The following is a 64,206-nucleotide window of genomic DNA, read 5'->3' as shown; positions in this document are numbered from 1 at the left end:
TATGGTTATATTAGGTACCTGTCTGATTTTAAGACATGGGCTCAAGAGGACCTTCTCAAGCTAAACTGTGATTAGCATAACTGCATAACTGAAGTAAAGCTCATAGGCTCCTATTTCCCAGCTTTGCAGAGCTGGTGACTTCAGTGTTGTTGATGCTGCTGAAATTAAACCCATGAGAATCATTGGTGTTCGTTATGACCCTTAGATATAATTCTTTGTTATCAAATCTATAATATTGGGAGCATCATAAATTTATTTGTTTTCAATTGTGGAATATTTCTTAGTTAAGAACAGACCATGCTCTGTCTACATATTGATATATGCCTTTATTCATAGAGATTAAACTACTGTAACACTTTATTTACATACTGTGTTACTAAGGTACTAAAGAAGCTTCGAGATGTCCAGAATTATGCAGCTTGTGTGCTGAATACTTTGTATCACTAAGTAACTCCTATACTAAATAAATTGTTTACATATAAAGCATAATCACTCAATAAATCAGACAAGAAAGTCAAAAGCATAACTTAATGTTATGTGTTTCTTTCATGCATATAGTTCAACTCCTAATCTGAAATTTGCTGATTCAGGTTTTCTAACTCTGGTGTTATAAGGTAGAGACTTCTCTAATGCAGACCAAAATCCTTCTCTGAAATATACTTTTCAGCCTTTTCTTGAAAGACGTCAGGAAATCAGCTTCAATAAAGTCTCGGTAGCTTGTTTCACACATCCTCGACTCTTGTTTTTCTCCTGGGTAAAAGCTTGTCTTCTTTGTTAAATTCACTTCCAGGTGGTTTCCACCTGTGTCTTCTGGTTCATACAATAGTTCACTGTTAATTCTCAAGAAGCCATATGGGTTGACTACTGTATGTCAATGCCTTTGTAGATTTGAACATTTGTCCCATCATAGTCATCTCTGTCTAAAGACTAAAAGGACATTTCTTTAAGCCCAGAAATGTGTCTGGTTGTTCTTTATCTGGAGAAAGCAACAAAATCTCTTTATAACACGGTCCTTGAAAGTGAGCACAATATTTTAAAGGAAGTCATACTAGTAATGTAAAATTTTGCATACCATGCTTTGATTTAAATTCTATGATTTTCCCAGTATCTCCTATTTACCTTTTTATTTGCTTCTCCGCATTATCTCAAAGTCAACATACTGTAAACAATTAAGTCTTTTAGAAGTAGTTTAGCCAGGTTTAATATTTTGTATTGAAGAAATATATATAATGAATAACTATAAAGCTAAAGTTTATGTTTATTTCTAGTACTCTGTATTTTAAATGTTATGTACCGGGTGTTTTTTGAGTCTTGAATTATTTTTAAATCTTAAATGTTTGAATTTCCGTTTCAAGGTCTACGGCAATTGTTAATCCTCTTGTTTCTTGTATCATTTGCAAATGTCACATGTTTGTTAACTGTATTAGAATGCAGATCACGTATATAAATTAGGAAGAGCTGTGGTCCTAATACAGATGCCTGAGGTACTCCACTTATTGCATCTCTCCAATTTGAGCATTCTGCCCTTGCCTGTGAGATGGCAAATGTTTTAGGGTGCATGTACCCCTCGCAGGAAGAGGACAGTGGTCTGAGATTTGTTTACTGGAGTCCATGAGCAGTGGAACCCTTACCTCTTATCCCTTGCCCCCTTGAATGGCGAATTCAGGCAAGCCTTCTTCTCTTCTCTGGGCTGGGGACGTCTGGTACTACTGCAGGCTGTCTTGAAGAAGTCATGGGGCACTCCAGTCCCGCCACAGCAACTTCAACACCACGCTATTCTGGATGCTTTTCAATTGCCTCAAACCAGTGACAAGCGAGACCCCTGCTCCTTTCACACAGTATCCAAAGGTCGTGGCAGTTTTATAGGGCACCCGACCTCCCAATGCACTGCCACATTGATTGTACTGCAGGGCTGGGTTCCATCCCATTAATGACTCTCTTTTCTTCTCCAAAGTGTCCCAGGATGTTTGGACACCACTCAGGTTTTGCACCGTAATTTCCATCTTTGGCCAGAATTTGTCCATTGAGCAGTTTTTTAAAAAAAACCAAAAGACCCCTAAACTAGGCTGGCATTTTGACCTCAATACTTTCAACCCAACCAATACCTACATTCGCATATATACTTACATTAACAAATCTCTAATTAACCCCATCTGAGAATCCTGTCATGCCTCTAACCGGTAATATAACAACAGACCATGAAAAGCTATTTTATCATTTTTTGAGGCCCTTTGGAGGCCTCTAGTGGCAGGTTTGTTGATGCTGCTTCCCCTTTATAGACCATCCTACCACAAAAACCTTTTCTTAACCTGCGTTGTATATCGCCCAGGATCCTACTTCCACATTGATGATCCTTTATTTTAATACTAATTATCATTTCCATAATGTTGCACATAACAGAATTTTTCACGTTTGTTACCATTTTAATGAATGGGCCTATCATTAGCAATTTCTCAGTTAATGGGCACTGAATTACCACTGTCTTCAGTGACTTAAGAACACATCTCTTGTTTCCTTAAATATAATTGGTAGACTACCATAGTATTATTTGATATCGAACTTTGTCCCATATCCTGAAAAAAATATTGATTTCTTCTTGGTGAACATTACATTACATCAATTTGAATTGCTTTTAAGCTGTTTCATTCCTTCATCACCTGGTTTTCTGAAACAAACTTTTGATTTTTACTCTGCTAATAAAATGTGACCTGCAAGTGACATTCTCTTAATGCCTTGTAATATCCACCCAATGTGGCATGGAGTTTCTTTTTGCAACTGCCATTGTTATTGACCTTGTTTAATTTTTACATTTCCTTTGTTTCAGAGTAAATAATTCATGAAATTTCCTTCTGCAGACAGCTATTTGACCTCTGAGAATTCTGTATTTTATCAACCCACAAAAATACTCTTTGTAATGAGATCTTGAATGTTGCTGCTCTTGTTGCACCCAAATAAAAGGAAACATGATACAATGGATATATCAACAAGGTTCAGCTATGAGTTTTTACAAACAATTGTTTTATTAAACGAAACACGTACAAGGAAATGGCCGATAGTGGATGTGTTGCCGTCTGGTAGATCCAGAATTCCTCTGCTGCTGTAAAAAGTCACAGCAGCGTGAATCTCTGCAGTAAGAATTATGTTGTGCTAGTCAATGGAAAATACTTTGAATCAGCTAAAAGGAGACAAAATAGTTGGAAAGGTGGAACACAAGCCAGACCAAATGGGAAAAACAAGTCTGCATCACAAAATAAAAATAAGTGTTATCACCATTGCAAAACATTATCATTTCCCACTGGTCTAGTAGAATGGCTTGTCAACTTTCTTGCAAACTGATTTTGCCAAATTAGATTTATATGTTCAATTTCCTTACCTGTAATTTTACAAAAAACAAGGTTTGTTGCACATTGTTTCTTAGGTGCTTTTTAAGATGTTTCATTCACTTTAAACTATTTGGGAACAAAGTTTGCACTGTAACATACAGTATAATTTGAAAATTGTATCTGTGTTATCAAGTATTCTGCTTACATAAAACTTAGCTATTCTTTTAAATTGTTTAGGCTGTAGGATTTTATCATAGTTTAAGCACTTAAACCCTTCTTAACTGTGTATTTATCTAGTTATGTAACTGGGTCCACATGTTACCATTACAACATGGTATACAGTGCATGATTTCTTGTATTTTCATCAACGTGTTACATATTCTTTTACATACACACTATTTTACTGGTGATTTACTCTCAGAATTTCAGACACGATGCAGCTGCACTAAGTAAAAGTTTATTAATATTGTCTTATATTGTCCTTTTTGGGTTATTTTTTATGATTTGTTTCTGCTTCTACTACAATGTTCACTAACAAAAATAACCGTCAATTGATTGAAAAAAACATTGAAAGGAAAGGAAGACAGTCAAGAAGCCACTAGTCAACCTCTGAATAGTACAGCCCACGTAATAGTGGTAAACATCCCTTTCCTCTCTTTCATAATCAGCTTTGGGGACCCTTTCAAAATGTTATTTCTGATTTGTGAGAATCGCAAACATCACAGTACATCTTAGCAGACACCGTTATCAGGGAATACCATAGAAAACCCAGGCATAACCTATTCCCTAGGTAAGAAATGAAATGTGAAAATAAAATGAAACTTTTTAAACAACTGACTTTCCCAGGACAAGAGACCTTGCCAACAGGAAGTAAGGGAAATCTCATCTGAAGGAAAACACTACGCACTCAGAATTACATCAGCTCCATTTCCTTTCCCTTTGTGTATCGTACCGATTGGAGTCGTACTGAATAACATCCTGTGGTAGCAGTGTGGACGCATGGGAAATTAGTTTTATGCACAGTCTGTTCCAAAGTAAAGAGTTAGTTACTTTACTTATCAACTATCAAAGTGCATTATCTGCACAAGACATTAATGCTGAATAAGCAGAAATCGAGTTAAAATGGTTACTGATCTCTTGTTCACTCAGTTTGTAAACACATTCTCTAGGAAAGACCTAATCTAACCTAATCTTCTCAGATAACCAAGATAAAAGTAAAAGAATAGACAGTATAGAACCATTGAGCAATTTTGATAACCGTATAACTGATTGAACTGTAGGCGATTTTACTCTTGACAGTGAGATACTACCTAAGCTAGGGAATCTAAAAAACAAATTGCTGGAGCCTGATGGCTTTTTCCCTAGTCACACTTTAGGAAATTAGGGATGGTATATTCGTACCAAAACATGACAGACTATTTCAACTGTCTGTAAAGAATCGGTACCCAGACGAGCTGCAGACGTAACACTAATTAAAAAAAACTACAGAACAATGCGTTACAGGTAAAGTTTGGAAATAAAAGCACTAAATCAGAAGAATGCTTAGAAAACAATGGCAGTCAACGATAGCCGACACTGATTAATAATTACTTACACTTATATAGTGCTTTTCTGGACACTCCACTCAAAGCGCTTTACAGGTAATGGGGACCCCCCTACACCACCACCAATGCGCAGCACCCACCTGGATGATGCGACGGCAGCCATAGTGCGCCAGAAAGCTCACCACACATCAGCTATCAGTGGGGAGGAGATTAGAGTAATGAAGCCAATTCATAGATGGGGATTATTAGGAGGCCATGATTGGTAAGGCCAATGTGAAATTTGGCCAGGACGCCGGGGTTACACCCCTACTCGTTTCAAGAAACGCCCTGGGATTTTTAATGACCACAGAGTCAGGACCTCAGTTTTACGTCTCATCCGAAGGACGGCGCCTGTTTACTATACTGGGGCATTAGGACCCACATGGACCGCAAGGTGAGCACCCCCTGCTGGCCCCACTAACACCTCTGCCAGCAGCAACCTTAGTTTTTCCCAGGTCTCCCATCCAGGGACTGACCAGGCTCACAACTGCTTAGCTTCAGTGGGTTGCCAGTTGCAAGTTGCAGGGTGATATGGATTGTGAAAGGAAATTGAATGTTAAAATCATTCAGCCATGCAACATGGGTAATGTATAAAACTAAAGCACACATGATCTAAACTTCCAGAAGGCTTTCTGTAAGATTCTGCTTAAAGGTTGATTTTCAAACTGAAAGTCATAGGAAATCAAGGAAGTACATGCAGAGAGATCACAAGCATGAAGCACTAGAACTTCTAATTAAGCAGTGGAGTGCTGCAGACATCAGTTATATTATTGTGCTTTATATCACCAATTTAGATTCTGATGTACTTGGCAAACTAGTTAAATGAGGAGATAAAAAAAACAGGGAGTGTGGCAAATGGACACAAAAGCAAGGCAATAACTAAACGTTATTTTAAATTAAAAATTTAAGTTAAAATTAAATTTAAATGAAAAAAATCTCTTTACAATCCCCAGTAATGATCAAAAGGTGAAACACTGAATTAAGCAGAACTCAAAGAGACGCACCAAGCAAAACTATGAAATAGACAAAACTTAACATCCACTAGCCATGGGTAAACATTTTGTAATTTAAAATCATTCTATTGTGTCCTGACAATTTATACTTTTTTAAAAAAAATGTGCCAATTCTGCTTAATGCATCACATGAAAATAGGTATTCTTCATTGATTATAGCGAAGGTAACTGAATATGTACAAAAAAGCTTATAGTACATAGGAACCTGGAGAAACTCCCCCTTCCAGTTATTTTCCCTTTATAAATTTGCAACTATTTACCTACAGTATGTCTCAATCTTCTGATAAATGTAATGCATGTTTGATTCAGGAAACAGAACTTTTCTTTGTTCTTTAAATGTTTATTTGCCCATTGTAATGCAGTAGTACTTTGACAGTGACTGACAGGCATCAAAGAACAGAGGATGGATTTACATTTAAACCGCAATTACAATACTACAGGCACACAAGCATTTGTTTTTTTCCTTTAATTTTTACATGGACTATGCAATATTTGAACCAAAGTAAAGAGCTAGGCATTTAACTTCCATTAGTAAATAAAACCTTCAAACTTTAAAAGCCATAATACAACAAAACAAATTAACACAATCATGCATGTTATTTCCAAAATCATAAAATGTACTGATGCACTATGCTTTTTAACAGCTATTGCAGGACTATATATATATATAGTACATATAACTGAGATAACCTTGGAATAAATTTACCACTAACACAAACTTCTCAGCAATCAGTGTCTTTTCAGAAATTTAAAAACAATGCCACAGGACCTACAGGTGCATTTGATGATCCGGAATGAGGTCAGACCATGAAGTTTTAACCTTTTTCCCGTTTAACCGTAAAACAAGACCTTTAGCTTCACACCTTTTGCATTGTGGAATTAAAGAAAATCAATCTTTAAAATTACACTTTTGGAAAAAAATAAGTTGTGTATGATCAGTTGTGTGCTTTACACTGGCTACAGACTAAAGCTAACCCCCTAACCCTGCTGGATAAAAAAAAAAAATGATTGTGGCATCTATGGTTAGTTCTGGTTAAATTCTTGTGAGTTTTAACAGTATACCAGTTCACTTACTGTTCTGTATTAAACCTTGAGAAATACTTGTAAGGGGCATATCAAAATAAAAAGCATATTCATCAGAGTAAAGGGGGTTATAGCAGAGTTCAGGAAGCTGTTTACAAGAAAATCTACATGTAAGTGCAAGGTGAAAACTGCTTAGCTAACATAAGTCTAGACCTGAAGAACTCTTCAAGTCAACACTGAAGCTAAACAATACAGTACAGCACAGATACACCCTTTTGTAACTCAATTTAGCTGCTGTCTGACATGTACTTTCAATGATTACTGGACCAGAACTGAGGTCAGGCCTGTTACTAGACTACAGATATCACAAAAATATATTAAGAAAAACAAATAATGTAAAACACAATATTTTAGTGTGTTGTCGGTAAGTGGGGTCATTGCAATGCCTAATAGTTGTCATAATCCTTTTTGTCTTTTTTGCCTTCTCCTTCGAAGCCGTCCACACCGTCACTGTTGTCTCTCCGTCTCTTGCGGTTGTTCCGTACGTTGAACCGGGGGTTCATCTGGGGCAAGGGGTCCATTCCCAACACTTTGTGAATCTGACGGAAAGCCAGCAGCCTCAAAGCAAACTAAAGACGGAGGAAGAAAAGAAAAAAAAAAACTGAGCCCAAAAACTGGAACCAGCTAACCGAGTTAGTTCATTCAGAACTCATCCATACTAGTTAGTACAATGTGATGCGAACACTCAATAAGAAATGCGTCGTATGACACCTTCCTCTTCACTCTCTACAGTTGGCGAAGGATTTGAAATTATCTGAATTACTCCAAATTATAATATTCTAATGAAGACAGCTTCTTTGTCATTTAAATTATTCAAAATGTGGGTAACAATTCACATGCTTCGTATGATCAAATTTTCATAAAAAAACACTCATAAAAAGAAGTACAGGTGTATATGAAAGATTTGTCTTGTCTTGTAACTGAACCTCAACTTAAGAACACATACAACTCTTAAAACGGTGCTCCAGAGAAGGAGACATTTATCTATGCTTGATATATAAGGGTGCTCTTGGCTTATTGGCAATACCTCCAATAATGATGCACTTACAATAACCATTTTAAAGCATCGTGTAAAGAAAAAAATAGTTATAACCAACATCAAAACGGACACTCCTTGGCCATCACATGCCCTAAGATGCAGATTATATCATCCCTACTGTTGCTTTACCCTGGCACCTCTCACTTTTAAGTGCATCTGTTTCCAGGGGGTTATAAGTTCTCTTTAACAATCATGGCCAAAACCAACCATTTCTGTGTATAATCAAAATAATTTAACTTGAATTCATGCGTCAGTTTCTGTACATACCCTTACAAACAATGTACAGTCACAAGTTGCACAGTGAAATGACAAATTGACCATGAAGACAAAGGAGCTTTCAGACAAGACAAGGACAAAGTGGTTGAAAGAAACAGATCAGGAGGTAGTCACGTATCCCTTTACAGTGATGCCCATCATCAGAAAGTTGAACATGGCAGAATGTTTTATTGTCATCTACACAACAAAACTTAAACATTTTGTCTAAACACAATGTTGAAGAAGCCTAACAGCACATTATCCAGTTAGCATCATTCCAGTGGTCAAGCAAGGTGGTGGCAGCATCATGTTATCAGACTGCTTTTAATGAGCAGAAACTATGAATCTAGTCAAGACAGAGGGGGAAAAACAGGTGGTGCAAAGAACATGTGAAGGCCAAATCCACACTGAAGTAAACTGACGAATAATGTGAAGGACTCTGTCACTGAATGACTGACTTGACTCCAACTGAAAAGTTACAGTGATGCTTGACGGCAGTCTATTAAGTACCCAAATGAACTTGCCAGAACTAAAGCAAATTTTGCCAGAAAGACAAATAGCATTTGAGAAAACTAATGAAAATACTGACAGCAATAAGTTCTGCCAAAGATGCTTTTACCAAGAACGGACTTAGTGGGATGAATACTTATATAAAGGGAAAATTGCACATCTTTGGAGGTTTTGCAGACATTTAACATCCTTCACATAAGTGTTCATATCGATCGTTACAGTTATTAAATAAAAAGTTAATTTGTAATTCACAAAACATTAAAGTGAATACTTCTGCAATGACAGTTATGCACTTTACATTGGCTACAGACTATAGCCAACCCTTTAACTAGTTTGTGTGTAATTCAGTATTAACACTAAACATTGTGACATGGTAGAAGATTGTCTGTTTCCATATATTTACTTTTCACTTGATGTGAAAAATCTGCAAATAATCAATGCCATTAACTGTAAGTGCATTAAAACAGCAGCCACAATTAAAACAATGCATGTCATTAAACAGTGGTCTTGCGCGACAATTAAAATGGGGATTCGCAGCTGTGTTGTGACTTTCCATTGGTAGTAGCTGAACCCCACAAACCTTTGAGAGTGAACAAAAGAGTCTCACTTAAACTGAAGACCATTATTAAGATCCTTTCCACTATAACTTATACAGGACCATTAAAATAACAGATAATTACTCATAATATAAATTAGAGATCCACATTAAAAATAAGAGATTCACATTCTTCCGATTCATATACTCACTTTAGGTCACTGGATTCACACCAGTCACCTCCCCAGCTTGCATGGCAAGAGTAACAAATTCCAATCTGATCATGAATATTGAAAGAGAGAGCCTGAAACTGCAAGCTTGCAATCTCAAACCAAAGAACTATGAGAAAACCTTTAATTCTAATAGTGCATCCGTTTCCAATTCTTTTTGGTCAATTTTACACCTGGCACTCTAGTCAGTGTTTGTACAAGCACCTCAATGTACAATGAAGCCAGCCTTCATCCTACTACATTATCGTAAAGTGAAGGGAGACCGTCTATACAAAAAAAGTTCTTTAATGTTTACAGCTGCAGCAACGAAAGAGTTGCATTTTGCTCACTTGTTGACGCTTCATTTAAAAAAAAATGGTGTACTCCACAAACTACCACCAAAATAATTTTTTTTTAAAAGCTAACGATAAAAGAAAGAATGGTCAGCACGTCAAAATTAAGGTATTCAAAATAAGTTCACAAAATTACAGTATGGCGGTTCACCAAATCTTTGTAACAAAATTTTGATCTTGCCCATACCTGAGCACTAGAAGTGATGTCTTCACGCTGTTGTTCAGTCATTGCAGATAGAGTATCAGTCGGGTTCTTCTCACAGGGGTCTATTAACCCGGGACCACCTGCACAAAAACACTGGACTAATAAGACGCTGGTCTTCTCCCATTTTTCTAAGATAATAATCCACATCATATGCTACAAGTCCTGCAATTAAAACTAATAATAATTTTTTTCTAAATTAAAAATGTTGAATTTCAACCACTAATTATGCATCATAAAAACATGGTTTCACTGTGGTCCTCAGTGACAAACATGTCTAAATCAGATGAATACAGCTCGATCTAATTATGTTAAATATTTACATATACTCAGACGAGTATATGTATTGAAATTCAAATTGAACCATGCCACTACTAAAAATGATAAAATGTACTCATTTGCCACAATGATCTCCACAAAAAACAGTTTCTATCACACTTGAGATACACGTACTGCATTCTTAATTTTGTTCTCATCTTGCCCAGCTTCTGCACCAGTTAAGAACTGAATTGTGATCAAAGGGCTGCTTGGGTCCACTTCTATAATACAATTAAGTGGAAGGTCTTATTTCATTACTCCTGACCTACACTACTTTTGGCATCAATTTGCAAGCTTGAACCTACCTGATAGGAGAATTCCAGAAGAAATACATTCAAAAACCCTTCTCAAAGCATCCCCAGGACTTAGGGGCCCAGAAGCACTGCTTATAGCCTTTTCCACTAGCAACTCCATAGCCTATAAAAAAGAATGTTAGATTCTGATATTAGTTCTGTTTCTTCAAAGCAACTCAGTTCCAACAGAGCAGGACGTTATCGTCTTCCCGACTTAGTTCTCTTAGCAGGAACTTTGCAATCAAGTTTTATGCAAGTGAAACATCTGTCAACATGTGACTGTTCCCTTCTGAAGCCCCTTTGTTACAAATAGCAGCTCATCCTAATGCAGTTCTCAACCAATATTTTCCACTTATTAACCACAATGAAATGAAGACTGTTTAAATGTGTTTATCCAAGAAAAATTGGTCCTGATGTAATCTACTCTTGTGACTCAAATACCGTAACATTTAGGCCTAATCTCTATAAACATTTAAGATTCATTACTGAAAAAATATTGGGCATATGCAATCCACCAATAATTTTTTGCAAAAATGGACAATGTTTCTAGGGATAATGACGTCACCCATCCTTTACCTTAACCAAATTCATCTTTTTTTTATATTGACCTATTCATAATAGTCATGGTTTTTGTTTAAGCAGAAATGGTAGTAAACTCATTAAACTACCATATTCTAAATTCACCAACAAGGCCTTATGCTAGGTGGTAAAGCCCTACCAGATTGTGCTGTAAAAATCTATTTGGACAACTAGGGATTATTTTTTAACTTACATTCTGGAATACTTTCCTATTTAAGTATTTCGACTTAAGTCTCATTCTAAAGTAAAACTACCCCTTAAGTGAAACCAATCTCAGTTTTTTTTGTAATCTGAAGAAAGGAGGAAACGTATTAATGCACTACAATCAACTTCCCACTGCCAAGAGGAAAAGTAAAATTTAACAAATGTTACTTTTTAGGCTTTAACACCAAATCTGTAAAGATGGGGAAAAGAGTGTATCAAGCAAAACACTGGTTACTTCTATGGATGTAAGACTGAACATGATAGTATGAGGCCTAGATTCTAGATTATGACCAAATCGAGGACCAAAATGGCATCTACTAATTAAAGGGAAAGGCAAGTTAGTTCTCCAAAGTCATTGACATCAGTGGACAGGTAAACGTCAAGATTGTCAGCCAATCTGAGTTTCAGGCATTGCAACACTGACTTCTTCAGTATTGTAATAGAGGCAATGTATGGTGCTACTCTGACAATGTAACAGACATTTTTACTTGACTGTCTTTTTAAAACACTTTATAGATTTCAATATTAAACATTACACTACAAATGTACTTTATTATACAGTATACATTATATAGCACTACATTGAAGTATGGAGTTTCTGAATTTATGAATTGCATGTTTTCACAACTGTGGGACAGACCTGGTTAGTACAGCTATGTGGCATTCAGCTGTACTCTTCTTTTAGCTTCAGTTAAGCATACAATACATTCTAAACTGCACATCATTAACTTTTTTCAAATGAAGACTATTGTATCTCAATCGCAGGAAAACCACCGGACTCAAGTACTTCAATATTTAGCTCTACAAAACCTTTGCCCAGAACTCAAGATCATTCAAATGCTGTTTTGCAAAACTGGTAATTCTTCTTCTTGCACTTTCTAAACGTTTTCCACGTTCTTCCAACCAAGGAAATACAATTCTCAACCTGTGGCTGAAATGGAAACCTCATTTCCACTCGGCTGTTAATTAACATCAGATATATTTGGCAGTCAGTTAAGATTTTCACAATTTCCTACTTTCTTCTAGACCAACAGAGCACTGTGACAGTAAATTTAATCTTGTGCTTCTTAATTATAGCCATCTTTCTCCAGCTGGATGACAATTCTGTCTTTATACTTTTTCCACATGCTGACTTATTGATAAAAACAAATGATCCAACCTTTAAAGTTCTAAGAATGTTCACTTACAATTGAGAATTTTCTGCGTTTCCCTAGACCTTATCATATGGAAGGCTTATGGCATGTTGCAGATAAAGCTACAATAGCTTCAAGTAAGATAAGATCACTTTATTAGCCATATAACAATTTCTTGCATTAGGAATTCATCTTTTCGCATACCCCAGCTTGCTCCCCATGAGATACAGACAGGGAGAGAAGCTTGGGGTTAGAGCGCAGGGTCAGCCATTGTACAGCGCTCCTGGAGCAGATGGGGTTAAGGGCCTTGCTCAGGGGCCCAACAGAGTAGAATTCCTCTGCCGGCCGCTGGTTTTGAACCGGCAACCTTCCAGCCACAGGCACAGATCCTTAGCCACAGAGCCACAGCTCTGCTCATGGTAGACAAAAATTGTGCAAATAAGTATTGCTTGCAACTTTTTTCCTCAACCACAAAACCACAGTTCTTAAAGTTTCTCTTAGAACTATAGTTTACAGAGATGTTTCAGGAAATTATAAATCAATAACTAAATAAAAGCTCAAAACATACACAAGTGTTCAATGTGACTTGAGCAGCAAAGCAACTTGAACTGCAGCACTTGTTGGCAGCACAGTCCCTTAACTGATATAAACGGGTGTATAAAGAGCACACTGAATACTCACCCAACTGGGGAATGCAGACCAAGTTGGAACTCGCTGACAGAGATCACGCAGAATGCGAATAATAATCACACAGGATTGGAGTCCATTCGCTCTAGCCTTGAGTGTAATAAATTCACATTTAGTCACATTAAACCAGCCCGTTATAAATATGGTGGATTTTTAAGGGAGGTGCAACACTACTGTTCACAATGGAAGCTTGTAAAAATTTAAACTCTCATGGCTTTAGTTTATTCTGATCAGCTGCCATTCACAGCAGTATTTTACCTCATAGTTAGTAATAGAGATCAAAGTTTGCAGGACGCCCAAGAAACGAGCCCCAGTCATCTTGTAAACCCTGACCTCCATGGTTCTATATATTTCACAAACAGTAATCTCAATTAAATAAAAAGCTCAGAAGAAAAGCATAGGGACTGAAAAAAGTCCAGGAAATCTGTTTTAGTTTTCCTGTGCATTGCTATAAAGCCGTGTCACAGTAAACTAATCAGATTTTCCTTTTCTCTCAATCCCTATTCTATAATCAGAAAAAAATACAAAAGCTCAACATGAAAGCTCCTATAGATGACATACGTTTATGCCAGATTACTCTGCAGCCTTATGGAATAATGGTTTTAAACTAATAAAATACAGAAGATAAATGTGAAATACAAAATCTTAAACCAATACAAGGATGCCTTACTTTTTTTTAGATGACCATAGACAGGTTTACATATGAAAAAAAAACAAGGGGACTACAAAAATAAGTAAATGACACTGGTAACTTAAGATCTTTTTTTCTGGTCCTAAATAGATTACTTTAGGCATCCTTGGATGTTTTTTTCTCTTTCATGTAAAATGATATTGTTTTCCATTTAAAACCAAATGATTTGTTTTGCTACATTTGTAGAGCTAAAATAAAAAAAATGCATCTCATAAGGCTACAATAAGAAAGTAAAATGATGTTCCGAACCTGGAACCACTTAGCGTGGCGTAGAGCAGCCAGAGCGTCAAGGCATTTTTGCCTGTCCAAGACGTCCGCTGGGTCTTTCACCATACCCGAAGTTACATCTAAAAATGGATCGGATTGTCAAAGGCTGGTGAGGAACGGGTGTTTGACCAGGTGAGCAAGACACCTTTCACAACACAAACACATTGCCACACATACCAAGTAACTGCTCTCCTGGTTGCCCAGTGATGAAAAGGAATGCTTAGCCTTCACATTCCCAGAAGTAAAAAGCACGACAACTCTCCGAATCTTTTCTTCTAGCCTATCACTTCTGAACCTTTTCATGCAATACTATATCACATAATAGCATTTCAAATCTGGGAAATGGGAAGTAACCGTGATTGAAGGAGAGACTGTTGAATCCCCTTTTCGTCACAAACACTACAAGAACCACTAAGTCTTTAAGAGGGAAGTTGGATGATGTATACAGTAATTAGCATTAATTCATGTAGCATTTATCAAATTTAACCCCTCCTGCCTCAGTTCTTGCACATGAATGGCAAATCTCAGAATTAAGAAAGACCTGAAGCTGTTGACAGCAAAACACCTCTGGTATGGGAAAATGTTTAGTCAAGAAAAGCAAGGAAGTGGTAACATACAAAATCCTATAATTTAACTTTGCGGTGTATTCTTCACATTACACATTTGGGGTAACCTCTTAAAGATTCAACTGTGAGATTTTAGAAAGAACAGATATGGCTTTAAAAAAAAAATCAGTGCTGAAGGAAAAAAGACCCTGAGAGGATAAAAATGTTTTGACTGGATTCCATGTTGATTTATTTTATTAGATTGTCCCCCACAGGCTTTAATCAAGCTATAAAAGATGTCCTGCATTGCCTGAACATAACACTGAAAATGGGCTTTGAAATGTCACAACTGGAGAAATTTCAAATCTATTTCAATGTTAAAAGGAGATGCTTCATGTTACAACTGCAGCTTAATGAAACTGAGAACTGATGTTGACCCAGAAACATATCAAACATGAAAACGCACATATTAAATACATTTTGGAATAAGATTGTTGGTGTAAAAAACAGTCCTAGATTGTATTCCACCTCAATGTAAAATGGAAGGAGAAAACCAGTTTGCATGGAGCAAAGACCCCGGCAAACTCCACACCAACAAAGAGGACAAAAAAAACAAAAAAACAAAATGGCAATCAAGAAGCACTGTTAACTCAGTGTGACATCCTCCTTAGTACTACATGGTAGGTGTGGCAAAGTGTTTTGGGAAAAACCTTGGTCAAAAATCCTTCCGAAGCTGTGACAGCTGTAGGAAACGTGTTCTTGCAGACGTAAGAAAGGCTTTGGACTGGACTCAAAATATATGAATACATAAACACAGTAGTCTTGCTGGAAAAAAGGGCGAGCTCCCAGCAAGGGTTAGGACTTCACTGCATGCATACCTCTTATCAGTTGGTTTTTAGACCCCAGAAACATTCCGCACCAACCTCTTTAACCCAGGTCCAACCACAGATTCCTCTCACAAAGCCTTCCTCCCTCAAGTTTACAGATACTCCCCTAAGGATTTTCAACAGGCACGAGGCCACCTTAAATCCGTGAACCTGCACCCCAAAGATTCAGGATTGCCATTTCTCTCACCTTTCCACATCGTTTTTACCTCAGTTTTAAGGAGGGGGTAAAAGAATCGAGAAGCATGTGCTCTTATCGCATGCCAAGCTTTTGCAGGGCATCGAAAAAGGTCTGACGCCCCCGAGGCGTAAAATTTTAAAATTAGACCAATCTTTTAAAATCCAGAGCACAGTGATTCATTCACTCAGGGGAGCACTTTCATCTCTACACAGGGGACCCTCAGAATGGTGACCGTTGCACCTGACAAAATATTTTGTTTCCTGTGGAGAAGTCATTTATTAATTGACGGATTCATTTTTCCTTCTGTGCCTTGCAGTGCAAATCAAGGGACCGTTTTCATTTAACAACTTTCAGTAAAGCAATATCTATAGGCTTTGTTAGCATGTGGTGTCTCCTTTTTTCCCTGGAATCATGTCCTATTACTGGAAAAAAAAAAGTATATTCCAGTTTAACCATAGGCAATTTCACTAAAACACAGGAAACAAAAATGAATCTTACCTGGGACCTATCTATAATTACACAATGCAAACACTGATCATGCTTGTTGGATTTTTTTTGAAAGCTTTAAGAGCACTGGAAAGTGTTACAGAGAATAGCCAAGAGCTTCTCTGCTGGCACATGAACAGTAAATATCCAGAAATTAGAACATTATTCCTAAAAGAAATGCCGCAAATAAAAAATTTAAAAAGCATGTGATATGGATTTTCACAAAATAACTTGCATGTTAGTATGGTAACTGAAAATGAAAGCTCTCAACTCGTGTAAAGATTTCAGAGGAAAATAGTTAAGAGTACTACTCTGTGCGAAAAAGCACCAAAAAAATCAATTTGATGCAATACCTTTTCAAATATTTGATTACGGAGAGAAACGTAACGTAGCCTTCAAAACAATTACCATGGATCATGCTTTGTGTCCACAAATAACTGGTTAAAATGCATGTACAGGGTATGGATATTAAAACTACAAGAATTTACATGCAAGGCAATGGTTAGCCATCTGAATATGCACCAGTGTGGGCAAATGTTAAATGAACTATGACAAAGCTTGGCTTTAAAAAAAATAGCAGCTCAGACTGCTGCGGGGAGGGGGTCAGAATTTAGAATTCACAGATTTTGAAGGCATCAAACACTATTACATAAATCGATGGAGACTGCTTAAATGAAGCTTAGGCATTTTCAGAAACTGGTCAGTGTCTAGAATTTAAAAAAATAGTTAGCTTAAAACAGAAAAGCTACATTGCAAGAAGCACCTACTGTATGCTAATGTTTCCAATTACTGCCTACACTGTGCCAGCAAATGGGCTCTTAAGGATAAAAAAAAGATGTATATTTAAAAGAAGTTAATTTCACAGAGCAATAGTAAATGTCCATTTTTTCCCAACCTCCATCACGTGCGTTCTCCTCTCGGATGACAGGAGATGTCAGCGTGATGGTCACCTGCATCTTGGGCTCAGTGCAGGAAGTGAGGATGATGGCAGCCTCCTGGATAGAGCCCTTGACTTCATACTTCTCAGGTGTAACCAGCTTTTTTTCCCCCCCAGAGAAGAAACAAGAAAAGGTTAGAAGGAGATTTTTATATTCTAAACTATATTAATTATAATTAATAATAAAACATCTCAGTCAGATTAACATTATTTTGACAAATTCTGTATGTAGAGCCTGTCAATAACCAACATCTTTGTCTCTGACACAGCATTACAAGCCTACACTACTATTTCAATAATACATGGAATCATTTTACAAGACATTTAAATCTCATCCTCCTAAACAGGAGAGGTTAACACTCGCATCATGACTACAAGTAATCAAAATCCTTATTACAACGGTAATTTAATCGAGTATTAAGATAATTGTTTTAAGAAAATGGAAAGTATGCGGCACAGTGCTGTATGTACGTAATCCAAAAAATCCTATAAATACTATACAAAATGAATGGTATTAAAATGAAATTAAATGCATTACAGAAGCAGGTGCCTTTGAAGCACATGCAGTTGACTGTTGCACTATTTTATTGCTTTGCAGTTTAGTACAAGACTTTCAGCTTTTGCAGATATGTCCCCATGCATCCATGTCTGACAAAAAGAACAAACACCCACAGCACTAACAGCACCATGTCTGCAGTGAATGGTCACTGACTTTAGATCAAGGATACTAAAGATAATTCTGAGTGGAAAGTTTTTGCACATATGTAAACACTTTATTCTGTCACACTATCTCTCCATGTGCTCCAAACACAAATTAGTCAAAATTAGGGGTTCTTTTCAAAACAGGAACGCCAAAAGTTTTCCATGACATTTTAATCCAAATTCCAGGACAGAGTAAGCAACTCCCTGCATTAGCTGTGAATCAAACCTGTTTAATTTATATATTTTTTGATATGCAAATTGACCTCAAGAACAGCAGCAAGCTTCACTCCAGCAGTGAAAATGAAAATTTCTCTTTGCAGAAACAACTCTTTGCCTTAGGTCGAGGTCAATAGGGTCATACTTTAAATAAAGGCACTGAAGGCTGCATTAGTACAAAAACTTCCATGGCACGTCGGCAGGACACAGCTGAAACTTTGTTCCACATTGCAGAAACATGAATGAAGGCAGTCGATGGCACTCAGAAATGACGAAGTGCAAACAAAAATGAAATCAGTGATTGCAAAAAAAAAGACACACCGTGAGCTGTTTTGGGAGGTTTTCCACAATGCGAGTCAGAAGATTCCTATTGGGTTTATCGGAGCACAGGAGGACAAGGTTGACGTTCTTGTCTCCCCTCAAGAGCAGACCTTTTGCCAGTACTCCAACGCGCATGACTCCCTTCAGAGCCCTGCAGGAATCAAATACATTGTTACCAAATCACAAGTGAGAAATGTAATATTTAGGCAGTTTTCCTTATATTATCATCTTTTCCTTTATTACCATTTGCTACACAGAAGGCTAAGTTTTTCCTTAACATTCCCAAGAATGCAAGACCATGATTTTCCTATACAGCAGAAACAGGCCAGAAAACGCTGAACTGATTTAGCACAATACTTATGAATATTAGAATTCCTTTTCATGAATCAGTGCAAAAACATAAAAGGGGATTTTACAGGAGATTGTGGATATTAATCATCTGGATCATTAATAATCCATCAGAAATTAATTTAACTGCAAATCATAAATGTTTTTTTGCAAAAAATACAAATCACAGTCAACTGGGTGAAAAAAACATTTCATTTCACATTTCACATTTCCAAGTGCAACAAAAATTGGTTATTTAGTAGAAGCTTGATTTCCTCCCAAAATTTTATGACTCTAAATAAATGCCAATTACAGTTTAAATTCATCCAGTTTATGAATCCATGCCAACATAACCACACAATCTAGTTAGAAATGGATTTGAAGGGTGAGCGTATTTATACCGGAGACTTGACCAAAGCATAGATTTGAATTTTCTAGAAAGGAAATAATTAAATATTACCATTGTTCCCCTTAAATATTTAGATCAATTTTATACATTTAACTGATCTTTTACAAGGAAATACATATTGAAAAGCTTAAGTCTTGGGACAGTGAAGTGAAATGTCATTTTTGCTGTGCAGTGCCCCTATACGTTTCAGTAAGTAATACATGTAAAAAGCATGCAAGAAAATGCCAAAGTGTAAATATTAAAATCAGTGAACAGTAGGTGGCAGCAGAAAGAAATTAGAAAAATACATCACAAAAGTTTAAAATGATTCAAACAGTAGCTAATGAACCCATTTTACATTTACACAATCTACCTCACTTAGTAAAGGGCATCTTTACCTGTCCCTCTGAATCTCCTTTTTGTCCTCGTCTTTGGTCTTGTTCTTGTCCTGTTCAGTAATGATGTCCGACACCAATTTCAGTGCTCGCTCCGTTATGGACACGATTTTCTGAATAGCCTGGAGTTCTTCCTCCACAGGGTAAATGGCTGCATGCTTGGTCATCACGTATCGGTCATCTGAGGAATCTGGGCGACGAGGGGGCTAAAAGAACATAAGTAATAGGACATGACATACAAAATGCCGTAAGCTTACTGAACAGGAAAAGTACTACACTATAGCCATCACAATGGTACTGGCTCTCAGCACCTTAAGACACCTGGAATCTTCAAAACGCCACTTAAATTATAATTATCACCACAGTTTAAGGGACCTTGTATCTATATTAATGCAATTGAAATATATGCAGCAGGGCAAAACTGTATCTGATCATTTGTCGAGTTCATCAGTGCAAACACTCAGAAGTAGCAGTCAGGTGCCTTTACTAGTACTTTAAGCTCAAACCCAATTTTACTTTAATGGAAAACTCCGGTTTAGAACATATATTCAACTTTCCTTTTCTGGCACTTTGGTAATAGATTAGAATGAAAACCAAAAGGAAAAGAAAAGTTTAATTGAGGCATCCAAAGACAAGAATGGTATGGCCACAACATGAGAAAAACAGAAATGTCAAGTGCACACAATACATTGTGAATATATACAGTTGTCCACCTTACCGGGGCAATAAAAAAGGAGCTCATGTCAAATAAGCAGTGGGTTTATCTCCGACATGCGAGATGAGATCCCCACAGAACCACCTCCACTGTCTGCAAGTACACTACTTCAGTCAGTAGCTTTCATATTTCTTGATTTGCAAGAAGTAGATCTAAATAAGCCTAGTTTTCTCAAACATTGAGCCAAAAAACAGGTTCACTCATGGCATTAGCAAAAAAGCAGAGGACCATCCACTGAATAAAATATCAACTGATTCAAAAGGGTTTTAGTAGAGAATTTTGCCCTTCACCCTTTGCGCCCGTTACATCTCCCTTATGAAGTCAGATATTACTTCACTCCAGTTCACAGCTTTAGCCATCTCATTTCTAGTGCACAAAATGGAATATCTGCCACTGACAATTGCCACGCTTTATTCATCTTCTAAAACAGCTTTGGGCAGACAGAACATGGAAAGCCTACCACTGGTCCCTGGGGCTGTGGAATGGGCAGGCCAGGTCTGACTCCCAGCAGGCCTGGCGGGCCAGGAGGTCCCTGTGGATAACTGCCATCTGGCATCCTGCGCCGGTCCTCCCAGTGATGCTGTTCCTCTTCCATCCGACGCCAATACATGTCCTCCTCATAGCGCCTGCAACCAGGACACGTCTGCTTTGTCAAAACCTTTTACACAACTGGCTTTGTAAACACTTGGCATCATGGTTATTTAATTCTAAGTTTCATTTACAGGGCCTCATCCATTTCTCTGCTGGATCACAGGAACACTTGTTCTGAGACTTATTACTTACCCACTTATTACCTGCAAGACCGACACTTCCAAACTCCTGCTCAAGTCCAATTTTTATATTAATACAAATACTCCTCTATAAAATCCAACTAAAAAAACACAATGAATGCAGCTAAAATTACATTACTGTATGCTTCAAGCAAGTGACATTAGTTATGAACATCTCAGATGATAATGAAGCTTTTAGAGCAGTGTGATGCTATTCTGGACACCTTCATTTGAAATTAATTTTTCTATATTAATCCACCTTCTCAGAAAAAAAAACTTTCCTCGGATAGAACCAAACGTTGCATATTTTACCTCATTTCCATCCTCCAGCGCTCCTCCTCCTCACGCCTCCTCCAGTACTCCTCCTTCTGCATCTGTTTGCGCATCTTCTCCTCTTGGATTTTCCGGGCCCGGATACTGGGTTTCACTTCCACTTGGAGATCGGGGTTGACTTTTTTCTAATTTAAAAAACAAAATAATTCAATAAAAATATTCACGCAATGCTGGTTTTGCAGGTGAGCAATAACGTCGTCTACGGTTTCAAACAAACTAAACAAAGGAAGGGGGATAGAATGTCTTCCCTTCCAACGCAGGGCCAGATCTCACTGAAATGCAAGCCAGTGGTAAAATCTGCCAAAGTCAAACCAGAGACTTCACTGCACAGTCACCTTTGTTTTATATTTCCTACAACAAAACATAACTATAGAATTCACAAAAGGAAAGAGAGAACTGTACCTGCACTCAAGTGTGTAAGTACTAAGATTGCATTTGGTTAATTTTGATTTTAAGTTAGCAATTAATGAAAGTTTTAAATAGATCTACTAACCTTATACTGTAATCGATGTCTCCTTCCCTTTAAGTGCATCTCCTTAGCATTGGGATCATTGAAGCTGCATTCACAAAGCTTGCAGTGGAACCTAATAACTTTTCCCTCATCATTACGAACCTGAAATGGAGAAAGAGAACACCAGCTTGTATTTTATTTCAACCATCAATCCATTAATCCACTCACCCAGTATATGGTCACTAGGGAGCCAGAACCTATCCTGGCAAGAAACAGGCACAAGGTGAGATATACCCTGAATCAAACATCGATTAGTCCATCACAGGCGCACACTCACAGCAGGGCTAGTTTTCCCAGAAGCCAATTAACCTATCAGCATGTCTTTAGACTGAGGGAGGAAACTAGAGCAACCACAAGGAACCCACCCAAACAGAGGGGAAAAAGACTCCAGCACCCCAGGAATTGAATCCAGGGCTCCAGCACTGTGAGGCAGCAATCCTAACCACTGTGCTGCCCATCCTCTCAAACCAATATAAATTTTGCACTTAGAAAAGGGAAAAAGGTTATTTTGGCTTAAGAAATTAAAAATACCATCTGAACCTAAACAAAGCATCATTGTACCTCTTCCACATAATCGTGACCAACAGGCTGAACGTCACTTTGTAAAGCAGCAAGAGTTGCTTGTGTGGAAAGCGGCTCAGGAGTCACTTCAGCTTTGGTCTCCTGTGGCTGGGGTGCCATCGGTGGCTGTGCAGGCTTGGCTGTGTCATTTTTCACATCCTCCGCTTTCGCGCCTGTAGTCTGCAACTTGTTTCCTCCTGCATTATGGGGGAACACAGTGTCATCTTTAAAACCTCAATACTCCCCATTATAAATGTAATTATTAATTTCCAAAGCCATACTGGATGCATTCCATTTCCTTTAACAAGGTCTGCTGCTATTATAAGCATGTCATTTATTGATCTGCATTTTCACATAAATTGTGTTAAAGAAATCATACTTTAGATGTACAAGCATAATTTTCTGTAATAAGAATGACAAGTTAGCGCTTTTTCTCTGGACAGAACACAAAACCTCTTATCATCAAGCACAAAGCCTAGCAGGGCAGGTTAATACAGGGAAAAAAAAAAGGCAACCCTTTATTCATTTCACAACAACATGGAAGGCTACTGAAGGCAGACAGGTGAGGTCAACCCTCTTCGGGAGACAGAAACAGAAAATCGAGTCCAGGCTAGAGGTGAAGCAGTCATCAGGCCTTTCGCCTTTATTTCAGTACTGAAGTCATGGCAGAGCAGCAGTGTGAGAGCAAGAGAGCTTAAAGCCTGAAACAATCGCTGCAAAAAACACAAAAACCACTATCTTAGTAGACACTTCCTCCTGCAGGCTTAACCGACAGATTACCTCATCCTACAGTTAGGAGCAAACCTTCTCCCCCTGTCCGTTGCAGAAAGTTCTTTATAACAGTTTTATAAATAACAGTTTATTTATAACAGTCCACAGCTTGCTTCTTTGTTTTGATCAAGCGATACAGAGCCTCTCAGAAAATAGTCCCCATCAGCTGTCTGCATTGTATTTTTATCAAATGTCACAAAAACATGTTTTTGTCAAAACGTGGTGGATATACTGTAAGCACTTTTTTGTAGGCTACAGGTTAACAGTCCTCTTGTTAGAATTATGTTATACAAAATATAAAATTCTATCCTTCACCACCTTAGTTAAGCTTTCGGTAGTACTTAAAAGACCACTTGACTTCAATGTGATTGGATCACTCGTTGGTAACGACAAGCTGGATTAAAGATATCTACTATGGAAATACCAGAAAGGGCAGGTTAGCTTGATTAAAATGAGACAACTTTCAGAAAAAAAAAAAGAATAAAGGTAACCAAAAAAAAAGTAAAGACTAACCTTCTCCCCCTTAAAAAAATATACTCAGTTTGGAAGAGCCAACTGTTTAAAGACTTGGCTCTCAAGCACCGATTCCTGTACCCACATAGGAAAGAATGAGACATACAGGCACGTTCCTTCTTTGACATACACACATGTGCAAATCTGTTATGCATGTGACATGCTGGAAGCTCTAAAGTCCAAGAGGAATGAGCTCCAACTGGAAGACTGGCACCTCAGTTATTGATGTATTTCTCTGCAAGCCTGTAAGTGCCTAGGAAGTTGTAGGCACCCCTTTTGTAGTTATAGCCAAGAGAACCCTGGCCAACTGTTCTCAGTCCTATCTTTGGTAACATTCTGTGAACTGTGTACAGCTGCTTGGGAGAATCCTAACACAGCTGGCTAGAGACATAAACCAGTCCTGAACTTCTGACATTAGATCACAGGGCTCCACCTGAGCTTCAGGCAAGTGCCTTAACTTAATTTGAGAGTACAATGCAATAGACTTACTCCTCCTTTAACAAAAGTACAAATCCACAGAGCAAAACCTTTTAAAATGCTGTGCTCAAATCAACTTTGACTAAAAATGTTCAAGGCAGGAATTTTTATAATGAAAAATAAGATGTCATTTTAATGTGTATTAACAGATGCCAAACAGATTCCCAAAGAGGCTTTATCAAATGCAGTTGTAGTTGTACTCAAGGAATTAAGAGGATGTTACATTCTTTAACGTACTGGAGCCAGAAGTGTGAAACTTTTTCCATGTAACTTACCTTCACATTAAGTGCTCTGCCCAAGGTGGTAAATAAGTCAAAATATGCTTGCTCTCTTACCTGACAAAATCCTATATTGTTTTAAACTATAGTATGGGCCACCTTTTAAGCCACTTATTTTTCACACATGCTGTCATGCAGCATGTGCCCAAATAGCTTTTAGTACCCTTACACGGCTATGTACACACGTATGAACTGAAACGTTTCAAGATTTTAGTTTTTTAGCATACATAGAATAATGAATGTGTGATAGGTCAGACACTTGTTTCTGGAGTAAAACATTATCTCGTTAGGTTTCTATTTCATAAACACTTGAAGATGAAGACCGCATGGACACTCCCTCATGAAATGCACATAAGAGTCATCAGTAACCATCATTAACTGGAGGCTTACCAACAAAATTAATCTTGGGGGTTGCAGCCTTCTTGACATTGACAGCTGCACTAGCTGTAGCAGTGGTTAATGCACTGCCCTTGTTAACTCCACTGCTCGCTGCGGGGCTGCTCACGATGTTGACCGGCTTCAGGTAGGACGAGGAAGAGGAAGCGGGCGCCGAGGCAGTGGTGGTGCTGCTGTTGCTGCCGCCAGCGCCACCGCTGCCAATCCCAGTGCTGACGGCCGAACTGGTGGCCTTGCTGGAAGCCGCTGTGGTCGATGTGGTAGTCTGGGTCACCACACTAGGCTCAGTTGACGGAATGGGTTTCCCAAGTTTGGTGTGTAACTTAACCACCTGTATGGAATTTAAAAAAAAACCCATTGGTGTCAAATGTTAGGCTGACTTTAGCAAATCATAGTTAAGTACTGCTCACCAAAAAGCTTTAGACATCACATTCCAGTTAAGCAGAATGGATTATTTGAGCTCTTTCTTGATCTTAAGATGCTCATTACAAAGCACAGGAAGCCCATACTCCTGATGACAATAGTGCAAGAGAAATCACAATACATAAAAATACACAACTAAACCTAAAAAAGGAGATACACAAAAACAGGATACTTCCAAATTTCCACAGAAATGTATGAGAAAGAGAGAGTCAGAGACTCAAAGCTATTAAACAAGACAGAGATTGGACTGAGACCAAATAAGCAATATAATCCTTAGTCCTGCACATCAGGACAGCATTGCGTTCAAAGTTTGTCCAGTGGTTGACAGACAAAAACCTTGGAAAGCAAAGCTAATGGGAGTCTCACAGCATAATAATGACATCATAAAACTTATCTGAATGCAGATACTGTGTAAAGTGTGGTTCTTAAAATTTGGTTTCAGTTAGGCCTGGTCACAACCTAGCTACCTTCTGGTGCTTGGCTCCCCGTATGTGGGCTGCGTATGCGTCCGCGCCAGTGCAGGAGACATCGCAGAGCTCGCAGCGCAGCTGGTTCTGTGTGCCCCGGGCAGAGCTGCCACTGCCACTACCACTGCTGCTACTGCTGCTCTGGGACACTTTCAGAGCCGCTTCCTTCTTCTTGTGCTTCTGCCCCTCCAGGTGCTCTTTGTAAGTCTGAAAAACAGAGAGACAAAGGGCTGCATTATGAAGCCTGAAAACAGAGTCTATGGGCCCAAATGTTATTGTACTGAGAGACAAAAATCTCAATATTGTCTTTACAGGAAATCACATAAATCCTCAGGTCACGCGTCGCTGAATTGGCAACAGGCGTGCAACAAAACACTGCAGGTGTTTTAGAATGTCATGTGCTGCAAGAATGTTGCCCATTTCATAAAAATTTCCCAGGTCTGGGGGTTTTACAATTCAGTTGTAAAAAAACCTCAATGTCTCTCCCTCAATGTCAGCAAAACCAAATAGTTGGTCAACGATTTTAGAAAGCAGGGCGGGATCACACCCCTATCCATATCAATGGGGTGGCTGTAGAGATGGTTAGCAGCTTCATGTTCCTGGGTACCTACATCACTAATGAGGTCCCAGCATGTAACTGGAGCTACAGAGAAGGCACAACAGTGTCTTTACTTCCTCAGACAGCTGAAAAAATGTGGTCTATCTTCAACTGTCCGTATTACATTTTACAGGCGCGCTAGAGTGTCCTCACGTCTGGGATTAGTGTGGTTTGGCAGTGGCTTGTTGTCTGACCGGAAGGTGTTACATGGGGTGATCAGGTCAGCTCAGGCCATCATTGGAGTACAGCTCCCCTCTATTTCAGAGATTTTTTACAACTGGCTGTCTCATGAAGGCTAGAAGTATCGCTAAGGACACCAATCATCCTGGTTTCTCATTTTTCCCCCCTTCCCTCTGGTAAGCATTTTAGGAGCATAAAGACACAAACTTCCAGATTCAGAGACAGTTTCTTCCCACAAGCTTTCAGATTACTGAACTCTACCCCTACCACTTGCTCACATTGATGTTCTTTTTTTAAGTTGTATGTTATTTAACTTGTTGTTGCTGCTGTCCTGTGTTTGTTTTTTGGGCGTTTCCTTAATGTTTTTATAAGGGAGGATACGTGCAAATAAGCATTTCATTGCTTATGGGCATTTAGACAAAAATCTGATCATACAAATATTTCATTTCTCTCCATAAAATCTTTTCCCAAATAACTGCAGCACAGCTCATTCATCCCCTACTTCATCCAATTCAGTGTTGTGGGGGGAGGCCAAAGAGGAAAGACTTTCCAATAACAGTAGCTTGTATTGACAAAAAACCCATCCATTAATCCTCTTATCCAGTACAGGGTTTCAGGGGAGCCAGAGCCTATCCCAGCAAGCAATGGACACAAGGCAGTATACACCACAGGCAGTATGCCAGTCCATCTCATTGATGATATTTAAACTTTTTTTTGCAGCAGAAGCTTGTTTTTCGCCATATAACCATACTAACCACCTCTTTGAGTAGGGGCCAGAATGTTGTTAATGGTCACGCAGTGGACAACAAAATATAGAAACATCAATGTAAATCAATTTAGGTTATTCACTGTTCAAGTCACCGATTTGGCCTGTATGTGTAAAGCGCAGGTATCACAATTCTGGAGTATGGACATCTGCCCACCGCTGCCCTTTGCCAAGGATGTCTTTCCCTCCAAATTCCATACTGACATCACCTTAGAGAATGATGTTCATTAAATGTCAGGAAGTTGAACCGTGTTAGTTACTGCTAAACATGCTCCAACAAACAGCCCTCTTTCAAAGCCACTGGGGTTTCCTCTTGCAGCCATAATTATAGGCAACCAGGCCTATCCAATACTTTATACATGACCCTTTGCATAATGAGATGTTATTAGCTTAACACATTAGCCACAACTGTGTAGAAGCAGTTGCTTTCAATATACTTGTTACTCATTTACCCAGCTGTTTTCTCCCCCCCTCCATCACCTGCATGCACAGGAATTCAACAAAAGTTACCGTCTCCTTCTGAATTTGTTGTTTGTCCAGTAGCCTGATCTAGTTAGTGTCCTGGTAGGACGATACATATTCCACTACAACCTGTGTCTCTACCACTTTATCCCCAGTTTCTTTCAAAAGTTCCTTGGGATTTCATAGTCAATTTAAACCCTTTGCTGTGGCAAAACTAAATTGGATGCACAAAATTACCTCTATATTAGCCACACCATTAGTTCACTGCCCTTTCGCTTGTGTAAACTTTTGCAGAATAAATACATAAAAAGGTGTTTTATCACAGAATCATGAAGACCAGGGGACTTTCAAAATGGCTCAGGGATAAAGCTGTATATAAAGGCAGAGATCAGCAGAATAATAGGACATAAAAACATTTCTAAGACCCTTAAATCTCTCTTTGAGATCAAGTCGATCATTAATAAGTGAAAGGCACACCCAGACACTAACTAAATCAGGTTGTACCTCCAAAGAAAGCCACTAGGAGGAAAGTGATTAGGGATCCAAGCATAAGTCTAGTGGATTTTGAAAGACTTTAAGAGCTGAAACGGGAGGAAATGGCCATAGGGCAATAATTTCCTGGTCACTCTTCCATGCAACTGAAAACAATCTCAAATCCTACATGGGGTTTGCAACAAAGCACTAAGTGATAATGCAAACATGCTGCAGACGTTTGTGGTCAGACTAGACAAAACTGGAAATTATTGGTCTAAATATAAAAATACAAACCCTACATAGTTCTCAGTCAACACCATCCTTAACTACAGTCATGAGAGTGGCAACAGTTAGTTCTAGGTCTGATAATCTTGTCAAGGTTAATGGGAATGTACAGTAAATGGACTAAAGTACTGGAAATTGACCCAAAAAGACTTCACGGATGTAACTGCCACCAAAGGTGCTTCCACTAAATATTGATTACTTAAGTATTCAGACCCATAAACTCACCATCCCTCATTTTTCTCTTTAGTTTTTGCTGACAATTATTGTAAATAAAATCCATGGCATGCTTCATTTTGTAATTTTGACAAAAATTACAAGATCACCACAGGAAGCATCTGAATAATTCTGAAAAGCACTGTATATACTGCTATGGTATATACATGCATACTTCATGCAATAAGTCAATTTTCGTGTATCATCTTCTGTAACAATTTACAATTCTGCTATCAAATACCACCCACATGCAAAAAAACAGTTGCTCAGCTGTGGACAAAGCAGCTGCTGCTAGCAACCGAGCTAGGCAATTTCAAGAGTAATTTCATCTGTGCAAACAACTTTGCACAAATTTTAACAAGCTACACCAGCTCCTTCCTGATGCGCATCAAACTATGGTCTCAAAAAACGAAGCTTGAAAACATCACCGACAGCCACCAGAAACGCAGTTTACTATAAAGCAGTTTTCACAAAAGTGAAAAATAGAAAATGCCAACACTTATCTTTTTCATTCCAATCCCAAGATGATTTAGGATAACATATCTTAACATATATGCAGAAGCTATATTAGCCCCTAAAATGTATACCCGTGTTTCGCCAACTCAAAAACAAATAAAGTCTGCATATTTTTCAAACCTTCTTGAGCAGGAAAAAGTAATGGATTTTAAACTTTGTGCTTAATTAAAAATAATTCTCTAATATCAAGTTAATAAGTATCCTATATGTTCAAGTTAATTTTTAAAAACAGAAGCTGCTTCTCCTTCCAGGAATTTAAACATGAGTAAACGTACAATATAAGATGTAAATCTCTATCAGGAGAGATACATGAATAAAATTTCTAAAGCGTTTGGTTTTAAATTTCCAACATGTCAAAGTTAAGGTACAAAATTTCTATAAAGCACATTAATGAATACAGGAACACTATTTGAGGGAGAGTTTCATTTTGTGTTCAGGTTTGTAATGTTTCAACTTTTTTTAATACTTTTTAACAAAACTGGGTTTTGACCTTTGGTTATTTTAAAGAAAGGCAAACAGTTTGATCAGTATTACATTTCCTACACTCGTTACATTCTGTAATATGACATGTAAAATGCAATTAAACAAAACAACTACTTTTGAATGCATGTATGCATGCGCGGTTCTACAGAATGAATGTGTTAAGATTTGTGAATTGTCATCTCATTTGAAATCAAAGATTAGGGTGAAGATTTTGATCCATCCTGCAATTCCCTTACTAAAAATTTTAGGAACTTAAGGAAAAAGCTTTTTTTTTTAAAAAAAATGCAAAATGTCTTTCTGGTGGAGTTACAAAATCGTGACTAATTTTTCAGACTATTTTTTCTCCCAATTCGTGCAAAGAAAAGCTTTTCAAAATTTCCGAAGCTCTAGGGGCCAATGATTCCAATGAAAAAAATAAAAAAGACAGCACACCTGAGGTCCGGCGCAACTGATCTTGCACACATCACAGTAGTGTATCTGGGGAGGTTTGGGCGGCTGCTTGGGTTTGAGCTGCTTGTTCTGGAATGGAGTCTTCTTGGTGAACGTGCTCCCTGTCCAGGCGGCAGTGGCTGCCACCGCCGCTGCTGCCTGTTTCTGTTGCTGCTGCTGCTGTTGCTGATAGTAAGAAGAGGCAGCAGAATACACAGCTGCTTCATAGCCGGAGTATGTAGTTCCTGTGAAGGACAAACCAAGCAGTGAACACTTAAGCACTGATGAAGATAAAACGTCATGTAATAATACATTTCAACTCGGGTTCAAAGTGCAGTACAATGCAACCGAATAGGTAACCCACTAAATAAAATTTATAAAAATGCAGGATAAAACCAGACAAATACAAGGAAAGAAAAGTTCAGATCAATCCGAGTCAAATGCAGTTTGGTGCTTTCATGTTCATAGACAAGATGCTGCCTTCGGTTTATGCTTAAGTGTAATACACATGATCACAAACAAGATGTCATGACAGCCGAGTGTAACAAATCCAAATGGTTCCCAATACACGAGACATTCAAACGCTAATCTGGGAAATGGCAGTACAAGATAAACAGCTTTTGAGTCGAATACCTTTTTGCAAAATACACAACCCACGGCCGACTGAAGTAAACGTAACCAAACAAGACTGGCACTTACCAGAGTACGTGACTGCAGTCGTGCTGTAGGTGGGGCTCTGAGAATAGGATGGCACCACAGTGGCAGCCGCAGCGGCTACCGGCTGGACAGTGGAGGATACTGGGTAGATTGAAAAGGTCGTGGTGGCCGGGCTGGGGGTAGCGGGTTTTATTGCCGTCACCTGCCTTGTCTGCTGTGTTTGTGTATATTGTGTTGCTCCTTGGCTATACCCTGTTTTGGGAGCTAAAAGAGAAAAAGTAAAATTTTAAGTTGGTATACAGCTTTATCCAATAGAAAAAGATAAAGTTCTAAGAACATATTCTATCTCTGAAATCAATGTTTATGTAAGGTCTTCAAAGGATCTTTTGATATTTAGTAATTTTATTCAAGTAAATAAGTCAATGATAAAGAAACCATTCAATTTTGCTGGCATTAAGATGTCATGGGAACAATGTGTACTGTAAACAATTGAGAAAGCTTTTCAAGTTCAAGCAATTCTCTACCCCCCCCCCCCCCAAACAAAGACATTTATTCCCTCAACTTGAAAAATCCATTCCCTCTTCTTGGACATTTAGTTTTACTTTAATGGCCAGAAAATATCAGTAGTTTCTTTATTCAACCAAACCATTTAGAGATTAAACCTGTATTTAAAAATCAAAGTTGCCAAACTCAAAGTGTGCACAAGTTACATATTCGACAAGGTGTGAATTATATACTAAAAAACATTTCCAACAGATAAGATGTATGGAATCAGAAAACAATCATGACATAAGGCCTAAAACAGCAGTAATAGAAAAGCAGGTATAAGGAAATGTCCTTAAGCACATCTCGCATACATGGGATGCTCACCTTGGCATATAATATAATCACAATTGTGTTTAGCCATGTAGAAGATTTTTTCACAATTATCAAATGATTAACAATCAAACAATAATAAATATGCTTTTCTGTTGATACTGCACAACTAATAGAACATCACAATAAAAGTGGCTTAATAGTGCTTTAAGAAAATCTAAATACAAGCACTGCATAGAATTATTACATCCAGGACTTATTGGAAACATCTACACAAGTTTTTTGGGGAAAAAAAGAAAAATGTATTGACCTTGGAGACTTTTCTTCCATGACGAATCCCAGGATGTGTTAAGCGTACCTGTCTGATAGTAGGAATCAGCTACAGTGGGCTGTGGCTGAGCAGCAGCTGCAGCCACAGCCGCCGTAGCTGTAGGCTGCTGGTAGTACTGTTTACTGTCATAGGCGACAGCTGGGGCTGTGGATCGCACATAGGAATAGGAATCCTGGAATAACACAGGGAACAGGAGCATTTAGACCAGAGGGTACCAGGGCAAGCACTACAGGGGCCTATAAAAAGTGTGACTTAATCTACAACTACAGGGCCAGACTGATTACAGTTAAACTTGGACTACATCTCAACTGCTCCATTTAGAACCCCACCCACCCACCAGCAGCCTGAATGTGACAGTAATTCACATAGAACAAAACATCCCACATTTTATCATGGATTGTGGAAAAAAAATGCGTTCGGAAAATGTAGGCTATATAAAGCACTAAAAAGAACTAAACTTTCCAAGTTTCATCTCCTCTTGACTGCATTAGGGTATAAGCCAACTGAGACAAGTATGTCTTTGTGACAAGATGTTTCAGAATGCAATGGGAGAAAAAGGGTCTTTCCAATTGTAACAAATGTCTTCACATATTTTTCTCATATCTTGCACTTCAACAAGAAATTGTCTAGCAAATTTATAAATTATGCAGGCCATCATGTTACCAAGTTCATTACACCTTCTTCTGTCTAGCCCCACAGAAACAGTCTCTGACTGTAAACTGTTTGACGCATTCAAAGGTTGGAGGCTGTATAAACCAATACCAGGTCGAGATACGTAATCTTTCACTACTTTGTGTACACTCTGGCATCCTGCAAGAATGGAGATCAGTTAATGAGGCAAATAGCTTTTACGCTATATTGTTCAAATTCACAGCACACATTCGAGAGAAGCATTAAAATGTAATGCTGCAGGTCTCCACAAGTTGCTCAACCATTAAAGGTGCTTGCACGACCTCCGGTTGAAGTCTATTAACAAGACGGCTCAGGTTCCAGCCTGGCTCATGTCACTAGCTGACTGTGACCAGGATTCCCAAAATGGAGGAACACAATTGTGTGTGCATCGCCAAGGGTAGGGAGGAGCCAGACACATCGTCTCCTCCAGCTGGTGCAAAACCTCCTATACAGCGCTTTTGTCTGCAATGCGTGAAAAGATGAGGGGCTCAAAGGTCACAGGAGTCTGACCACACTTCTCCCCTGAGTGCTGTCACCGAGTTCGTAGCCAAAAGCCAAAGTGACAGCCACATACAGTCAACTTGCAACTATCGCGATTGGTTTCAGAAAATAAAATTATTCTCTGAAGAATTTATCAAGCACACCTACAAGAGCTAGTGAGCCTATACAGTCATCTTATTTACTGTTTTTATACTTCTATCTTAAAGAACCGTTCAAGGCAAGTAGGGTTGTTTTTTTTTATAAAGGTTATAGATTAAAATTTGTCTATTTGTGAATTTGACTTTATACACTACTTAAAACCCTTAACCCCCATATAAGTTACCACTATCTATTGTATTTATCCACAACTTGGCAAGTATAACGGCAACTGCCGAGTCCCAATTTTCACAAGAAGGCTGGAGTTACCTGGTAGTTCTGCGAGGTGACCGGAGGGGGAGGGGGTGGTGCTTCCTGCTGCCTCTGTGCGTAGCCGTAGTCCGTGGCCGCATGCGCTGGCTGATACCCGCCATAGGCAGCGGCCGTGGCAGCAGCCGCCACGGCCACCGGGGCTGGTCTGGCCACGGCCACAGTGGCAGCCGCCGGGGCATAGGCCGCCGTCACAGTGTGGGCTGCAACAGGCGCCTGGTGCACAGTGTAGCTGGCCACTGTGGTCGGGTGAGTGTAGGCTACCCCAGCGGCCGGCTGTTGGCTGGAGACAAAAAGACGGGTTACAAGGTGCTACCAGGACATTCAGGATCTGCAGAATGACAGCTGAAGCCATGTTGGTCCCATATCGTTATGCCTTTAACCGACATCTCATTTGCCAAGATCCTCCAATGATCTTAAAGTCTATTTTACATGAGATGTAGCAAGAATTACCGGACTAATTTTTCTGTTCTTGCTGGAGACAAAACTTTACGGACCTTGCATTCTTGCATGCTTAGTGCGCTCTTCTCTCATTTCTAGAGAATGTTTTATGCTTAACTTGAATTCAACAGGAAAGAGTTTTCTCACTTGCAATGTTCCATGAAATATATTTTAAAAATCTGTTGCAGATTTATACAGCCATAAAAACCTCTTGCCGATATGCATCTGCTTGAGAAAGTAAAAAGGACTGTCTCAGAGTGCTGCATAATTGCATTCCAAAGTACTGGCAACAATGATTTCTTTGGAAGTCCTTAAAGGGAATGACCTTTGGAATGGAACTAAAAAGTGGTTGAAAATACTCTGTTGGTGGGTTCCCAACCTTCTCAGAGTGCAGGTTGACTCCTGTTGTCCAAATGTTGCCAGTTCAAGCCTGGTCAAGTCACAGAGACTCCAATTCTCAAACAGCAGTGCATAAGGATTTTCACAAGCACCACTGTGGAAATGTGGGTATTAATCATAGCTGTGTTTTTTGCACCTGTGATTTCTTCTGCCTTTGCTAAATTCAATGACAGTGAGACATGCCACTTTACTCTGACCACTAAACTGTTAGGAGAGCATTGTTGCTGTAGCTTGTATTGCATCAAAAAGTGAACAGCCCTGAAGTGTTGGAAGAGCACATCTAAAGTTCCTGATTCTCACCATATTACCTGAGCTGTAGCCATGTGGTACTATGTACACGTACCATAGTGTCACATAAATATCAAATTGCAGCAGAACCATCAGTGTGCCAGACAGAGGCACCATTCATGTATCACTGCATTACTTATAGATGGCACAGAACTACCACACCAATCTCTCAAGGAAACCCTGTTTTCACAGACAACAGAAGGTAATCATTCTGCTTGGAGACATCACTTTAATTCATCAATTGTAGATGCAGAAGAAACATTTACAAACACTACTAGAGAAAAAGAGAGAATCATTTTCGGAACAACATGCTGCTTATACACTAGGTTAAGCAGATTTATTAGTATCTGTATGGGGTCAGTAGACTTTTATCTCATGGAATTCATTGATTCAATTAAAAAAAAGTTGCAATGAAATTCTCTGTTTGGACAAAACACACCAAACAACCTTACAACAACCTACCTAACAAGGAACTGGAAGCTGAATGTTAGCAATTATTCCAAAAGCAGCTCTTTGCAATAGTTTCTCAAATCACAACCATAAGCAAATGAACAAGCAGGATGGACTGAACAGTTTCCTCTACTTTGTACGTTCCTACAGTGTTAAGGATCACAAAGTTTTCAATACTGTTTCTGGAGGATCACGCAACTACTTGTTTTTAACCAGCTAATCTTAATTACCAAATTAATTCAATTTATTAACTGAAAGAAATTGCTCGATATTCTACTCATAGGTTTGGATTTTACTTTACTTATGAAAGACATTTTTAAGAGCTGAAAATAAAAGTTGCAATTAATAATACTATTTTAAAGTCAGTTAAGGACTCCATAACGTAACTTGGCTGCAACAAAAACAGCAAGTGTTTTTGTCCAGAATTTGGAAATTTGGTTTTAGAATACATTTCAAGACCACTAACTAGCTAATATTCATTTGCTTTTAAATCAACTATTGCTTTCATTAATGGCACAGCAGGATTGCCATGTTCCAATACTCATAATAACTTACAATTTCATAAGAGAAATCTTTGGATAATGCGCTAAATGATGTAACTAGCAGGAAAGGGAAAAAGAAAGCATTTGAAAAACGTTATACTGCAATTATTTTGTATAGCAAATGGACGTGGTAAACATTTTAAACGAAATTAACTTAATTAAAAATTGTAACATTTAATTAATAGAAACAATTTGATATAAATCACCTGATTTCTTCACTTGCTATTCTTAGAAATCCCATTAAAAGAACCAAAATGAAATTAGGATCTTCAAGATTTGCTTGCAGACAGGTCTAATTTCATCTTAATACAATTAACAGAAGACTGCAAAGAATATGTGAAAAACTTTTATATCACTGAGCTAAAGCTGAAATTTGATGAAAATGTAAAAATTTACTTTATAGATTATAAAAAAACTAGTAAGCCTATTTCTATTTAAAGCTCTGTGCTTATCCAGCACAATGTCATAATGAAAAGTGCATGTATTTCACAATGAAACGATCACGCAATATATCTAAAAAAGATCCAGATGCCTTCTCACTGGCAATACAGATGTATGCAATCGCAAAAAACTTCGAAGACAGGATTGAGCACGGCACTGCATTCAGAGGATTGTTGCTTACACATGGAATAGGGTACACATCATAGCCTGGAAATGATTTTCTTCTCCTTAGAAAAGGGAATGAATCTTTAGGAGGCTCTGCTACAACAAGAGGACATTCTGATTACGCATCAAGACTTTTTAGTCAAAATCGTTTAATTATGTAGATGCATCCTGCTTTACAATCTTTAACTTCAAATGTGATAAAATCAAGTACAGCGTTAAGAAATTGGTTAAAAGCAATTTTAGTTACACCACTACTAAGTCTGAATATAAATGAGTTACTTTGCCAAAACCTGACAACTACTAGTATGGACTTTATCTTGCTTCTCAAAAAAAAACTAAGGGAGCGTCTTATTGAGCTCCATTAATATTCTCACAAAAAAGTTATCCGAAAAATTTTAAAGGAATATCCAACATCCACGCTATAGATGAGAATAGCGGAATGCAGGAGACGTCGCGTCTCTAACGGACACCTAAGAAGTGTTACAAGGCTCTTTCTGTGTATGCCATGTTACTATGACGTAACCACTTGGAGCATGAAAACAACTGCAGACCCTCTGGGTCACGTGACCAAAGTCACAGCTCGCCCAATTTGCTAGCCTTGCCCGTGTGCCTTTGGGATGCGGGGAGGAGACTGAGCTGGTGAATCAAACTCCGGTGAAGGACGAATCCCACTTGGAAAATTTAAATTTTCTTATGTCTGTTGTGGGGACAGCTTTCTAATAAATGGGATCTGACAGGCCCAGTTAAAAACCAATCAAGCACATACAAACTGTCTGGAGTTCAAAGATTTCCCCAACCAAATCTGTTAACCAAACTGCAGAGCACTAAGGGGTGACGAAAAATAAAACAATGCTCATTGTGGTTAATTCTCTTAAGTAGCTCATTGATTCCACGGCATATTGGAGGGAAGGCTTGCTGGATATTCAAAAACGCTGTATAATGGCAAAGTTTTTACAGTACATTATTTTTGCACATTGTGTTTGTTTTTTTAAATTTGTTTTGTGCGTTACAAAACATGAAATACTTAAAACATACTAGTTCAGCAAGATGCACCTAGAAAAGTACAGTACCTGCTTGATAACTAGAATACAGTATGATGTACTTTCAGTACATTGACCCAAGACTGCTGGAAAATCCATTATGGCATGTCAATAATCTCCTGTAGTTTAGATGTATCAATCTATTTTCCAAATACATTTATAAAATGCCTTTAAACTGAAAGGCCTAATATTTGCATTTAAAAGAGTTACTTCAAGTTACAATGCTCCACTTTATGTTCAGCTACACTACTCTGAAATGCATAGTACCATTAACAAGGGAAAAATTGTTTACACTAAGGCTGCCAACAAGTAAAGCCATTATTACTTAAATGGCACATTCACTTATTAGTGCCCATAGGACAGGAACACTGGCACTTTGACAAAACTGTACTATAGCAATGGGCTGTAGGCCACAGCTGAGCCCAAGAAGTTGCAAACTCTGTGAACTTGCTCCTTGTGTTAATTATAGGAACACTAGACATTACTCCCCCCCACCAGCGCTCCCAAACCAGCGATCCAATCTTTCAATCCATCTACATCGTATTGCTTGTTCAATGTATTTGCATAAATTCAAAGATTTGAACCCAGCAGCTCATTGTTAAACTGCAATGCAAGTCACCAGACGAAAATCTGATCCCCACATAATTTATTAAGCAAGATGAGCTCAGACTTCCAAGTACACTTATAAATTATTTACAGTTCTCCACACAGTGCACTGTTCCTCATTAGCGTGGCTCTGAGCTGGAAGACATCTGTTTAAAAACTAGCCCAGCCTGCCCTTTCAAACCAAAACAATTACACATTCTTCTTTTTCTACACAAATGAACATATGGCTACACACCAATTCAAATTCTCTAATGGGCTAACAAAGGTAAAAACAGGTGTTACAGTGATCTAGGTCAGACACCAATTACAATTTCAAATTGTAACTACACTTCAGCTAAAAAAAATGATTTAGGTGTTGTTAAAGGTCAGCTACTGATTAACATAACAGGAAGTAAGCTTTATATTCAGCTGAATTTACCAGCTTTCCCTTATGTGGTTCACAAACCATCCTAAAAGTATCACGCATATCACTCAAAAAAATATTGAGAATCACTCAGACGTTTTGGTTCTCCAAAATGCTTTAATAGACTTTCCCCAGCTTATATTGTTTTTTCCAACTGAAAAATAGGTGCCAGACTAAAAACCTCTCAGAGAAATCAGTTTCTAAAGAGATACAAGTGTTTCCGAGACCCAGTGGGTTAGTGAGGGTCATCTGCGAGGTAGTTCTTCATTCATGAGCTTTTCCACGCAGTTAAGGATGGCTGTCATTTGTCTCCAGAGTATCTCAACCAGTAAAGGCACTCAAGTGAGCAGGAGGAGCTCTGCGATCATGGGGTTCAAACCAAATCAAGAGAATTGCTCAGCCAGGGGACCAAGAATCCCTGCAGTCTCCCACGAGCTTTCAGGTTTGCGGTGGCCTCAGTGAGGGATGTGATTCTCCTCCAATCCTCCAATCTATCAGTCTTGAATGGGTAGGTAGGAGGAATGGGTCTCCACCTCATTAACCGCGAAGGTTATGGGGGGGGGGGGGGTCGGGTCACTGATTGAGGTAAAAATCACAAATGGCAATTCAAAATAGGCTGGGTATAACAAAAACAGTTTAAGATTAACACCCAGGTTTAACAAATTCCACCTGAGCAGACCACTGTATGTGGAAATGAGGTAATAAAGAAAAGCTACTGGCTTCTTTCTTTCATTATTAGGAGTACAAGTCCTATATCAAAATTTCACACAGCACTGTGGCTATTGTTCATTTCAGTTGCCTTCAAAATATCTTAATTTTTGCTATTTAAAATGTTTTCAGTGGATTAAGGTTTTCAAACGTTCATCTCAAACCTAATACATAATGCCATCTTTGAAGAAAATAGGCTACAGTAGGCTTTTTGAAGGATAAAACAATAGGAGTTGTTGAGAATAAACAGCTAAAGCCACCAAGCAGACTGACTTGTTTTTCAAGTTAATTAACCTTGAAGTGTTCTTGAACCTTAAACCTGTTAAATATATTTCACAGGTTTCAACATGGAGATCCAAATAAGCCAACACTGAAACAACCTGTCATTTCAATGTATACATTTCTCCCTCCTGCATAAAAGTTAACATCAGCCTCGGCAGTCTTATTAAAATAACTCTGAAATTACAAACCTTGTACACAGAAGTGTGTAAAATAATTCAGACATCGGTGAAAATAAAAATGGCTTTATTCTGTAACTACCCATCACAAAATGTTCATTCAGTTGACATAGCACTTTACACAGCATCATAATGCATGCCATAGTGTAAAACGTTCAAGAAAAGAAGTTGAAATGATTCACAAAAAGTGCTTTCAAATGATATACAATTGTATTAATTGTTCATAGGATGCAGACAAAGTTGAAACAGCACTGAAGATGGGTAAGGTCTATAATAAACATTAAAAACTAAAAATAACTAGGATACAGGTAATAGACAAAAAGATGGAAATACCAAAGTCACTGTATTGGACACTGGGCCACCACATGACACCTGTACAGCCTGGATGTGCTGTCACAGTTTACAACATTTCGCTTTCAGCAGAAGGGATGTGGCACCATTCTTCTACAAGACACCTGCGTGACGGAGGCTTAACATATTGTACTCGGACGTTGTCCCAGAATACCTCATGCTTCTTGTGAACTTTGTGAAAGTACTGCAAGTCACCATGTAGTCACAAACCCATAGTCTTGCCATGGGCCAGAGTGAGAGTTCCCACAAAGTGCGATGTGATCATGACCTTTCTGCTAACTAGTCACTGTAATGACTAATGTAAATGTGATGAACAAGCGAATAAGTACAGGTTGTGCAGCAGACTTTTCACCACAAAGTTTCCCACGTGATCTGCATGCAGAGTTAACAAGTAGTAATTATCAGCAAAATGGTCTAAAAATCAAGAGCAATATTTCTATTAGATTAAAAGAGATGTATTCACAAGCTTGCTTGTTTACAATGTAACAATGCCGGATGTTTCGTTTCCATATTTTGAATCGCAGAATATTGCCCTGCACATACCTCAGAATTTCATCTCTTTTATGATGTACATTAGTCACAAGATAACCATTTTACTTTCATGGTGGTTTGAAATGCTGATTCTTTCTATCCCCAAAACATAAAAACAGTATTGCAATTCACTTTAATTAACCTGTGTGGAAGCCTGTGCTTTCAATAAACTTGGGTGCCCTTCATTTGAACAGATGTTTCCAATTTTTTCCATCTTTTATGAAAGAAAACACTTTACAAAGTAAAAATAAAAACTAGAAGGCCTTTTTCTCCTGCATCACAGTCAGCTAGCATACTGAACACTGCTCATTGTTAATAAAACAAATTACATTTTATATTCCACTTTAAGCATTTCTAATGGAATAGACATATTGTAATACTTGTAAGCATTATTAACCTGGCCTAGAACCAAGACTAAAAAGTTCCAGAAAGAATGCAGTACACTTAGTCCAAAGCAAAAAGTGTTGCAGTTCTGTGCTACCTAACACAAACTTATTATTAGAACTATAAAAGGAACATTGACGAAGCCTTCAATATGCCTTTAGAAAGCCAGTATTTGGTTTACGTAAGTATTTTCACAGAGATAAAAGGGCTTAATAAAAAAATGAAGAGTACACAATCAGTGAAGCAGACTAAGAAAAACAGGGTTGATATTACAATCTAGACTGATATTAATGCTGTGTTTTCAAAAGACTTCTACTCATCCCAACACATGACTGCAATTTGTCCAAACATTTGTTGCATGCTAAAAGTATTCCATACGATGAATTCTTGAAGTGTGAACCTTCACTTCCCCCCCCCCCCCCCATTATCTTCAGTTTTCACACATTTCCCAAATACAAGAAAGCATTACTTTCTTGAACTTGAACTCCTACTACCAACAGAAATGTACACAAGACGTTTGTGTAATGACAAATTAAAGATATGGTAAATACCTGGATTTGTTTAACAAAAAAATATATACGCAAGCAACTGCAAAGAGTAAAATACTCAACCACAATGATGGAATGATGCAATGGATTGAAGTGCCAGTGTCTCTGCTTTTTAGGCCACTATACTTTGGATCAACAGAACGAGTATTTCCATGTCTCTTGAACTGGTTACTCTTATCTATAGTTTGCAAGTTGCTGAAAGAGCACTGATCAAGCAAGACCAAGACTGAATGGTCATCATGGGGCAAGAAATATTAGTAAGAGCGCACAAAATATTGAGGACCAGCTCTACAGTACTTTGTTCTAGAGCATAAACCATTTTATATTTGGCTTTCAAAGAAGCAATAAAGAGGCCTGCTACATTCAAGGATATAATTCTGCCTAAAAACAAGGAGGTAATCGGATTTGCTGAAAAACCCATAAAATGGTTTCTGATTTCCAGGAGAGCGGCCAAACAGATCTCTTAAACTAGTGACCCAATTCTTTACACAAAACGAGACTGGGGCTGAAACTCTTCATTAAGTGATTTCATTAAAGATCAAAGAGCAACTAAACTGAAAAGATACTGAGCTACCGGTTTAAGTATTAAATTTTAGCAATGCTTTCACAGCCTTTGTTTCAAGAACTGTAGGATTGTATCATAGAGAGCTCTACTCCTTGGAAACAAAAGCTATCCTTACTTCACTTTGAGTCTGCCTGCATTGAGCAGTCAAGCAGAAACATTAGAGAAAGGATTTCAACATGTGGTTTTGAAGAATTTATAGAAACAGCCAATAACACACAAAAGTGCAATGTAGATCATATTTATACTTTTTCCACTGGGCAGCCATTTCCCCTTTAATATATCCAAGGGCATGTACCAACATCCTTCCTGTGCCGATTTTCCACTTTTAGTACAGCCATTCACTTTCCATGATCAGAAAAGCCTCTTATTCCTACTAAGGGTCAAAGCAATCCAAAGCCTCTCTCAGAAGCATAGGAAACTAGAGACAACTATGCCCTGGATGTGACACTGGTCTAAGATACTGTAGTGTGCATGTACATAGAAATACATGAGAATTTCGACACCTATTAACATATTGAACATATCTGTGGAAAGTACATGAAAATGCCACAGACAGGCATCCCAATCTAGAATCAAACCCAACACCCCACAGGTGTGAGGCTTTTAAAAACATGACAGACCCGATCTGATTTCACCAAAACATCTCGGTAGTAAGGCGTTCCTTAGTTACTACAGAATACATTGTAGGACTTCAGTATTTTCAGACTGCTCCACCCCCCACAACAAAAATGAAATTCCTTTCATAAAATCAGAGGCACATTTCTGACAGATTCACAGTTTTCCTCTGCCCATAGCACAAGAAAAAAAACATTTTTTAGAAACCAGTACTGGGAATTATTGAGAGCATTGTATAAAAGTTGATTACAATATCAAACAATAACACACATAATAACACACATAACCTCTTTTATTTATTTTTAAATGATTAACTGTATTAAAACTAGGAAAACTAAATAAAAACAGGAAGAAAACAAGGCCCTAATGGGCAAACGTTTGTTAAAAACAAGGAACAGTTTTGAAAATTTTAACAAATTTAAGCGATGAAATTTGTTTCCATTTATTTCCCAGGAGTTTGTTGTTTTTCTTTACATTTCCTGCTTACACAAAAGAAAGGCTATGGATGGTCAGTTTGCTATGTTAAGTTGCATTTGAGCCTAAAAAACATTCAATTATACATATCTAGAATAACTAGAAACTCAAACATTCATGGGAAACCAAATTCCAGCTGTAAATCTAAATACAGTAAATATATTTCACTATTTACACTGAGTTCATACTAATGTTGAAAGTTAACAACCTAAAAAAACGTATTACAGTGTTTCTGCTGCGACTTTTAAAGAACATTACGACAGAACCATGACCAAGTTGTCCATGTACATACAGTATATTTACTGTTACAGCATGTTATAGTACGGGGGGATCAGGTCTCGAGGTCATTACGTTGACAAACTGCAAACCATTCTATCAAAATGTAATTAAAAAACATCTTGCTAACTTTTTTTAATCGTTGATAAGTACAAAAAATACCGCTGCTTAAGGAACGGTGCCATTTGAATTTGAGCGATACAGAAAATCCAAATGCAAGCAAACACTGCAGCTCCCCCCACATTTCCAATTTGCAAACTTTTGGTTATTCAGCATCTGTCACGCCGTGTTTGACCTTTTGACTTTCCCTGCGCAAAGATCCTAACTATAGCCAAACCCCAAAACCCACAGCGCGGTCCCTCCGTTTTTCTTGGCTCTTTCTTCTCGCTGCTATTCACGTTTGCATCCGACTAGACAAAAATTACAGCACCTAAAAACTCCCCAAACCGAAATCCCGAGCAACTGCAGAATCAGATTCGCGGTGCACAGCAACGAACCGGAGCTTCAGGTTTTTACACTAATTCGTTAGTGCAGTAATTCAACGGTAACCACATGTAGTGCGATCAATTGTTTTTTTTAAATCAAGAATTCCAATATAGTCGCATAAACAAATAATCTATAACCTAAACTCTATATTCTATTTCGGTGGACCAAACAGATCTTTTAATTATCGGAGTACCAAGACAAAGCACTGGAACGTAGACCCTATGCAAGCAGGCAAAACTGCCCTGGCAGCGATTCTATGACAAATCTATTTTACTGCAGACTCACCCCCCGCCCCCAAACCCTCGATGAACAACAACTGCAGTGTGCACGGTATTTTTCCATCACTGGTTCCTCCTATGCTGGAGCGCCACGGTACTTCTCAGACCCAAACACTGTAATCATCACCCCATCCTCACCTGTACTGCGCAGCACCACCATGGGTAAATCCAAAGTAGTTGCCGGTAGCCATTTTGGCATCTTCACCTAGCCGGCTGGGCACTGCGGAGACAGAGACATGGAGGTTGAGCCTTCGTTGCTTGCCGTGTAAACCCTCGCACAATACACGGAGCAAAATAGGCACACAAACACGACAGGGAGGTCTCATTAACCGCACGATTCGTTTAAATAAACACCTTAACACTACTGTTTTACTCTTCAGAACGCCAAGCGTGCATTCTTTCTCCGATTTTATTTCATTTTACTCACCATAGGTGAAGGAGACTACTGGGCATATGGGAATCATTGGGTTCCTGTTCTCTGACGAACTCTGACTCTTCACCCTTCCCAATTTATACCAGAAGGTCACACCAGGAAATGGCTAATACTGAACATGCGCAACAGCGAAAGGTGTACTGGGAGTTGTAGTTTTCGTTCGCCTTGATTATGCTTGTTCTTTATTTTCAAGGTCGAATGGTTCTACACAAATAGCGATTTTTAATCGCTTGAAAAGGTTTTTCTTAAATTGTTTCAGCAGTAGATTTTTAATTAAAACATATTATGAACATTTTGTTGACAAAAGTTATTGAAATCGTTCAAAATCTTTGAATGTACATCATTATTATTATTATTATTATAGCAATAATAATATTAAGGTTTTAGAGTACAAAGGGCTTTCATCTTATTTCATTAAACACTAAAGGCTTAAAACTACTATGTAATTAAATTAATTATTTAATAATTGAAAGTTTTAAAAGTACGAAACAAAATAGCTCCTGTGCGCTCAAAACACCAATAACTTGCTTGTTTTAGCTTTTACGTCGACCTGGATTGCAGTCTTAGTATTTAGACTGTAGAACGGTGCCTTTTTACAGAAGACTTAATCGCAAATGAGCTATTTAACTCAATAATAGCTCAAACAAGGAGTCTGAAAATTAAATAAGAATCAGATTTTAAACTGCACCTAGAACTAAACTCTTCATGAGGACATATATTATCAGATTCAGTTGTAGCTTGCAGGATAGCTTTAGAAATTTAGCTTTAGGAAATCTGAGAAAACAACATAATGGAATATTGTAAAAAAAAACAATATAATATACAGGTTTTTTTTTACAATTTGCTAATAATATAGAAGCAGAAGTAGCGACTGTGTAACTACAATTTTAAAAAGTCCTAGTCCTAAAAAGCATTTACAGAAAGAGACTTGGAAAAAAGCATTTAGAAGTTTGTTTGTTTCTTCAACATTATTTGAATAACATTGCTACGACTGCTACAAATTTAAGAGAATGTTCTTACAAGAGGAGGAAGACATGAAAATTATGACCTCATTAACAATGACTCACACATATCTGTATAAGGAATTTATTTTTTACCAGTGTTAAGATAGAAAAATAGAGAATAATGTAGGGCAAAAACACTGGAGCCATGGTGGGTTCAATCAGTATTGAGTAAATCAATTTGCTGCTGTCTGAACCACTGCATGCTGGAAACCGATTGACCCTTTACGACTTTGACAATTGCTGCTTGGGTAGATCCAGCTTTGAATTCACGTACAATATAATCTACTGCAAGCCTTCATCAGCCTATTGTTCCACAAGAGCAGACAAAAGACTGAAGGCATATTTGTCAACTTTCATAGCTAGCATTGACTGAATGCCTGTCTGTTGCCTACCTGTACTTTTCTATATCTATTCATATTTTATGTGCACCTTATGCACTATTTTTTTAATGTACTCGTTAAAATGAACAAAACAGAACTAAATCTGAAGTTTCCTCAGGAATCCTACTAGCACCTATCAAAGGTGAAGAGCTTGAAATATGAATCCTTCAACACAACACAACGCATAGATGAAGATGTGGTGTGTAGAAAAAGGCTTCAGCTTTTTTGTCCACTGTAAATCTTTTCATGGCAAAGCCCATCTGTACAGATGTGACAGATTGCATCTAAATGTGATGAACACGAGATGTCTTGTCACATCAAACCATGATGAAATCTATAAATATTGAACTTAGAATAGGAGGGGAGAGAAATTAAGAAAAATCTGAGAGGAAGTTACAAAGGGAGCAAGATCAAGGGGGAATGAAATGGAAAAACAACGAAAGGACCAGGAAATAACGTGCTTATACCTAAAAGCCAGGAGTATGACCAAACAAATTAGATTAGATAGAAGCCACCACATTGGCAGGCAATTCTAATGCTACTGGAATCACAGAAACATGGCTAACTAAACAAAATAGAGATAAATGTAACATTAGTGGATACACACAATTCCTGAAAGACATAAAACACCTGAGAGGGAGAGGTATAGCACAATATATAGCAAAAAAAAAGTACATTCAGGCTTAGGAAATTAAGATAGAGGAATCAAGACTCTTTAAACCTATATGGGTTAGAATTGTTAAAAAACATTGCAAAGTATCGTGATATGAGAATGCTATACATCACCAAATGCGAAATGTGATTGTAATTCAACAAACGTATGGTAACATTTTGAATATATGTAAAAAGAAGTAGTTTTTATGAGAGACTTCAGCTTTCCCAATATAGAGTGGGAAAAAAAACTATAAGGAATGTCAGCAGTGGTAACCAAAATAACAGACATGGTTAAGGATTGCTCTGTTACCCAGTTTATTTGAACACCTACAAGAGGAAATGCTTGTGTTGATCTTGTCTTTTCATGCAATTAAGACAGCGAGACAGACAGAAATGTGAGAACCATTAGGGAAATGTGATTTTAATATGTTGTGCTTTGAAAGCTATTTTGAAACTGCTTAGGTAGAGTCTGAGATTCAGATGTTTACATTCAGTAAAATCAGACATTAAAAATGAGAGTTTAAGATAAGTACAATGGGATAAGATAGATATGAAATCAGTGGGGAATGAATGGCAACAGTTTAAACAGATTCTACTTGAGATACAGATCCAGAATCTCAAGAGTGAGTAAGTCAAAAACTAAGAAACAGTACCCCTAATGGTCAAACAAACCCAGTTGGAAAGATATAAGGGAAAAAGAAAGCTCTTTATAAAATGATTAAAATATGACAGGGTCCAGTGAAATAAAATGAATACAATTAACAGAAATTACAGGTAAAAACGTGTATTAGAAAGAACAAAAGAGAAATGGAAAAGAATATTGAAATGGGGACTACAATAAATACTTAATGGTTCCTTCAGCACTACAGCTGCAGATGAACCGTTAAGGATTAAGCAAAATATATCCAGGACAATAGAGGGAAACCTCCAGACAATGAAAGGGAAATGTCTGATGTTCTAAAAGAATATGTTACTCAGTTGTTCACTAAGTAAGAAGTCAACACATGCCTCAGGAAGTGGAAGGACAAAGATCTTTATTAAATATTACATTACATTTGTAATGGACTACTGTCTAGAATGCCCAACTGCACTATATCCAGACTCCAGCTTGTTGCTGCTGCACATAACAAAAACAAACGAAAACATGAGCATTTATCTCCAACTGTGGCATCTGTACATCTCTACGATTCTGTTTAATGTGTTACAGTTTCTTACCATGTAACTTAAATGAATCAGTTTATCTTAGGGATATCCCCATAATAAAGATGTTTATGAATTATCTTCTGGCCTTCGCCAACAAAAGTGGAAGTTAGCACCTCTCCAAAGAAAGTTAGAAATTGTAGTGTAACAAAACATGCAGTCTGTAATGTGATACATACTTATAAAGCTCATCATCCCAACGCGCATTTTACACAATGCAGAAAAAAGATGTCAATTGCATCTCAGTTGTTCTCTTTTCAAAAGGAATAATAATAATTCCTTACACTAATATAGTGATTTTCTAGACACTTTACAGGTAATGGGGACTCCCCTCCACCACCACCAATGTGCAGACCCCAACTGGATGATGTGACAGCAGCCATAGTGCATCGGTATGCTCACCACACACCAGTTATTAGTGTTGAGGAGTACAGAGTGATGAAGGCAATTTATAGATGGGAATTATTAGGAGGCCATGATTGGTAAAAGCCAATGGGAAATTTGGCCAGGAATTTGAGGTAACATCTCTACTGTCTTCAAGAAACACCCTGGGATTTTTGATGACCATAGAGAGTCAGAAGCCCAGTTTTACTTCTCATCCAAAGGATGGCGTCTTTTTACAGTGTAGTGTCCCCATCACTGTACTGGGGCATTAGGACCCACACAGACCCCAGGGTGAGTGCCCCCTACTGGCCCCACTAACACCTCTTTCAACAGCAACCATAGCTTTTCCAGGTCTCCCATCCAGGTATTGATGAGGCTCACACCTGCTTAGCATCAGTGGGTTGTCGGTTGTGAGTTGTAAGGTGATATAACTACTGGCTAGCTGGCAGCATTAGGAAGTGGCAAGGAGGTCCTGGAAAATGAAAAGTTTGCAGGTCCACACTACCCTGGCTGAGGAAGGCAGACAGGCAGGGAAACATGCTGACTGACCGGTGAGAATATGATGATAAACAATGCGCTGCCACAGTTCTTGAAAAGGTTTAGTCTGTACAGTAAAATACAGTTCAGTTCAGAATCTGTCAAACTTTAGAAAGGTGACACCAAAAAACAGATGATCACAACAAGCAGATACTTTTGAAAACAGCAGCTATTAGAAGTGTAGTGAGAGGAGTGAAAGATTCCTTGAGCGTGGTAGAAAGGGAAATTGTAGAAGGTCCAATGAGATTCAGGATGCCTCAGGCACACCTGGGACATCACAGCCAACTACCTCATTCATAACTCCACAGCAGCCTTTGGGAAAGGGAATACACAGGCAAAGGGGTGGCCTCTCCACTGGAAGATAGATGTATAGAAGACGCATAGTCTATTGTCTGGTAATTGAGAACATTCTTGTTACGTGGTAAAACATAGTAAGGTTTTTGTGTTTTAACTCTTGTTCTTGAATCAGTCAAAATATCATTTATGAGTTATGTAATTTCACTTCAAAATACACAATATGATGATGGGATAATACCAAATTTAGATTGAAAATATGTGCAGGCAAATGCATAGAGAGGAATCTGTCTAATTTCTCCTGTTTTTGTTCAGATGTCTGTAATGACTTTTTAACAATTCAGATATCCACTCAAGAGCTGAGTGTATGGCTTGAATAGCATATGAACGAGTCATAGTTGACAGTTCCACTCTGAAATCTTGTATTTCAGTCACACATCATCTGCACTCTGACTGAGCGGAACAAAATTACAACCAAGTACAATCACTAGCTCTAATCACATTTCAGAAGCCATCTGGCAGAAAGCTACCTTGATGTCCTGCAATACTATTTTTATTGTGGGGAATACAAAATATTTCCTGGTCAGGTTTAGCAGAACATGTAGTATGTGTTGGAAAAAAACGAGAAAAAGTCTGTTAGAAACCAGTTTCTGTATCCGTCGTAGTTCAAAATAATCTATATAATGCAATGAACACAACATTTTCCCTAGGCCATAACGGTATGACTCATGCAAAAGGGTAGATGTAGTCATTCATTTCCTCATATAAAACCAATATTCTACTGTGTATGTGCTGAGTCTATATCTGGTGAGGATTTTTCACAAACTGTGAACTTTTCTTCATCCACTGTCTTTTGTTGATGGTCTTTTTCTGTTAGGTAGTGTCACGGATGTCGGAAGGGACGAACTGTGAAATGGCAGGAGAGCGAAAAGACCCTATGCGTAGCGGCGAGACGGGGGTTAGCCCGGGCTCAGCTGTTCAGGAAATGCCGTATAGAAACCTATGCCCTCAGGTAGCGGACGTGGGGCGACCTGGTGCTAGGTGGGTCTCAGGACATCCGAATGTCAATGCTAAACGAAGGAGAATAAATGACCCAGAAATATATACCCCAGGGAAAGAGACACCAGAAGGACAGTAAAGCCCCGGAAACAAGAGACATGACAGAGAAGGAGCACCCTCTGGCTGCAGAGGGCGTGACAGGAAGGAATATATCCAATATGAGAAAAAATCACTTGGCTATAAGGCAGCTTTTTATAAGAGCACATTGCACCTGCTAACCCTCTGTGCTACATAGCATACAATTTTAGGTACAACATATGGTTAATACAACTTACTGTACTTTGTTCTTGGATAAGACACATTTTATTACACAGGAACTTTTAGTGTGAGGGCCTACAGTAAGTCACTGATATTCAATATTTGCTTTGTCCTTTGGTTTTTCAATGCATGCTAAACTCTTAATGTCTTAACATATAGAGGATTGTAATTTACCATTAAAATTTGGTGGACTGTGACCCTCCAGGACCATGAATGGATATCATTCCTCTAAGTGATGACATTGACATTAGTGTTGTTGTGTCAGTCTCAATTTGGTAAACATAATGTTGTACAATAAGATAACCATCAATGGTAAGAAGCCATTTTGAAGTTTCTATCTTATACACTCTCTCAAGGGGTCTCATTCATGTTGATGGTGTTGTTAAAATCTGCATTGTTGCATCCCAGTGACAGAGAGTTACATTTACCATTGCCAAGGTGCATTTTCTTGATGTCTAGTTGTGTTAACTGTACTTGTTACTGTGATGAAACAATCCATCAGATGCCTACTGAATCTGACTTTCTGGGGTTTCGGGTTTCGGTAGATCCCAGGTCTTTCCCAGATTTAAGAGGGAAGGGAGTCAGGGATGTTGGTAGATTGATGTACTCTGAATGCTGTAGTAACTTCACACTGCAGGCATACTGTCAGTAATGTTCCCAAAGTGCATTCACTCTCTTTCACTTTCACCAAGCTGTAACATAGCTGCAGCATAATTAAATCATGCACACATACTGCATTACTTTTGAACTTCCAAATTCACAAGCACACACATTTTGTCCACACATTTTGTCACTCCACACTTCTTGCACAGGAAATAATGAGCAGGACGAAAGACTGACGTGTAACACTCACTTAGAGGCGGGCATGCTGTGGAATCAGTCCCACTGCACAGCAGTTCAAGTAAAGAAGAGAATCACCAATTTCACCAGTTGAAATAAGGATTATATTTCTGCAGGTCTGATTGTGCAAGGCCAGAGTGGAATTTAGTCATTAAAACGGGGGAATGACCCCCGTTGTTAAAAACAGTACCATGGGATCCTTAATGACCAAATAGTCAGGACTGTAGTTTAACATATCACTTGAAGTACAGCACCTCCAACAGCACACTGTCACCAGTTACCATAATGGGTCACTGGCTTGTGGAAATTCTGGTGCTACTACTGGCAGTAGTGGTTTATGAACAAAATGCCCAGCAACATCATTTATTACAAATTTAGGCTTTTTTTAGATGTCTCCCATCCCAATACTGACCAAGATTTTGTTTTGCTTCTATTTTTTGATCAGCTTCATGCTTTGCAATAACATTATCCATGTCATTTACATATCATTTCTTAAGTGTCGAATAGATTTTCTTATATGGTCCAATATGGAGCACATTCCAGTGAGGTGGGTGTTATAAATGTCAACTACAGTAAAGACCGCTGTTTAATTTAAAATGGATTTTAGCATGCGGAAAAAGCCAGCAACTATCTAAATGTATATATATATATACACACTGTACAATTATAATTTGTATATAGTTTGTGATTATGTACTGTATAAGGATTGTTTTCAAAGTTTAACCTAGTGGAATGTGTCTTTCTGCTTGGTGCTAATACAGGATTTTATAGCTAAGGTGACACACAGTGAGGTAAAGGGCTTAGTTCAAGGACAGCTGTCTTGCTCCTAAAGATTCCTAATTCCATACTCTCACCATTAGACTTTGTTGTGGGACATTTATTTTAATAATTTTGTATGTTATGTCATATTACATTTCTTTTTGTTTTATTATACAGATAATACTGTTCATGATATACAATACAGTATGTTTCTGCTGTCACATATTCAAACGCTAGCAGATTTACATTAAATCAATGTTTGTGAGTCACAGAGCACTTCACTCATTTTAAATTCCTTCAGATCTGAATCAGTTATTTTACATTTGTTCTAAAGATAAGGTACTGTATGAAATGTAAGAACTGATCAGCTTTCAATACCCATTTAATGTCACAGCCTCTGTGTACGACCCACATATCATTTTAGATTTTGGTACAGACTAAGTCCAATTTTTTAATATCTTCCAACAACATCATTTCTAGGATATGTTCAATTTTAAACACAAGATTAGTGTACAGTACATGTACTGTATAAAAACAATGGAAAAAATATACTTTTTTTGTTAATCTTAACATACAGTATATATTTCCATTTTCGTCTGCATAGGTAGTCACTATGTTGTAGATAATCAATATTTTAATTTTCTAACCGTCTTTGTTTTCTGTTATTTGTTCTCTGGATAGCTATATGGAAAGGGAGACCCTGTTATGCAATTATGCAATTAAACTGTGTGACTGCATGTGCTGCCTTTTCAAATACAACAAATGTTTTTAATGTAGACTTTTTTTGACCAAGTTAAACATACATTAGCTATGTCTGTGAACATCCCTGTTATATTAGGAGATTATAAAAATGTAATTTACGAAGGAACAAGTAATAGGTTTATTCCATGCTGAAAAGAGAAGAGAGAAAACACAACGTTTAGGCTGTGAAGTCTTCTTTAGGTGTGAGAGGTAATGAAGGTGAGAGGTAAGTAAATAATGTAATTTACTCATCATTATTTACATTTCACCCTTCTTCAACCTCTTAATAATTATATTAATAATAATATAAATAATAAAGTCCTTAATAATGCTCAGTTATTAAAACAATTTTCTAATGAGATTTCTATTTGTGACCCGTTGCTGACCCAGAACCCTTTTTGCAAGAGATTATACCTTCTTTTCTTGAAGCCATGAGACCTAGCAGAATAGACACCATTTTGGTGTCCTGCAATAGTTTGAGAATTGTGATGGAATTCAAGACAACTTAATTTAAGATCACGATTAATATTTTACATTTTAATTTTATCTTGATATAAAAAGGGCTAGGGACTGGAGATTTAACACATTTTTCTTGAGAGATATTGATTTTATTCAACATTTAACAGAACAGTTAGAACATTTTTTTATACTTAATTTTTTTATCTGCCATCAATACTGATGTCTCTGACACTGCCTGGGCTGTGACTAAGTGCTGTTTCTAAAGCTGACTATGTTTTGTGCTTCATATTTGAATAGGTCTGGACTCCAACAGATTAACAAGATAAAGGGTTATGCTTAGGGTAAGGTTGACATACATTGTCAATAATTCCAAAATGAAGAAGCTACAAGCTTTGAAATTTGGGCAACTATATTATGAACATGTGGAATGTCCAAGCAGACATCTATCTATGTATCTAAAAATAGGGTGTCAGACTCATTTCCTGGAATGTATAGTGTCTTCTATGTTTTTCCTACCTGAGAGGTCAATTAAACAATAACCTTATTATTTATTTATTGAGCTGGAGATGTGTAACATGTTTCTTAATGTTGTTTACAGTTGATTATTCAAAACATTCACTTAATTAATGGAACAGTAACTTAAAAAACATCTCAGAGCTTGGAGATGAGTATAACAGTTGTGCAATTAATTAAGTAAATATACCATCCTGATTTCATGGGTGGAGGTTTATTAATCTCTCCTGGGAATTTTTTGAGCGCTTCCAGTACCAAAATGTTATTTTAATCAGTTAATAAAAAGTTTTTTTTCCCTTAAAATTTTCTTGAAGTATTTGATAAACCATTTGGTTCTCTCACTTCTGTTTGTCTCACTCTGTCAAGATTGACACGAGCATTTCTTCTTGTAGGTTTTCTGAAAAACTGGGTAACAAAGCAGTCATTAACCATGTCCATCATTTTGGTTTAGAGATAAGATTACTTTATTAGCCATATACAATTTCTTGCATTAGGAATTTGTCTTTTGCATACCCCAGCTTGCTCTCTATGAGACACACAGGCACACAGACAGGGAGAGAGAAGCTTGGGGTCAGCCATTTATACAGCGCCCCTGGAGCAGTTGGGGTTAAGGGCCTTGCTCAGGGGCTCAACAGAGTAGGATTCCTCTGCCAGCCATGGGTTTTGAACTGCCAGCCTTCCAGCCACAGGCGCAGATCCTTAGCCAGAGTGCCACTGCTCCACCCCTTTCTTATCTTACTGCCCCTTTCTGCTGTTGACATTCCTTGTAGGATTTTCCCAGTTTATGTGGGGAAAGTTGAGGTCTCTCATAAAATCTACAACGTATTTTGTTGTACATTCTTAATTTTTATACAGTGTTTAATTATAAAAAACATCTGCATTTGGTGGTGTATGGCATAGTCCTTACACTTAACCTCTAGAATGTTTTTAATGAATCTGGCACATATAGAGACTCCTGATTTATTCTAGCTTTAGTTCCTGAGCCTGAATACTCTTTAGATATTTAAAGATATGCTTCTCCTTTTTTCCTCCCTCCTTCATTTTTAGTTTGATTTCTATTTTTGTGATCTAAGAGGGGAAATCCTGTCTGAGAGAGCGATCCATTGTGCTGTTATCCTGCATTGCCTCATTGAACAGGTCCAAAGTCTCTGCCATCACCTGTGCTACCAGTTTTGTACATTATTTCTGTACTTTTTTAACTTGACTTTTGAGTTTAGAATTGGACACCTTAATCCTGCAAGTTTCAAAATTATTTAACTTGATTTTGACCAATATGTTCGTTTGGAAAAGAATCCTTTAAACTAGAGTTAAAGGGGAAGAATCCAAAGAAAATCTGCAAGGGAAATATAAAGGGACAAGAGTCAAAAGTAGACCGTGTGTTCGTACAGAACCTACTGCAGATGCCGGGAGCATTATAAACAAAACACAAGAACATACAAGAACTGTCTGCCTTAACAAACAATTACAATGTAATTGGAATCAGTGAAACATGTCTAGCAGGAATGGGCAACAATGGATACATCTTGTGGGGGTTCATAATGTAAGAAAAATCTGAAAGATGGAAGAAAGGGTGGTGTAACTCTTACTGTACGTGGAGGACCTTTGTACATTATTCACACAGATGGTAACTTCAAAAAGTTCAAGAAGGGTACTGGCTTCATTATGTTGGGTTTGTAACACAGACAACCAGAAGAAAACAGAAAAAATAGTTCTGCTTTGAGTTCTGGCAATTTGCAGACAGTTCTACTGTAAACCACAAAGGCAACTACTAAAATACCCACCCATTTACTACCTGGTCTACTGTGAAGTATACTGTAAACACACTTGATATACATACAACTACAAGGTGAACATTCAGACTCTCCAAACCATTAATCATCATTCTATTACAATCTGGATGAACTGAAAATCTTTGAATTGTCTCATCAGTGGCCTCTGGTGGCCCATCTATTGTCACAAAAGCCCTCCAGTTTCATTTTTTTTATCAACAAATTGTTTATTATTTAATTTTCAAACTAAAATCCAGCAATAATGTAATCCTTTTGCCTATGGTAATCTTGCACACACAGTACATTAAAAAAAAAAACATTCAAGCACAGGAAGTAAACCAAAGTGAATCAAAAATATTGAAAGGGTACTGTATACTGTATGTTACAGACCATCAAATTCAGATACCAATTATAATGCAGTGTCAAACAATTACATGAAGAATGCAAAGAGAGAATTGGTTATCACGATATATTTTAATTTTCCTGACACATTTTTGGATACCCATCATGGATGTCAGCAACTGAAAGTGAAACAATAGACATAGCAATAGGAAAACACTTGGCAAGTGAAATTTAAAGTAGGCATGTATAAAGTGTTAAATATAAGTGGTGATTTTTTTAAGGTATAACTGTAATATGGGAAATAGTGAGCTTCAAAAAGTCACATCTGTAAATCTTTAACAATTTATACACTGGCTTGGTGCAATTTATTCTTTTTGACAAATTGGTTCTCTCAGTTTGCTTCGTAATTGTTTATGGACAGCAGTTTTCAAGTCTTTTCACAGATTCTCAATAGGATTTTTTTATTTTTATGCCACTCTAGTGTAGCTTTGGCCTTGTGCATTGCGTCATTCTCCTGGTGAAACGTGAAGCAGGTTTACAGGTAACTCTAAAATCTGCCTGGACTTTTTTCTACCTGTTTTTCCCTCAGTCTTGTCAAATTTCTCAAGTCTCTGCTGATGAGAAGCAGCCCCATAATATAAAGTTGTTATCACTGTGCTTGAAAAAATTATTATGTTGACTGGGGGATGTGCTGAGCTGTTTCCACTATTTACAACATTTTGCAAAATGTTCTGGTTTTGTCTTGTCAGATCACAAAGTTGATTTCGCCGAGATGTTTATTCAGTAATGGCTTCCTTCTTGCCCCTCTGCCATGAAAGCTGCCTTTGCTCTATGGACATTTTCTCCCTTCTAAGCCATGGAACTCTGTGGTTTTCTTTTCAAAGTTGCCGTTAGCTTTACAGTGGCATCGCTAACGAGTTTCCTCCTTGCCAGACTGCTCAGTTTGGACAAACATCCTAATATAGACAGTGTCTGGTTAAGTCACAGCTTCCACTGCTTAATGATCAGCTTCATGTATGGAAAGGTATATATCTGCAGAGAACAGAGCAGATACATTACCTGGCTTAAAGGAATGTTCTACTCTGACAGACTACATCAACTTTGTATACTGAAACTATAAATGGACATTTATAAATTTATCACTTTATCCAATTATGGGTCCCAAGCAACAGGGATAAGGCAGGATACACCCCAGACAGTGTGCCAGCCCATCCCAGGGCAACATACACACACACTCCCACCAGGGACAATTGTCCCAGAAGCCAATTAACCTACCAGCTTGTCTTTGGACTGTGGGAGGAAACCAGAGCACCCGGCAAAAAAAACAACATGAACACAGGAAGAATGTAGAAACTCCATGCAGTTAGTGCACCAGGAATTGAACCCGGGATCCCAGGGCTGTGACCCTGTGCCACTTTAATAGTCCCAAAACATAATAAGAAAGTCAACATAACACAGTGAGCACTACAGGAACGTGCATTTTAAAGTGTGAATGGGAGGTACTTTTTTACACAAAAGTTTGGGGGAGTCTGGAAGGAACTATTTAGCACTATTGTCAAAGGTGATACTTTCTGTAAAGAAATGGATGTTTATAATTTTCGGAACATTTCTTATAAGCTACAAAAGTATTGCAATTCATAAGTTTTGTTAAGTACTTCTGAGAAAATATATATACTCTATATGTGCTTGTAACATTGTACTGTAGGTATGTATATAGAGAGGAATCAAAAAGTCAACAAATTTTTCTGGGCCCGCTTATCATTTGTTGCATTTTCAACACTTTAAGGGACAATATAGAAAGCAAATAGATTACAAGTCTATTACTGAAATGACTGTACTAAGATTGGTGCAACAGAATTGGGTGGAATGGAGGTTAGTGCTGCTTCTACGCAGTTCCTGGGCCCCATGTTTGATCTCAGACTGGGGTACCTTCTGCTTGGAGGTTGCATGGTCTTCCTGAGCTTGTATGGGTTTTCACCCAGTGCCCCCATTTCCTACAGCCTTCCAAAGATGTGTCCCTCAGGCTAGTTGGTGCTTTTTAATTGTTATAGTGTTCCCGGATGACTTGTATCCTATGCTTTTCAGATGAGTTGCAGATCACTGTGGCTCTTGCTAGGAATAAGCAGCTGTCTGAAAATGGATGGATGCTACAGAGAAAAGGGTAGAAGACGCTTCCAACAAAAGAGACAAAGAGCTTCTAAAGCTCATGCCAGATAATACTGCCTGGCAGGAGATTGTCTTACAGGATAAAGGAAGGAGGCCAGGGACAAAGAGACAGCTGTCACGTGTTTCTTCTGTTTCTTGAATGGATGCCAGGGGATTACATCTTTGCTTCTTTTTTTTGTTCTTGTCTCAGTTACCGAATGAGGATTATTTTTTCTCAGTCTCCAAACTGATATTTTATATTGTCTGGCTTATACTCGATTTTGTATTTATTATTTTTGTCTTAGTTTTTAAATATGCGGTACTGAACTGATCTGGTTGTGTTCTGCTGCACTGCAAAAGAAAATTGTTGGAATTTATTTTGGTGATGTAAACGAGAGACCCTAACCATGCAACCCATAGGTATTTCCTGGAATATTCTGATTTGAATTAACTTTTCTTAATGTATTCTATCAGTAAATTTAGTCCAGTACACAAGTATCATCTAACAGTATTAGATGATAATACTGACTGATAAGTCAAAATATCCTCTTACATATAGGTTTTTTGTGCTTAAAATTTGTTGGTGCAAATTAGTTATTTTTTCTCTTATACAAGACAAATGGTTAGGGCAGTAAATAAGAATAGTATTCAAAACTTTCGGAATCAAAATGTAAAGAAGTCTGAAAACTGAAAACAGTGTAGTTCCGTCCTTCGGAGCTGTCCAATCTTCCATGTGCTGAACAGAATGAGTACCGATTCCTCTTCCTGCGTAAAATTTAATGTCTTCAATAAAAGTAGATATCTTCGTGCAACATTCTAGAGTATTTATTTTTATATTTTATGTGTAATAACATTTTGTCACTCTAAATGCAAAGTGCTATTTTTGTAATTGTCGAAAGTACTGTATTATTGTCTTAACGCACACGCAAACACACGTGTACTGTACATTATACATAGATTTGTTTCCTACTGATGAATAACTTACATACGGAATCATAGGGAAACATAGGGAATCGACAAAAGCAGTAATTTATATTTTAGTTTACGTTTATGCATTACAATATATTTTTATTAAAGTGTTTTAAACAAGTGGTATCAAACCTTTTAGCCCCCAACATGTGATATCGCAGCGCAGCTTACGCTAGTAAGAACATCATTTCCCACAAGTCACTGATAATCATATGATTGCAAAAGCCCAATAGCAGGCGAGCGCTGAAGTGGGTTATCTACTGCGAACCTCCAGCGACTTCCCGCGCCAGTGAATCAGAACACGACACAAGCTTGCAGCAATACTGTGTTCGGTACAAGTAAGTCTTCTTCTGCATTCTGTCATCCTAAACTACCAGAAAGCGCTAAAAAATATGCAATCGATTTTCCTTTGTTAACATGACAAAGGTGTTGCAGCGATTGTTATAACCCTTGCGATGTAAAAAAAAAAATACAGGCCTAGTAAGATGCGCTGCAAATTCTGATCTACCCTTGTCGGAGCAGGTTTCTCGGTGCCCAGCAGTGTAGACCCAGTGATGCTTGGTCTTTGGTCACAAAGCTGATGTCGTTTTATAGCGGACCAGGATTTCTGCAAACACATCTTATTTAAACTTCGCGAAAATCTTAGAGCGGAAAGAGAGTGAAACTGCTAATCGGTAAATAAAAAATACTTGAGAGTAGCGTGTGTGCTGAGAAAATTAAACACTAATACAAAGGCTTTTTCTCGGCCTGTTTTTGTGAATTGTTTTTGTTTTCATCTAAAACTCAGAGCAGATACTGTTTCACATTTACGAAAATTTCTAAAATAATCCTAAAATTAGGTTGCTATAAAATGTAGCCAAAATTGCATTTGGAATTCAGTAATCCGAGGATTGTTCGTATCACTGTGAGTTTGCAATTGAACCGCATTAATACAGTTAACGTGAATGAGGTAAACTAATTTGTGGAAATGATGCGATAAAGTAATTCTAAAATCTCTACTTAGGTTTGTATTTTTTTTGGTGGAGGGGGGTTATTAATCTTGCATTACAATAATTTCTTTCTTATTATACTCATTACCTGAGATTCATGCTGTGGTAATAGTCGAGTGATTAACCTATTGTGAAGGAAACGTTTCTGGCCTTTGTGCAAAACTTACATTTTGAGTATATTGCAGTAAATTCACGTAGATTGTACATCTCACTAAATCTATTTAGCCTGCAAATTTATGTCAGTGGATCTCCTAATTATACTAGTCAGTTATATTTTCACAAGTTTGAAATGCCCAGATTTGCAGTCCTCGGGTATTTACATCAAACTTTTTTTTTTCCAATGATGGCTCAAAAATGGAAAAAATCCCATTTCACTTCTTTTCACCATCACTCAGTATTGAAAGAGGTGCCTGCAGCATGTTTGTCTGTACTGTTTTCTGACTTAATGAGCTATCACTTCCTACGCTGACCCAGATCCTTCAAAAGGAAGCAGAATAAGTCATCACAATTTACCACCATGAAGTGATGTGTTCTGAAGAATAGGAAAGATTACTTTTTTATTTTTTCTGAAGCTTCCAATGATATTTTAAGCCACAATAATAATGAAAGGGAATAAAGAGGTCCAAATTGTCTTCCATATTTGTGTTTGAATCATAATGGGTTTTGTGTAATGTGGTCATTTGTTTTTTGGAAAAAAATGTGACTGTGTCCATGCTCTTCTCTAGAAAGAAGCAGGTGTATTCTTAGATGATATCCGTTATTCATTTTTTTAAATATTTCGTCAACACTGATCATTTTGTCTCAACTGCAAGGTTAAATTACTTTACCTTTTTTTTTTACAGAATGCCGAAATCCAAGGAAGTTGTTTCTACGTCTTCTGGAAGTGATTCAGACAGTGAAGTAGAGAAGAAGGTATGTTTTGATTGCTTTGCAGCTTCACAAAACTGCTTCTGTTTGTTAGGAAGGTTTCAGCAGCTTATAACTTAATGTCAATAGGCATTTGTTCTCTGAGAGGGTGCTCCTGTTTGTGAGTTTGTGTTAAAGAGATAGATACTACACAAGGGTTTTTATCAAGGACTATCAGGGTTGCAGAGTTTTTTTTTTAATCTATGGAGTCCTCCGTTGACGTTTTGGAAGCTGACTTGCTAGTCTTGTGGTAAACGATAGTGGTGTCTGACTGTGATGGTGAACTCTTTTGGAAGGCAAAGAGGAAGAAGCCAGCAACCCCAGAGAAGCCAGCAAAGAAACAGAAGAGTGGTGAGAGCTCGAGAGCTGGGGGTTCATCCAGGAGTGGAAGTGATAAGGATGAAAACATGTTCCAGGTAGGACTGGCTCAGATCTCGCACATTCTCCTGTTCTGTGTTCCAATAAGCACTGGTGTACAAGGTGGTAGAGCACAGCTATGTCCCATTCAAATGATGCTCTAAACCTTGTTGTATTCAATGAATGAAAGGTTGCTCAGATCCACCTTTTAATGCTAAGCAGCCTTTAGTTGCCTTTCTCTTAATCCCTAGACAACTGCAGTTCCTTCAAACAGAAAAGCGTTCATTGACATGGTGTGTTGTTGCAGCAGCTGTGAGCAATCTTTGATCCATTTTTAGGATGTGACCTACATTTCTGTGCTTTATGTTTCTCCTGTCATCCATTTTTTCCTTTTTTTATACCGGTCTTCATTTCCACAAAGTGTTGGTGTGCATGTCTGTCTGAACCACTGTTTCTCTAGGTTTTTTTTATTTGCTAAACCTTCTTTATTTTGGGGTTGAAAGAACAAAGGAATGAATACCTAGGTAATGTGTATCTTTTAATCTTGATACAAGCCTTACTGCTAATATAAGGAGCTGATCTGATACAACCAAAGTCCCCCCAGTTCTCACATGCGGGGCTGAGCATTAACAGTAGGTTACTCGCCACTGTTCCTTCGAAATGTTTTCAATTTTGTAATTTCCAGCTTTCTTTGTTAAAATGCTTGATGCCAACAGGGTTCAAGTGTTACCTGTTGACATCAAGCAATCCAGTGTTGATTTAATTTGGTCAAATGAGGCACCAGATAGAGTGAAATTTAATCTTAAGCACCAGTCATGTATAGCAGATTGAGCCCTGTGTGAATTTGTAGAGGACATGTTTTCTCATAGCTTTCTTTTTTGATAAAAATATCTGCAGCCTCATGGCCATGTTGTTGGTTCAAGGCAATAACATTTTTTCATATATCAGGATTAAAAATAATCAGCTTTGATGAGTGCATTTTAAACCACGATAAAGGTAAAAAGTACAGAATAACTTGTAAAATCCCCAATTTACATCACAAAATAAAAGAAATTTCCAGGCAGTGCCACGTTCTGCGATTCAGAATGAGGCAACAAAACTTCCAGGAACATGTGTGGCCTTATGACATTAAAAACAGGCAGGCTTTTGAATGTCTCTTTCAATTCAATAGAAATATTGCTTTTGATTTCAACACAGTTTTGCCAACAAATACTACCAACTTGTTAACTCTGTTATTATAATAATAATAATAGTTATTGCTTACACTTATATAGCGCTTTTCTGGACTCCCCTCCACCACCACCAATGTGCAACATCCACCTGGATGATGCGACAGCAGCCATAGTGCGCCAGAACACTTACCAGCTATTAGTGGGGAGGAGAGCAGAGTAATGAAGCCAATGCATGGATGGGGATTAATTAGGAGGCCCTGATTGGTAAGGGCCAATGGGAAATTTGACCAGGACGCCCTACTCTTTTCGAGAAACAACCTGTGTCCCCGTCACTATACTGGGGCATTAGGACCCACATGGACCGAAGGGTGAGCGCCCCCTGCTGGCCCCACTAACCTATACCAGCAGCAACCTTAGTTTTTCCCAGGAGGGGTCCCATCCAGGTACTGACCAGGCTCACACTTGCTTAGCTTCAGTGGGTTGCCAGTTGTGAGTTGCAGAGTGATATGGCTGCTGGCTGGTTATGGTTAAACATTTCTGTGGTGAAGTGTTTGCTGTATTTATTGGCTCATACATCACATTACATTAGTCACTACGGAGAGTAGTGAGGAGGAAGTGCCGAATTCGTGGGACCTCGTATGAGAGCTTGCGACAACATGGCGACTTACAGTACTTTCCCAAAGTTCACGATTTTGTGCTTAATTTAGAAGTTGTCATTTTTTTCCTCTAACGTCAATTAATTTATTTTGTTACCGAGATTCATTAGCTGGTCTGAGAAATTAGGACTGCAATTACCCTTTCTGTTCATCCAGCTTTTTGTCCAATTTTGCAAGTCACACTGGATATTTTCATTTCTTTGGGAAACTATCTAAGAATGACATGTCTGATATACTAATAAACACCACTGTGATTAACAGTTTTGCAGATAACGATAAGTCCACATATCAGTGTTTATTAAATAGTTCCATCTCAGCTTTAACAGTAACGTCAAATAAGTGTAAATTCTGTCAACAGCTGCACGTGTTTTTAAGTTTTGATCTTGGCGAGTCATATTTTTTAAGTTTGTCATGTGTCATCTGTTATAGTATAAGAGATGTAATTTTGCAGAGTTGTGCTGGTAGAACTGCTTCTCTTTACAATAATTACACTTGATGTGACACATTTTTGTGTTGTAATATTGTAAAACCAATGAATGGTGCAGTATTTTGTTTTTTATAGCCTGTACAGAAGCTGATGCACCCAACTGTTGCAAATTCATCGCAATTGTAGTGGAGCCGGTGCAGTAGCTGAACATTCTTGTATGCTATTCATAATGTTTTATAAAAGTGATCTACAACTGGTGAGACTTCACTATGGCTTGGACACACTGTATCACAGTGACTTTTAAAGCACACTTATATCTGGGTTGTTCAATCACTCTTTGTACTCCTTGTGTGGTCTTCTTCACAGATTGGGAAGATGAGGTACGTCAGTGTCCGAGACTTCAAAGGCAAGGTCCTGATTGACATCCGGGAGTACTGGATGGACCAGGAAGGTGAAATGAAGCCTGGAAAAAAAGGTAATGTATGATCATGGAATTTTATGACATTCCAGCAGTTCACAGTAGCCACGAATGGCTGTGGAATTGAATTTATTATTACATTCTTTATTTACTGTTTGTTTTTCTCGTCATTCTCTGTTTAGGGGTTTCTGAAAACAATATTATTTAAATGCTTTCACACCGTAAGATGATGTCAGGCCGAAGAAAGTTTTTATTGCTTTGATCTCCTTCTGTCCTTTTAATCTTTCCCTTAAACCTGTAGTTATTGAAGCCCCTCAAGAGTCTGTTAGGCAAATAATTCTTCCGCTGCCTGTGTAATTACGTAGATTTGCTTATAGAATGAAGGATGATATTCTGCTGAAACTTTTCATTATCCAGTTTGTTTAATTTT

At 38.0% G+C, this 64,206-nt stretch overlaps 2 protein-coding genes across 5 annotated transcripts in view; one reads left to right on the top strand and one right to left on the bottom strand.

Annotated features, from left to right (window-relative positions):
* Nucleotides 1–6,238: 6,238 nt before the first annotated feature.
* On the bottom strand, nt 6,239–44,605 carry zfr (zinc finger RNA binding protein). 4 transcript variants are annotated; one of them, XM_088911793.1, is made up of 20 exons: nt 44,539–44,605; nt 44,250–44,331; nt 33,663–33,945; nt 32,064–32,256; nt 30,980–31,201; nt 30,284–30,525; nt 25,875–26,081; nt 24,979–25,315; nt 22,550–22,746; nt 21,971–22,090; nt 21,457–21,602; nt 20,835–21,000; nt 19,663–19,865; nt 18,550–18,700; nt 17,269–17,410; nt 14,260–14,357; nt 13,314–13,409; nt 10,729–10,840; nt 10,091–10,188; nt 6,239–7,571 (listed from the first exon to the last, which is right to left on the bottom strand). In XM_088911793.1, the coding sequence occupies exons 1-20, from the start codon at nt 44,573–44,575 to the stop codon at nt 7,389–7,391; spliced, it is 3,315 nt and encodes a 1,104-aa protein (XP_088767919.1). In that variant the 5' UTR covers nt 44,576–44,605; the 3' UTR covers nt 6,239–7,388. The 4 variants fall into 4 exon arrangements, 2 of the variants coding, with proteins under 2 accessions (XP_088767919.1, XP_088767920.1); XM_088911794.1 differs by having other exon boundaries at nt 32,112–32,256; XR_016090860.1 differs by lacking the exon at nt 14,260–14,357.
* A 14,470-nt stretch (nt 44,606–59,075) lies between these two features.
* Nucleotides 59,076–64,206, top strand: part of sub1b (SUB1 regulator of transcription b) — a 5,759-nt gene continuing 628 nt past the window's right edge. The window contains exons 1-4 of the mRNA XM_088911792.1: nt 59,076–59,189; nt 60,683–60,752; nt 61,043–61,162; nt 63,725–63,833. Coding sequence (XP_088767918.1) covers nt 60,684–60,752; nt 61,043–61,162; nt 63,725–63,833 — 298 coding nt within the window. The 5' untranslated portion in view covers nt 59,076–59,189; nt 60,683. The remainder of the gene's footprint in view (nt 59,190–60,682; nt 60,753–61,042; nt 61,163–63,724; nt 63,834–64,206) is intronic.

This window comes from Atractosteus spatula, chromosome 3 (assembly GCF_055471065.1).
Source record: "Atractosteus spatula isolate fAtrSpa1 chromosome 3, fAtrSpa1.hap1, whole genome shotgun sequence".
Taxonomy (NCBI): Eukaryota; Metazoa; Chordata; class Actinopteri; order Semionotiformes; family Lepisosteidae; genus Atractosteus; species Atractosteus spatula.
Note: the sequence above shows the minus strand (reverse complement) of the source record. Positions and strands in the feature narration are given on the sequence as shown.

Excerpts from the sequence above, each read along its gene's own strand:
- zfr (XM_088911793.1), bottom strand. The coding sequence starts at position 44,575 with ATGATTCCCATATGCCCAGTAGTCTCCTTCACCTATG. Across the intron at positions 44,332-44,538 it reads AGTAGTCTCCTTCACCTATG|TGCCCAGCCGGCTAGGTGAA; the intron begins GTGAGTAAAATG and ends CTGTCTCCGCAG. Across the intron at positions 14,358-17,268 it reads GGAGAACGCACGTGATGGAG|ATGTAACTTCGGGTATGGTG; the intron begins GTTGGGAAAAAA and ends ATCCATTTTTAG.